The sequence below is a fragment of the Eschrichtius robustus genome, chromosome 8, assembly GCF_028021215.1.
Source record: "Eschrichtius robustus isolate mEscRob2 chromosome 8, mEscRob2.pri, whole genome shotgun sequence".
NCBI lineage: Eukaryota > Metazoa > Chordata > Mammalia > Artiodactyla > Eschrichtiidae > Eschrichtius > Eschrichtius robustus.
The window spans coordinates 30,085-102,173 of record NC_090831.1 but is presented as its reverse complement, the minus strand read 5'-3'; positions in this window follow the sequence as shown (position 1 = coordinate 102,173).

Sequence of the window (72,089 nt, the reverse complement as noted above, 5' to 3'; positions counted from 1 at the left end):
ATGACAAGGGCATGGAGCATTGTGATGACATGGGTAATAAAGAATTTTGATGGCAGGTGGCGTGGAGCATTGTGTTGACACGTGCATGGGGCATTGTGATGAGAAGTGATCTAGAGCATTGTGATGACAAGGGCACGAAGCATTTTGATGACAGGGGCCAAGGAGCATTGTGCTGACAAGGGCATGGTGCATTGTGATGACAAGGACATGGAGCACTATGATGACAAGAATTCTGGAGCATTGTGATGACAATGGCAGGGAGCATTGTGATGACAAGGGTCATCGAGCATTGTGATGACAGGGGTCATGAAGCATTGTGATGAATGTGGTCATGGATCATTGTGATGACAAGTGTCCTGGAATATTGTGATGACACCATTCTTTTAGCATTGTGATGACAAGGGCCATGGCGAGTTGTGCTGACAGTTTTCATGGTGCATTGTGATGACAGTGGTCATCTAGAGTTGTGAAGAAAGATATCATCGAGCACTCTGATGACAGGGGCAATGGAGCATTGTGATGACAGGGGTCATGGGACATTGGGATGACAAGTGTTATGGAGCATTGTGAGGAAAAGCGTCATGGAACATTGTGATGACAAAGTTCTTGAAGCTGTGTGATGACAAGTGGCACGGAGCATTGTGATAAAAGGGGCACAGGAGCATTGTGAGGAAAGGGGTCATGGATCATTGTGATTGGAAGAGCCATGGAAAATTGTGATGACAAGGGTCATGGAGAATTCTGATGTCATGGATCATGGACACTTGTGTTGACACGGTCATAGAACATTGTGATGACAAGAGTTCTAGAGCATTGTGATGAAAAGGGCATGGAGCATTGTGATGAAGGGGGTCTTGGAGCACTGTGATTATAGGGGCCATGGAGCATTGTGATGACAAAACCATGGCGCATTGTGCTGAAAGGCTTCATGGTCATTGCGATTACAGGCGTCAGGGAGTATTGTGATGATAGGGGCATGGTGAATTGTGATGAAAAAGGTCATGGAGCATTTATATGAAAGGGGACATGTGGCATTGTAACGACAAGACCCTTGGAGCATTGCGATGAAAAAGGTCATGGAGCATGGTGATGAATGTTGTCATGGAGCACTGTGATGAAAAGCACCAGGGGTCACTGTGATGACAAGTGTCATGGAGCATTGTGATGACACGGCCATGGAACATTATGATGAGAAGAATTCTGGAGCATTGTGATTAAAAGGGCATGGACCATTGTGATTAGAGGGGCCATGGAGCATTCTGATGACAATGGCATGGAGCATTGTGATGACAAGGGTCATCGAGCATTGTGATGACAGGGGTCATGAAGCATTTTGATGAATGTGGTCATGGATCATTGTGATGACATGTGTCCTGGAATAGTGTGATGACCACATTCATGTAGCATTGTGATGACAAGGGCCATGGCGAGTTGTGCTCACAGGTTTCATGGCGCATTGTGATGACAGTGGTCATCTAGAATTGTGAAGAAAGATATCATGGAGCACTGTGATGACAGGGGCCATGGAGCATTGTGATGACAGGGGTCATGGGACATTGTGATGACAAGTGTCATGGAGCATTTTGATGACAAGGACATGGAGCATTATGATGACAAGTGTTCTGGAGCATTGTGATGACAATGACAGGGAGCATTGTGATGCCAAGGGTCATGGAGTATTGTGATGACAGGGGTCATGGAGCATTGTGAAGACAAACAAATGCCATGGAACATTGTGATGACAGGAGTCATGGGGGATTGTGATGTCAAGGGGCATGGAGCATTTTGATGAATAGGGTCCTGGAGACATGGGATGAGAGTGGTTATGGAAAATTTTGATGACAGTGATGATGCAACATTGTGATGACAAGGGTCATGTATCATTGTGATTACAGGGATCATTGAACATTGTGATGCCAAGTGTCATGCAGCATTGTGATGACAGGCGTCATGGAGCCTTGTGATAACAAGGGCATGGAGCATTGTGATGATATGGGTCATATAGCATTGTGATAACAGGTGTCATGGAACATTGTGATAACAAGGTTCTTGAAGCACTGTGTTGACACGGTTCAGGGAGCATTGAGATAAGAAAGGCCATGGAGCATTGTGATGACAGGGGTCATGGGGCATTGTGATGACAAGTGTCATGGAGCATTGTGATGACACGGCCATGGAACATTATGATGACAAGAATTCTGGAGCATTGTGATAAAAAGGGCATGGACCAATGTGATTAGAGGGGCCATGGAGCATTCTGATGACAACGGCATGGAGCATTGTGATGACAAGGGTCATCAAGCATTGTGATGACAGTGGTCATGAAGCATTGTGATGAATGTGGTCATGGATCATTGCGATGACAAGTGTCCTGGAATAGTGTGATGACCACATTCATGTAGCATTGTGATGACAAGGGCCATGGCGAGTTGTGCTGACATGTTTCATGGTGCATTGTGATGACAGTGGTCATGTAGAATTGTGAAGAAAGATATCATGGAGCACTGTGATGACAGGGGCCATAGGACATTGTGATGACAAGTGTCATGGAGCATTGTGATGACAAGTACATGGAGCATTATGATGACAAGTGTTCTGGAGCATTGTGATGACAATGGCCGGGAGCATTGTGATGACAAGGGTCATCGAGCATTGTGATGACAGGGGTCACGGAGCATTGTGATGACAAACAAATGGCATGGCGCATTGTGATGACAGGAGTCATGGGGCATTGTGATGTCATGGGGCATGGAGCATTTTGATGAATAGGGTCCTGGAGCCATGGGATGAGAGTGGTTATGGAAAATTTTGATGACAGGGATCATGCAACATTGTGATGACAAGGGTCATGGATCATTGTGATTACAGGGATCATTGAACATTGTGATGCCAAGTGTCATGCAGCATTGTGATGACAGGCGTCATGGAGCATTGTGAGAACAAGGGCATGGAGCATTGTGATGATATGGGTCATATAGCATTGTGATAACAGGTGTCATGGAACATTGTGATAACAAGGTTCTTGAAGCACTGTGTTGACACGGTTCAGGGAGCATTGTGATGAGAAAGGCCATAGAGCATTGTGATGACAGGGGTCATGGGGCAATGTGATGACAAGTGTCATGGAACATTGTGATGAAAGGGGTCATGGAACATTGTGATGACAAAGTTCTTGAAGCAGTGTGATGACAAGGGCATGGAGCATTGTGATGACATGGGTAATATAGAATTTTGATGGCAGGGGGCGTGGAGCATTGTGTTGACATGGGCACGTTGCATTGTGATGAGAAGTGATCTAGAGAATTCTGATGACAACGGAATGAAGTATTTTGATGAGAGGGGCCAAGGAGCATTGTGCTGACAAGGGCATGGTGCATTGTGATGACATGCAGCATGGAGCAGTGTGATGAAAGTGGCACAGGATCATTGTGAGGAAAGGGGTCATGGATCATTGTGATTGGAAGAGCCATGGAACATTGTGATGACAAGTGTCATGGAGAATTGTGATGTCATGGATCATGGACCCTTGTTTTGACACGGTCATGGAACATTGTCATGACAAGAGTTCTAGAGCACTGTGATGAAAAAGGCATGGAGCATTGTGATGAAGGGGGTCTTGGAGCACTGTGATTATAGGGGCCATGGAACATTGGGATGACAAAGCCATGGCACATTGTGATGAAAGGCTTCATGGTCATTGCGATTATAGGCGTCAGGGAGTATTGTGATGATAGGGGGATGGTGCATTGTGATGACAATGTTCATGGAGCCTTTTGATGAAAGGGGACATGTGGCATTGTAACGAGAAGACCCTTGGAGCATTGTGATGAAAAAGGTCATGGAGCATGGTGATGAATGTTGTCATGGAGCACTGTGATGAAAAGCACCAGGGGTCACTGTGATAACAAGGGCCATGGAGCATTGTGATGACAAGTGTCGTGGAGCATTGTGATGACAGGGGTCGTGGAGCATTGTGATTACACAGTTATGGAATATTGTGATGACAAGAATTCTGTAGCACTGTGATGAAAACGGAATGGAGCCTTGTGATGAAAGGGGCCATGGAGCATTGTGATGACAGGCATCATGGGACACTGTGTTGACAGTGTTCATGGAGCATTGTGAAGAAAGGGAACATGGAGCAATTGGATTTCAGGGGCCATGAAAAATTGTGAATATATAGGCCATGGAGTATTCAGACGAATGTGGTCAAGGATCATTGTGCTGACAAGGTTTCTGGAGTATTGTGATGACACGGTTCTTGGAGCATTGCGATGACAAGGGCCATGGGGAAATGTTAAGACAGGTGTCATGGGGCATTGTGATGACAGTGGTCATCTAGAATTGTGAAGCAAGATATCATGGAGCACTGTGATGATAGGGGCCATGGAGAATTGTGATGACAGTGGTCATGGGGCATTGTGATGACAAGTGTCATGGAGCATTCTGTTGACACGGTCCTGGAACATTATGATGACAAGAATTCTGGAGCATTGTGATAAAAAGGGCATGGTGCATTGTGATTAGAGGGGCCATGGAGCATTCTGATGACAACGGCATGGAGCATTGTGATGACAAGGGTCATCGAACATTGTGATGACATTGGTCAAGAAGCATTGTGATGAATGTCGTCATGGATCATTGTGATAACAAGTGTCCTGGAATAGTGTGATGACACCATTCTTGTAGCATTGTGATGACAAGGGCCATGGCAGGGTGTGCTGACAGGTTTCATGGCGCCTTGTGATGACAGTTGTCATCTAGAATTGTGAAGAAAGATATCATGGATCACTGTGATGACAGGGGCCATGGAGCATTGTGATGACAAGGGTAATGGGACATTGTGATGACAAGTGTCATGGAGCATTGTGATGACAAGGACATGGAGCATTATGATGACTAGTGTTCTGGAGCATTGTGATGAAAATGGCAGGGAGCATTGTGATGCCAAGGGTCATCGAGCATTGTGATGACAGGGGTCATGTAGCATTTTGATGACAAATGCCATGGAGCATTGTGATGACATGAGTCATGGGGCATTGTGATGTCAAGGGGCATGGAGCATTTTGAAGAATAGGGTCCTGGAGCCATGGGATGAGAGTGGTTATGGAAAATTTTGATGACAGGGATCATGCAACATTGTGATGACAAGGGTCAGGGATCATTGTGATTACAGGGAGCATTGAACATTGTGATGCCAAGTGTCATGCAGCATTGTGATGACAGGCATCATGGAGCATTGTGATAACAAGGGCATGGAGCATTGTGATGATATGGGTCATATAGCATTGTGATAACAGGTGTCATAGAACATTGTGATAACAAGGTTCTTGAAGCACTGTGCTGAAACGTTTCAGGGAGCATTGTGATGAGAAAGGCCATGGAGCATTGTGATGACAGGGGTCATGGGGCATTGTGATGACATGTGTCATGGAACATTGTGATGAAAGGGGTCATGGAACATTGTAATGACAAAGTTCTTGAAGCAGTGTTATGACAAGGGCATGGAGCATTGTGATGACATGGGTAATATAGAATAGTGATGGCAGGGGGCGTGGAGCATTGTGTTGACACGGGCATGGGGCATTCTGATGAGAAGTGATCTACAGCATTGTGATGACAAGGGCATGAAGCATTTTGATGACAGGGGCCAAGGAGCATTGTGCTGACAAGGGCATGGTGCATTGTGATGACAAGTGTCGTCGAGCATTGTGATGACAGGTGACATGGAGCATTGTGATGACACGGTTATGGAATATTGTGATGACAAGAATTCTGTATCACTGTGATGAAAAGGGAATGGAGCATTTTGATGACAGGTGTCATGGATCACTGTGATAGCAATTGTTCTAGAACATTGTGATGACAGGGATCATGGAGCATAGTTCTGAATGGTGCCATGGAGCATTGTGAAGGCAAAGCCATGGCGCATTGTGATGAAAGGCTTCATGCTCATTGCGATTACAGGCTTCAGGGAGTATTGTGATGATAAGGGCATGGTGCATTGTGATGAAAATGGTCATGGAGCATTTTGATGAAAGGTGACATTTGGCATTGTAACGAAAAGACCCTTGGAGAATTGTGATGAAAAAGGTCATGGAGCATGGTGATGAATGTTGTCATGGAACACTGTGATGAAAGGCACCAGGGGTCACTGTGATGACAAGCGCCATGGAGCATTGTGATGACAGGGGTCATGGTGCATTTTGATGACAAGTGTCATGGAGCATTGTGATGACACAGCCATGGAACATTATGATGAGAAAAATTCTGAAGCATTGTGATGACAAGGGTCATCAAGCATTGTGATGACAGTGGTCATGAAGCATTGTGATGAACGTGCTCAAGGATCATTGTGTCGACAAGTGTCCTGGAATATTGTGATGACACGGTTCGTGGAGCATTGCGATGACAAGGGCCATGGCGATATGTGAAGACAGGTGTCATGGGCATTGTGATGACAGTGGTCATCTAGAATTTGAAGAAAGATATCATCAAGCACTGTGATGACAGGGGCCATGGAGCATTGTTATGACAGGGGTCATGTGGCATTGTGATGACAGGTGTCATGGAGCATTATGATGACACAGCTATGGAACATTATGATGACAAGAATTCTGGAGCATTGTGATAAAAAGGGCATGAACCATTGTGATTAGAGGGGCCATGGGGCATTTTGATGACAACGGCATGGAGCATTGTGATGACATGTGTCATTGACCATTGTGATGACAGTGGTCATGAAGCAGTGTGATGAATGTGGTCATGGATCATTGTGATGACAAGTGTCCTGGAATAGTGTGATGACACCATTCTTGTAGCATTGTGATGATAATGGCCATGGCGAGTTGAGCTGACAGGTTTCATGGCGCATTGTGATGATAGTGGTGATCTAGAATTGTGAAGAAAGATATCATGGAGCACTGTGATGACAGGGGCCATGGAGCATTGTGATGACAGGGATCATGGGACACTGTTATGACAAGTGTCATTGAGCATTGTGATTACAGGGGTCATGGAGCATTGTGATGAAAAATGCCATGGAGCATTGTTATAACAGGGGTCATGGGGCATTGTGATGACATGTGTCATGGAACATTGTGATGACAGGCGTCATGGAGCATTGTGATAACAAGGGCATGGAGCATTGTGATGATATGGGTCATATAGCATTGTGATAACAGGTGTCATGGAACATTGTGATAAGAAGGTTCTTGAAGCACTGTGCTGAAACGGTTCAGGGAGCATTGTGATGAGAAAGGCCATGGAGCATTGTGATGACAGGGGTCATGGGGCATTGTGACGACAAGTGTCCTGGAATATTGTGATGACACGGTTCATGGAGCATTGCGATGACAAGGGCCATGGCGAAATGTGAAGACAGTTGTCATGGGGCATTGTGATGACAGTGGTCATCTAGAATTGTGAAGAAAAGTATCATGGAGCACTGTGATGACAGGGGTCATGGGATATTGTGATGACAAGTGTCATGGAGCATTGTGATGACAAGGACATGGAGCATTATGATGACAAGTGTTCTGGAGCATTGTGATGACAAAGTTCTTGAAGCAGTGAGATGACAAGGGCATGGAGCATTGTGATGACAAGGGTAATATAGAATTGTGATGGCAGGGGGCGTGGAGCATTGTGTTGACACAGGCATGGGGCATTGGGATGAGAAGTGATCTAGAACATTGTGATGACAAGGGCATGAAGCATTTTGATGACAGGGGCCAAGGAGCATGTGCTGACAAGGGCCTGGTGCATTGTGATGAAAAGTGGCATGGAGCAGTGTGATGAAAGTGGCACAGGAGCATTGTGAGGAAAGGGGTCATGGATCATTGTGATTGGAAGAGCCATGGAACATTGTGATGACAAGTGTCATGGAGAATTGTGATGTCATGGATCATGGACCCTTGTTTTGACACGGTCATGGAACATTGTCATGACAAGAGTTCTAGAGCATTGTGATGAAAAGGGCATGGAGCATTGTGATGAAGGGGGTTTTGGAGCACTGTGATTATAGGGGCCATGGAGCATTGTGATGACCAAGCCATGGCGCATTGTGATGAAAGGCTTCATGGTCATTGCGATTACAGGCGTCAGGGAGTATTGTGATGATAGGGGCATTGTGCATTGTGATGACAATGGTCATGGAGCATTTTGATGAAAGGGGACATGTGGCATTGTAACGAAAAGACCCTTGGAGCATTGTGATGAAAAAGGTCATGGAGCATGGTGATGAATGTTGTCATGGAGCACTGTGATGAAAAGCACCAGGGGTCACTGTGATAACAAGGGCCATGGAGCATTGTGATGACAAGTGTCGTGGAGCATTGTGATGACAGGGGTCGTGGAGCATTGTGATTACACGGTTATGGAATATTGTGATGACAAGAATTCTGTAGCACTGTGATGAAAAGGGAATGGAGCCTTGTGATGACAGGGGTCATGGAGCATTGTGATGACAATTGTTCTAGAACATTGTGATGACAGGGATCATGGAGCATAGTGATGAAAGGGGCCATGGAGCATTGTGATGACAGGCGTCATGGGACACTGTGTTGACAGTGTTCATGGAGCATTGTGAAGAAAGGGCACATGGAGCAATTGGATTTCAGGGGCCATGAAAAATTGTGAATATATAGGCCATGGAGTATTAGGATGAATGTGGTCAAGGATCATTGTGCCGACAAGGTTTCTGGAATATTGTGATGACACGGTTCTTGGAGCATTGCGATGACAAGGGCCATGGCGAAATGTGAAGACAGGTGTCATGGGGCATTGTGATGACAGTGGTCATCTAGAATTGTGAAGAAAGATATCATGGAGCACTGTGATGACAGGGGCCATGGAGCATTTTGATGACAGTGGTCATGGGGCATTGTGATGACAAGTGTCATGTAGCATTGTGATGACAAATGCCATGGAGCTTTGTGATGACAGGAGTCATGGGGCATTGTGATGTCAAGGGGCATGGAGCATTTTGAAGAATAGGGTCCTGGAACCATGGGATGAGAGTGGTTATGGAAAATTTTGATGACAGGGATTATGCAACATTGTGATGACAAGGGTCAGGGATCATTGTGATTACAGGGAGCATTGAACATTGTGATGCCAAGTGTCATGCAGCATTGTGATGACAGGCATCATGGAGCATTGTGATAACAAGGGCATGGAGCATTGTGATGATATGGGTCATATAGCTTTGTGATAACAGGTGTCATGGAACATTGTGATAACAAGGTTCTTGAAGCACTGTGTTGACCCGGTTCAGGGAGCATTGTGATGAGAAAGGCCATGGAGCATTGTGATGACAGGGTTCATGGGGCATTGTGATGACATGTGTCATGGAACATTGTGATGACAGGGGTCATGGAACATTGTAATGACAAAGTTCTTGAAGCAGTGTTATGACAAGGGCATGGAGCATTGTGATGACATGGGTAATATAGAATTGTGATGGCAGGGGGCGTGGAGCATTGTGTTGACCCGGGCATGGGGCATTGGTATGAGAAGTGATCTAGAACATTGTGATGACAAGGGCATGAAGCATTTTGATGACAGGGGCCAAGGAGCATTGTGCTGACAAGGGCATGGTGCATTGTGATGACAAGTGTCGTGGAGCATTGTGAAGACAGGTGTCATGGAGCATTGTGATGACACGGTTATGGAATATTGTGATGACAAGAATTCTGTAGCACTGTGATGAAAAGGGAATGGAGCATTTTGATGACAGGTGTCATGGATCACTGTGATAGCAATTGTTCTAGAACATTGTGATGACAGGGATCATGGAGCATAGTTCTGAATGGTGCCATGGAGCATTGTGAAGGCAAAGCCATGGCGCATTGTGATGAAAGGCTTCATGCTCATTGCGATTACAGGCTTCAGGGAGTATTGTGATGATAAGGGCATGGTGCATTGTGATGAAAATGGTCATGGAGCATTTTGATGAAAGGTGACATGTGGCATTGTAACGAAAAGACCCTTGGAGCATTGTGATGAAAAAGGTCATGGAGCATGGTGATGAATGTTGTCATGGAACACTGTGATGAAAGGCACCAGGGGTCACTGTGATGACAAGCGCCATGGAGCATTGTGATGACAGGGGTCATGGTGCATTTTGATGACAAGTGTCATGGAGCACTGTGATGACACGGCCATGGAACATTATGATGACAAGAATTCTGGAGCATTGTGATAAAAAGGGCATGGACCATTGTGATTAGAGGGACCATGGAGCATTGTGATGTCAATTGTTCTAGAACATTGTGATGACAAGGAACATGGAGCATAGTGATGAAAGCGGCAATGGAGCATTGTGATGACAAAGCCATGGCGCATTGTGATGAGAGGCTTCATGGTCATTGCGATTAAAGGCGTCAGGGAGTATTGTGATGATAGGGGCATGGTGCATTGTGATGACAATGGTCATGGAGCATTTTGATGAAAAGGGACATGAGGATTTGTAATGACAAGACCCTTGGAGCATTGTGATGAAAAAGGTCATGAAGCATGGTGATGAATGTTGTTATGGACACTGTGATGAAAAGCACCAGGGGTCACTGTGATGACAAGGGCCATGGAGCATTGTGATGAGAGGGGTCATGGGGCATTGTGATGACAAGTGTCATGGAGCATTGTGATGACAAGGACATGGAGCATTTTAATGACAAGAGTTCTGTAGCATTGTGATGACAACGGCAGGGAGTATTGTGATGCCAAGGGTCATCGAGCATTGTGATGACAGGGGTCATGGAACGTTGTGATGACAAATGCCATGTAGCTTTGTGATGACAGGAGTCATGGGGCATTGTGATGTCAAGGGGCATGGAGCATTTTGATGAATAAGGTCCTGGAGCCATGGGATGAGAGTGGTTATGGAAAATTTTGATGACAGGGATCATGCAGCACTGTGATGACAAGGGTCATTATTCACTGTGATTACAGGGATCATTGAACATTGTGATGCCAAGTGTCATGCAGGATTGTGATGACAGGCGTCATGGAGCATTGTGATAACTAGGGCATGGAGCAATGTGATGATATGGGTCATATAGCATTGTGATAACAGGTGTCATGGAACATTGTGATAACAAGGTTCTTGAAGCACTGTGTTGACACGGTTCAGGGAGCATTGTGATGAGAAAGGCCATGGAGCATTGTGATGACAGGGGTCATGGGGCATTGTGATGACAAGTGTCATGGAGCATTGTGATGACAGTGGTCTTCTAGAATTGTGAAGAAAGATATCATGGAGCACTGTGATGACAGGGGCCATGGAGCATTGTGATGACAGGCGTCATGGGACATTGTGTTGACAGTGGTCATGGAGCAATTTGAAGAAAGGGAACATGGAGCAATTGGATTTCAGGGGCCATGAAAAATTGTGAATACATAGGCCAAGGAGTATTCAGATGAATGTGGTCAAGGATCATTGTGACGACAAGTGTCCTGGAATATTGTGATGACACGGTTCATGGAGCATTGCGATGACAAGGGCCATGGCGAAATGTGAAGACAGGTGCCATGGGGCATTGTGATGACAAGGACATGGAGCATTATGATGACAAGTGTTCTGGAGCATTGTGATGAAATCAGCAGGGAGCATTGCGATGCCAAGGGTCATCGAGCATTGTGATGACAGGGGTCATGGAGCATTGTGATGACAAATGCCATGGAGCATTGTGATGACAGGAGTCATGGGGCATTGTGATAACAAGGGCATGGAGCATTGTGATGATATGGGTCATATAGCCTTGTGATAACAGGTGTCATGGAACATTGTGATAACAAGGTTCTTGAAGCACTGTGTTGACCCGGTTCAGGGAGCCTTGTGATGAGAAAGGCCATGGAGCATTGTGATTCCAAGGGTCATGGGGCATTGTGATGACATGTGTCATGGAACATTGTGATGAAAGGGGTCATGGAACATTGTGATGACAAAGTTCTTGAAGCAGTTTTATGACAAGGGCATGGAGCATTGTGATGACATGGGTAATATAGAATTGTGATGGCAGGGGGCGTGGAGCATTGTGTTGACACAGGCATGGGGCATTGGGATGAGAAGTGATCTAGAACATTGTGATGACAAGGGCATGAAGCATTTAGATGACAGGGGCCAAGGAGCATTGTGTTGACAAGGGCATGGTGCAGTGTGATGACAAGTGGCATGGAGCAGTGTGAGGAAAGGGGCACAGGAGCATTGGGAGGAAAGGTGTCATGGATCATTGTGATTGGAGGACCCATGGAACATTGTGATGACAAGAGTCATGGAGAATTGTGATGTCATGGATCATGGACCCTTGTGTTGACACGGTCATGGAACATTGTGATGACAAGAGTTCTAGAGCACTGTGATGAAAAGGACATGGAGCATTGTGATGAAGGGGGTCTTGGAGCACTGTGATTATAGGGGACATGGAGCATTGGGATGACACAGCCTTGGCGCATTGTGATGAAAGGCTTCATGGTCATTGCGATTACAGGCGTCAGGGAGTTTTGTGATGATAGGGGCATGGTGCATTGTGATGACAACGGTCATGGAGCCTTTTGATGAAAGGGGACATGTGGCATTGTAACGACAAGACGCTTGGAGCATTGTGATGAAAAAGGTCATGGAGCATGGTGATGAATGTTGTCATGGAGCATTGTGATGAAAAGCACCAGGGGTCACTGTGATGACAAGGGCCATGGAGCATTGTGATGACAAGGGCATGGAGCATTGTGATGATAAGGGTCATATAGCATTGTGATAACAGGTATCATGGAACATTGTGATAACAAGGTTCTTGAAGCACTGTGTTGACACGGTTCAGGGAGCATTGTGAAGAGAAAGACCATGGAGCATTGTGCTGATAGGATTCATGGGGCAATGTGATGACAAGTGTCATGGAACATTGTGATGAAAGGGGTCATGGAACATTGTGATGACAAAGTTCTTGAAGCAGTGTGATGACAAGGGCATGGAGCATTGTGATGACATGGGTAATATAGAATTTTGATGGCAGGGGGCGTGGAGCATTGTGTTGACACAGGCATGGGGCATTGGGATGAGAAGTGATCTAGAACATTGTGATGACAAGGGCATGAAGCATTTTGATGAAAGGGGCCTAGGAACATTGTGCCGAAAAGGGCATGGTGCATTGTGATGAAAATTGGCATGGAGCAGTGTGATGAAAGGGGCACAGGAGCATTGTGAGGAAAGGGGTCATGGATCATTGTGATTGGAAGAGCCATGGAACATTGTGATGACAAGGGTCATGGAGAATTGTGATGTCATGGATCATGGACCCTTGTTTTGACACGGTCATGGAACATTGTCATGACAAGAGTTCTAGAGCATTGTGATGAAAAGGGCATGGAGCATTGTGATGAAGGTGGTTTTGGAGCACTGTGATTATAGGGGCCATGGAGCATTGTGATGACCAAGCCATGGCGCATTGTGATGAAAGGCTTCATGGTCATTGCGATTACAGGCGTCAGGGAGTATTGTGATGATAGGGGCATGGTGCATTGTGATGACAATGGTCATGGAGCATTTTGATGAAAGGGGACATGTGGCATTGTAACGAAAAGACCCTTGGAGCATTGTGATGAAAAAGGTCATGGAGCATGGTGATGAATGTTGTCATGGAGCACTGTGATGAAAAGCACCAGGGGTCACTGTGATAACAAGGGCCATGGAGCATTGTGATGACAAGTGTCGTGGAGCATTGTGATGACAGGGGTCGTGGAGCATTGTGATTACACGGTTATGGAATATTGTGATGACAAGAATTCTGTAGCACTGTGATGAAAAGGGAATGGAGCCTTGTGATGACAGGGGTCATGGAGCATTGTGATGACAATTGTTCTAGAACATTGTGATGACAGGGATCATGGAGCATAGTGATGAAAGGGGCCATGGAGCATTGTGATGACAGGCGTCATGGGACACTGTGTTGACAGTGTTCATGGAGCATTGTGAAGAAAGGGCACATGGAGCAATTGGATTTCAGGGGCCATGAAAAATTGTGAATATATAGGCCATGGAGTATTAGGATGAATGTGGTCAAGGATCATTGTGCCGACAAGGTTTCTGGAATATTGTGATGACACGGTTCTTGGAGCATTGCGATGACAAGGGCCATGGCGAAATGTGAAGACAGGTGTCATGGGGCATTGTGATGACAGTGGTCATCTAGAATTGTGAAGAAAGATATCATGGAGCACTGTGATGACAGGGGCCATGGAGCATTTTGATGACAGTGGTCATGGGGCATTGTGATGACAAGTGTCATGTAGCATTGTGATGACAAATGCCATGGAGCTTTGTGATGACAGGAGTCATGGGGCATTGTGATGTCAAGGGGCATGGAGCATTTTGAAGAATAGGGTCCTGGAACCATGGAATGAGAGTGGTTATGGAAAATTTTGATGACAGGGATTATGCAACATTGTGATGACAAGGGTCAGGGATCATTGTGATTACAGGGAGCATTGAACATTGTGATGCCAAGTGTCATGCAGCATTGTGATGACAGGCATCATGGAGCATTGTGATAACAAGGGCATGGAGCATTGTGATGATATGGGTCATATAGCATTGTGATAACAGGTGTCATGGAACATTGTGATAACAAGGTTCTTGAAGCACTGTGTTGACCCGGTTCAGGGAGCATTGTGATGAGAAAGGCCATGGAGCATTGTGATGACAGGGTTCATGGGGCATTGTGATGACATGTGTCATGGAACATTGTGATGACAGGGGTCATGGAACATTGTAATGAGAAAGTTCTTGAAGCAGTGTTATGACAAGGGCATGGAGCATTGTGATGACATGGGTAATATAGAATTGTGATGGCAGGGGGCGTGGAGCATTGTGTTGACCCGGGCATGGGGCATTGGTATGAGAAGTGATCTAGAACATTGTGATGACAAGGGCATGAAGCATTTTGATGACAGGGGCCAAGGAGCATTGTGCTGACAAGGGCATGGTGCATTGTGATGACAAGTGTCGTGGAGCATTGTGAAGACAGGTGTCATGGAGCATTGTGATGACACGGTTATGGAATATTGTGATGACAAGAATTCTGTAGCACTGTGATGAAAAGGGAATGGAGCATTTTGATGACAGGTGTCATGGATCACTGTGATAGCAATTGTTCTAGAACATTGTGATGACAGGGATCATGGAGCATAGTTCTGAATGGTGCCATGGAGCATTGTGAAGGCAAAGCCATGGCGCATTGTGATGAAAGGCTTCATGCTCATTGCGATTACAGGCTTCAGGGAGTATTGTGATGATAAGGGCATGGTGCATTGTGATGAAAATGGTCATGGAGCATTTTGATGAAAGGTGACATGTGGCATTGTAACGAAAAGACCCTTGGAGCATTGTGATGAAAAAGGTCATGGAGCATGGTGATGAATGTTGTCATGGAACACTGTGATGAAAGGCACCAGGGGTCACTGTGATGACAAGCGCCATGGAGCATTGTGATGACAGGGGTCATGGTGCATTTTGATGACAAGTGTCATGGAGCACTGTGATGACACGGCCATGGAACATTATGATGACAAGAATTCTGGAGCATTGTGATAAAAAGGGCATGGACCATTGTGATTAGAGGGACCATGGAGCATTGTGATGTCAATTGTTCTAGAACATTGTGATGACAAGGAACATGGAGCATAGTGATGAAAGCGGCAATGGAGCATTGTGATGACAAAGCCATGGCGCATTGTGATGAAAGGCTTCATGGTCATTGCGATTAAAGGCGTCAGGGAGTATTGTGATGATAGGGGCATGGTGCATTGTGATGACAATGGTCATGGAGCATTTTGATGAAAAGGGACATGAGGATTTGTAATGACAAGACCCTTGGAGCATTGTGATGAAAAAGGTCATGAAGCATGGTGATGAATGTTGTTATGGACACTGTGATGAAAAGCACCAGGGGTCACTGTGATGACAAGGGCCATGGAGCATTGTGATGAGAGGGGTCATGGGGCATTGTGATGACAAGTGTCATGGAGCATTGTGATGACAAGGACATGGAGCATTTTAATGACAAGAGTTCTGTAGCATTGTGATGACAACGGCAGGGAGTATTGTGATGCCAAGGGTCATCGAGCATTGTGATGACAGGGGTCATGGAACGTTGTGATGACAAATGCCATGTAGCTTTGTGATGACAGGAGTCATGGGGCATTGTGATGTCAAGGGGCATGGAGCATTTTGATGAATAAGGTCCTGGAGCCATGGGATGAGAGTGGTTATGGAAAATTTTGATGACAGGGATCATGCAGCACTGTGATGACAAGGGTCATTATTCACTGTGATTACAGGGATCATTGAACATTGTGATGCCAAGTGTCATGCAGGATTGTGATGACAGGCGTCATGGAGCATTGTGATAACTAGGGCATGGAGCAATGTGATGATATGGGTCATATAGCATTGTGATAACAGGTGTCATGGAACATTGTGATAACAAGGTTCTTGAAGCACTGTGTTGACACGGTTCAGGGAGCATTGTGATGAGAAAGGCCATGGAGCATTGTGATGACAGGGGTCATGGGGCATTGTGATGACAAGTGTCATGGAGCATTGTGATGACAGTGGTCTTCTAGAATTGTGAAGAAAGATATCATGGAGCACTGTGATGACAGGGGCCATGGAGCATTGTGATGACAGGCGTCATGGGACATTGTGTTGACAGTGGTCATGGAGCAATTTGAAGAAAGGGAACATGGAGCAATTGGATTTCAGGGGCCATGAAAAATTGTGAATACATAGGCCAAGGAGTATTCAGATGAATGTGGTCAAGGATCATTGTGACGACAAGTGTCCTGGAATATTGTGATGACACGGTTCATGGAGCATTGCGATGACAAGGGCCATGGCGAAATGTGAAGACAGGTGCCATGGGGCATTGTGATGACAAGGACATGGAGCATTATGATGACAAGTGTTCTGGAGCATTGTGATGAAATCAGCAGGGAGCATTGCGATGCCAAGGGTCATCGAGCATTGTGATGACAGGGGTCATGGAGCATTGTGATGACAAATGCCATGGAGCATTGTGATGACAGGAGTCATGGGGCATTGTGATAACAAGGGCATGGAGCATTGTGATGATATGGGTCATATAGCCTTGTGATAACAGGTGTCATGGAACATTGTGATAACAAGGTTCTTGAAGCACTGTGTTGACCCGGTTCAGGGAGCCTTGTGATGAGAAAGGCCATGGAGCATTGTGATTCCAAGGGTCATGGGGCATTGTGATGACATGTGTCATGGAACATTGTGATGAAAGGGGTCATGGAACATTGTGATGACAAAGTTCTTGAAGCAGTTTTATGACAAGGGCATGGAGCATTGTGATGACATGGGTAATATAGAATTGTGATGGCAGGGGGCGTGGAGCATTGTGTTGACACAGGCATGGGGCATTGGGATGAGAAGTGATCTAGAACATTGTGATGACAAGGGCATGAAGCATTTAGATGACAGGGGCCAAGGAGCATTGTGTTGACAAGGGCATGGTGCAGTGTGATGACAAGTGGCATGGAGCAGTGTGAGGAAAGGGGCACAGGAGCATTGGGAGGAAAGGTGTCATGGATCATTGTGATTGGAGGACCCATGGAACATTGTGATGACAAGAGTCATGGAGAATTGTGATGTCATGGATCATGGACCCTTGTGTTGACACGGTCATGGAACATTGTGATGACAAGAGTTCTAGAGCACTGTGATGAAAAGGACATGGAGCATTGTGATGAAGGGGGTCTTGGAGCACTGTGATTATAGGGGACATGGAGCATTGGGATGACACAGCCTTGGCGCATTGTGATGAAAGGCTTCATGGTCATTGCGATTACAGGCGTCAGGGAGTTTTGTGATGATAGGGGCATGGTGCATTGTGATGACAACGGTCATGGAGCCTTTTGATGAAAGGGGACATGTGGCATTGTAACGACAAGACGCTTGGAGCATTGTGATGAAAAAGGTCATGGAGCATGGTGATGAATGTTGTCATGGAGCATTGTGATGAAAAGCACCAGGGGTCACTGTGATGACAAGGGCCATGGAGCATTGTGATGACAAGGGCATGGAGCATTGTGATGATAAGGGTCATATAGCATTGTGATAACAGGTATCATGGAACATTGTGATAACAAGGTTCTTGAAGCACTGTGTTGACACGGTTCAGGGAGCATTGTGAAGAGAAAGACCATGGAGCATTGTGATGATAGGATTCATGGGGCAATGTGATGACAAGTGTCATGGAACATTGTGATGAAAGGGGTCATGGAACATTGTGATGACAAAGTTCTTGAAGCAGTGTGATGACAAGGGCATGGAGCATTGTGATGACATGGGTAATATAGAATTTTGATGGCAGGGGGCGTGGAGCATTGTGTTGACACAGGCATGGGGCATTGGGATGAGAAGTGATCTAGAACATTGTGATGACAAGGGCATGAAGCATTTTGATGAAAGGGGCCTAGGAACATTGTGCCGAAAAGGGCATGGTGCATTGTGATGAAAATTGGCATGGAGCAGTGTGATGAAAGGGGCACAGGAGCATTGTGAGGAAAGGGGTCATGGATCATTGTGATTGGAAGAGCCATGGAACATTGTGATGACAAGGGTCATGGAGAATTGTGATGTCATGGATCATGGACCCTTGTGTTGACACGGTCATGGAACATTGTGATGACAAGAGTTCAAGAGCACTGTGATGAAAAGGACATGGAGCATTGTGATGAAGGGGGTCTTGGAGCACTGTGATTATAGGGGACATGGAGCATTGGGATGACAAAGCCATGGCACATTGTGATGAAAGGCTTCATGGTCATTGCGATTACAGGCGTCAGGGAGTTTTGTGATGATAGGGGCATGGTGCATTGTGATGACAACGGTCATGGAGCCTTTTGATGAAAGGGGACATGTGGCATTGTAACGACAAGACGCTTGGAGCATTGTGATGAAAAAGGTCATGGAGCATGGTGATGAATGTTGTCATGGAGCACTGTAAAGAAAAGCCCCAGGGGTCACTGTGATGACAAGGGCCATGGAGCATTGTGCTGAAAAGTGTCGTGGAGCATTGTGATGACAGGGGTCATGGAGCAATGTGATGACACGTTTATGGAATATTGTGATGACAAGAATTCTGTAGCACTGTGATGAAAAGGGAATGGAGCATTGCGATGACATGGGTCACGGAGCATTCTGACGACAATTGTTCTAGGACATTGTGATGACAGGGATCATGGAGCATAGTGATGAAAGGGGCCATGGAGCATTGTGATGACTGGCGTCATGGGACATTGTGTTGACAGCGGTCATGGAGCATTGTGAAGAAAGGGAACATGGAACAATTGGGTTTCAGGGGCCATGAAATATTGTGATTACCTAGGCCATGGAGTATTCAGATGAATGTGGTCAAGGATCATTGTGACGACAAGTGTCCTGGAATATTGTGATGACACGGTTCATGGAGCATTGCGATGACAAGGGCCATGGCGAAATGTGAAGACAGGTGTCATGGGGCATTGTGATGAAAGTGGTCATCTAGAATTGTGAAGAAAGATATCATGGAGCACTGTGATGACAGGTGCCATGGAGCATTGTGATGACAGGGGTCATGGGGCATTGTGATGACAAGTGTCATGGAGCATTGTGATGACACGGCCATGGAACATTATGATGACAAGAATTCAGGAGCATTGTGATAAAAAGGGCATGGACCATTGTGATTAGAGGGGCCATAGAGCATTCTGATGACAACGGCATGGAGCACTGTGATGACAAGGGTCATCGAGCATTGTGATGACATTGGACATGAAGCAGTGTGATGAATGTGGTCATGGATCTTTGTGATGGCAAGTGTCCTGGAATATTGTGATGACACCTTTCATGTAGCATTGTGATGACAAGGGCCATGGCGAGTTGTGCTGACAGGTTTCATGGCGCATTGTGATGACAGTGGTCATCTAGAATTGTGAAGAAAGATATCATGGAGCACTGTGATGACAGGGGCCATGGAGCTTTGTGATGACAGGGGTCATGGGACATTGTGATGACAAGTGTCATGGGGCATTGTGATGACAAGTGTCATGGAACATTGTGATTAAGGGGGTCATGGAACATTGTGATGACAAAGTTCTTGAAGCAGTGTGATGACAAGGGCATGGAGAATTATGATGACAAGTGTTCTGGAGCATTGTAATGACAATGGCAGGGAGCATTGTGATGCCAAGGGTCATCGAGCATTGTGATGAGAGGGGTCATGGAGCAATGTGATGACAAACAAATGCCATGGAGCATTGTGATGACAGGAGTCATGGGGCATTGTGATGTCAAGGGGCATGGAGCATTTTGATGAATAGGGTCCTGGAGACATGGGATGAGAGTGGTTATGGAAAATTTTGATGACAGGGATCATGCAACATTGTGATGACAAGGGTCATGGATCATTGGAATTACAGGGATCATGGAACATTGTGATGCCAAGTGTCATGCAGCATTGTGATGACAGGCGTCATGGAGCATTGTGATAACAAGGGCATGGAGCATTGTGATGATAAGGGTCATATAGCATTGTGATAACAGGTATCATGGAACATTGTGATAACAAGGTTCTTGAAGCACTGTGTTGACACGGTTCAGGGAGCATTGTGAAGAGAAAGACCATGGAGCATTGTGATGATAGGATTCATGGGGCAATGTGATGACAAGTGTCATGGAACATTGTGATGAAAGGGGTCATGGAACATTGTGATGACAAAGTTCTTGAAGCAGTGTGATGACAAGGGCATGGAGCATTGTGATGACATGGGTAATATAGAATTTTGATGGCAGGGGGCGTGGAGCATTGTGTTGAGACGGGCATGGAGCATTGTGATGAGAAGTGATCTAGAACATTGTGATGACAAGGGCATGAAGAATTTTGATGACAGGGGCCAAGGAGCATTGTGCTGACAAGGGCATGGTGCATTGTGATGACAAGTGGCATGGAGCAGTGTGATGAAAGGGGCACAGGAGCATTGTGAGGAAAGGGGTCATGGATCATTGTGATTGGAAGAGCCATGGAACATTGTGATGACAAGGGTCATGGAGAATTGTGATGTCATAGATCATGGACCCTTGTGTTGACACGGTCAAGGAACATTGTGATGACAAGAGTTCTAGAGCACTGTGATGAAAAGGACATGGAGCATTGTGAAGAAGGGGGTCTTGGAGCACTGTGATTATAGGGGACATGGAGCATTGGGATGACACAGCCATGGCACATTGTGATGAAAGGCTTCATGGTCATTGCGATTACAGGTGTCAGGGAGTATTGTGTTGATAGGGGCATGGTGCATTGTGATGAGAATGGTCATGGAGCATTTTGATGAAAGGGGACATGTGGCATTGTAACGACAAGACCCTTGGAGCATTGTGATGAAAAAGGTCATGGAGCATGGTGATGAATGTTGTCATGGAGCATTGTGATGAACAGCACCAGGGGTCACTGTGATGACAAGGACCATGGAGCATTGTGATGACAAGTGTCGTGGAGCATTGTGATGACAGGGCTCATGGAGCATTTTGATGACACGGTTATGGAATATTGTGATGACCAGAATTCTGAAGCACTGTGATGAAAAGGGAATGGAACATTGTGATGACAGGGGTCATGGAGCATTGTGATGACAATTGTTCTAGAAACTTCTGATGACATGGATCATGGAGCATAGTGATTAAAGGGGCCATGGAGCATTGGGATGACAGGCTTCATGGGACATTGTGTTGACAGTGGTCATGGACCTTTGTGAAGAAAGGGAACATGGAGCAATTTGAATTCAGGGACCATGAAAAATTGTGAAAAAATAGGCCATGGAGTATTCAGATGAATATGGCCAAGGTTCCTTGTGACGACAATTGTCCTGGAATATTGTGATGACACGGTTCATGGAGCAACGTGATGACAAGGGCCACGGCGAAAAGTGAAGACAGGTGTCATGGGACATTGTGATGACAATGGTCATCTAGAATTGTGAAGAAAGATATCATGGAGCAGTGTGATAACAAGGGCATGGAGCATTGTGATGATATGGGTCATATAGCATTGTGATAACAGATGCCTTTGAACATTGTGATAACAAGGTTCTTGAAGCACTGTGCTGAAACGCTTCAGGGAGCATTGTGATGAGAAAGGCCATGGAGCATTGTGATGACAGGGGTAATATAGAATTTTGATGGCAAGGGGCGTTGAGCATTGTGTTGACTCGGGCATGGGGCATTGTGATGAGGAGTGATCTAGTGCATTGTGATGATAAGGGCATGAAGCATTTTGATGACAGGGGACAAGGAGCATTGTGCTGACAAGGGCATGGTGCATTGTGATGACAAGTGGCATGGAGCAGTGTGAGGAAAGGGGCACAGGAGCATTGTGAGGAAAGGGGTCATGGATCATTGTGATTGGAAGAGCCATGGAACATTGTGATGACAAGGGTCATGGAGAATTGTGATGTCATGGATCATGGACCCTTGTGTTGACACGGTCATGGAACATTGTGATGACAAGTGTTCTAGAGCATTGTGATGAAAAGGGCATGGAGCATTGTGATGAAGGGGGTCTTGGAGCACTGTGATTATAGGGGCCATGGAGCATTGTGATGACAAAGCCATGGCACATTGTGATGAAAGGCTTCATGGTCATTGCGATTGCAGGCGTCAGGGAGTATTGCGATGATAGGGGCATGGTGCATTGTGATGAAAATGTTCATGGAGCATTTTGATGAAAGGGGACATGTGGCATTGTAACGACAAGACCCTTGGAGCATTGTGATGAAAAAGGTCCTGGAGCATGGTGATGAATGTTTTCATGGAGCACTGTGATGAAAAGCACCAGGGGTCACTGTGATGACAAGGGCCATGGAGCATTGTGTTGACAAGCGTCGTGAAGCATTGTGATGGCAGGGGTCATGGAGCATTGTGATGACAATTGTTCTAGAATATTGTGATGACAGCGATCATGGAGCATAGTGATGAAAGGGGCCATGGAGCATTGTGATGACAGGCGTCATGGGACATTGTGTTGACAGTGGTCATGGAGCATTGTGAATAAGGGGAACATGGAGCAATTGGATTTCAGGGGCCATGAAAAATTGTGAATACCTAGGCCATGGAGTATTCAGATGAATGTGGTCAAGGATCATTGTGACGACAAGTGTCCTGGAATATTGTGATGACATGATTCATGGAGCATTGAGATGAGAAGGGCCATGGCGAGTTGTGAAGACAGGTGTCATGGGGCATTGTGATGACAGTGGTCATCTAGAATTATGAAGATATGTATCATGGAGCACTGCGATGACAGGGGCCATGGAACATTGTGAGGACAATTGTCTTGGTGCATTGTGATGACAAGAGGCATGGATCATTGGGATGGAATGGGTTCTGGATTATTGTGAGGAAAGGGGTCATGGATCATTGTGATTACAGGGATCATGGAACATTGTGATGCCAAGTGTCATGCAGCATTGTGATGACAGGGGTCATGGAGCATTGTGATAACAAGGGCATGGAGCATTGTGATGACATGGGTCATATAGCATGGTGATAACAGGTGTCATAGAACATTGTGATGACAAGGTTCTTGAAGCACTGTGTTGACACGGTTCAGGGAGCACTGTGATGACTAAGGACATGGAAAATTGTGATGTCATGGGCAATTGGGGATTGTGATGAGAAGTGGTCATGGATCATTTTGATGGCAATTGTCCTGGAACATTGTGATGCCATGGTTCATGGAGCATTGTGGTGCAAAAGGCCATTCAGCATTGTGATGACAGGGGTCATGGGGCATTGTGATGACAAGTGTCATAGAACATTGTGATGAAAGGGGTCATGGAACATTGTGATGACAAAGTTCTTGAAGCAGTGTGATGACAAGGGCATGGAGAATTATGATGACAAGAGTTCTGGAGCATTGTGATGACAACGACAGGGAGCATTGTGATGCCAAGGGTCATCGAGTATTGTGATGACAAGGGTCATGGAGCATTGTGATGACAAATGCCATGGAGCTTTGTGATGACAGGAGTCATGGGGCATTGTGATGTCAAGGGGCATGGAACATTTTGATGAATAGGGTCCTGGAGCCATGGGATGAGAGTGGTTATGGAAAATTTTGATGACAGGGATCATGCAACATTGTGATGACAAGGGTCATGGATCATTGTGATTACAGGGATCATGGAACATTGTGATGCCAAGTGTCATGCAGCATTGTGATGACAGGGGGCATGGAGCATTGTGATGACATGGGTCATATAGCATTGTGATAACAGGTGTCATAGAACATTGTGATGACAAGGTTCTTGAAGCACTGTGTTGACAAGGTTCAGGGAGCACTGTGATGACTAAGGACATGGAAAATTGTGATGTCATGGGCAATTGGGGATTGTGATGAGAAGTGGTCATGGATCATTTTGATGGCAATTGTCCTGGAACATTGTGATGCCATGGTTCATGGAGCATTGTGGTGCAAAAGGCCATTCAGCATTGTGATGACAGGGGTCATGGGGCATTGTGATGACAAGTGTCATAGATCATTGTGATGAAAGGGGTCATGGAACATTGTGATGACAAAGTTCTTGAAGCAGTGTGATGACAAGGGCATGGAGAATTATGATGACAAGAGTTCTGGAGCATTGTGATGACAACGGCATGGAGCATTGTGATGCCAAGGGTCATCGAGTATTGTGATGACAAGGGTCATGGAGCATTGTGATGACAAATGCCATGGAGCTTTGTGATGACAGGAGTCATGGGGCATTGTGATGTCAAGGGGCATGGAACATTTTGATGAATAGGGTCCTGGAGCCATGGGATGAGAGTGGTTATGGAAAATTTTGATGACAGGGATCATGCAACATTGTGATGACAAGGGTCATGGATCATTGTGATTACAGGGATCATGGAACATTGTGATGCCAAGTGTCATGCAGCATTGTGATGACAGGCGTCATGGAGCATTGTGATAACAAGGGCATGGAGCATTGTGATGATAAGGGTCATATAGCATTGTGATAACAGGTGTCATGGAACATTGTGATAACAAAGTTCTTGAAGCACTATGTTGACACGGTTCAGGGAGCATTGTGATGACTAAGGACATGGTGCATTGTGATGTCATGGGTAATTGGGGATTGTGATGACAAGTGGTCATGGATCATTTTGATGACAATTGTCCTGGAACATTGTGATGCCATGGTTCATGGAGCATTGTGATGCGAAAGGCCATTCAGCATTGTGATGACAGGGGTCATGGGGCATTGTGATGACAAGTGTCATGGAACATTGTGATGAAAGGGGTCATGGAACATTGTGATGACAAAGCTCTTGAAGCAGTGTGATGACAAGGGCATGGAGAATTATGATGACAAGAGTTCTGGAGCATTGTGATGACAACGGCAGGGAGCATTGTGATGCCAAGGGTCATCGAGTATTGTGATGACAAGGGTCATGGAGCATTGTGATGACAAATGCCATGGAGCTTTGTGATGACAGGAGTCATGGGGCATTGTGATGTCAAGGGCATGGAACATTTTGATGAATAGGGTCCTGGAGCCATGGGATGAGAGTGGTTATGGAAAATTTTGATGACAGGGATCATGCAACATTGTGATGACAAGGGTCATGGATCATTGTGATTACAGGGATCATGGAACACTGTGATGCCAAGTGTCATGCAGCATTGTGATGACAGGCGTCATGGAGCATTGTGATAACAAGGGCATGGAGCATTGTGATGATAAGGGTCATATAGCATTGTGATAACAGGTATCATGGAACATTGTGATAACAAGGTTCTTGAAGCACTGTGTTGACACGGTTCAGGGAGCATTGTGAAGAGAAAGACCATGGAGCATTGTGATGATAGGATTCATGGGGCAATGTGATGACAAGTGTCATGGAACATTGTGATGAAAGGGGTCATGGAACATTGTGATGACAAAGTTCTTGAAGCAGTGTGATGACAAGGGCATGGAGCATTGTGATGACATGGGTAATATAGAATTTTGATGGAAGGGGGCGTGGAGCATTGTGTTGACACAGGCATGGGGCATTGGGATGAGAAGTGATCTAGAACATTGTGATGACAAGGGCATGAAGAATTTTGATGAAAGGGGCCTAGGAACATTGTGCCGAAAAGGGCATGGTGCATTGTGATGAAAATTGGCATGGAGCAGTGTGATGAAAGGGGCACAGGAGCATTGTGAGGAAAGGGGTCATGGATCATTGTGATTGGAAGAGCCATGGAACATTGTGATGACAAGGGTCATGGAGAATTGTGATGTCATGGATCATGGACCCTTGTGTTGACACGGTCATGGAACATTGTGATGACAAGAGTTCAAGAGCACTGTGATGAAAAGGACATGGAGCATTGTGATGAAGGGGGTCTTGGAGCACTGTGATTATAGGGGACATGGAGCATTGGGATGACAAAGCCATGGCACATTGTGATGAAAGGCTTCATGGTCATTGCGATTACAGGCGTCAGGGAGTTTTGTGATGATAGGGGCATGGTGCATTGTGATGACAACGGTCATGGAGCCTTTTGATGAAAGGGGACATGTGGCATTGTAACGACAAGACGCTTGGAGCATTGTGATGAAAAAGGTCATGGAGCATGGTGATGAATGTTGTCATGGAGCACTGTAAAGAAAAGCCCCAGGGGTCACTGTGATGACAAGGGCCATGGAGCATTGTGCTGAAAAGTGTCGTGGAGCATTGTGATGACAGGGGTCATGGAGCAATGTGATGACACGTTTATGGAATATTGTGATGACAAGAATTCTGTAGCACTGTGATGAAAAGGGAATGGAGCATTGCGATGACATGGGTCACGGAGCATTCTGACGACAATTGTTCTAGGACATTGTGATGACAGGGATCATGGAGCATAGTGATGAAAGGGGCCATGGAGCATTGTGATGACTGGCGTCATGGGACATTGTGTTGACAGCGGTCATGGAGCATTGTGAAGAAAGGGAACATGGAACAATTGGGTTTCAGGGGCCATGAAATATTGTGATTACCTAGGCCATGGAGTATTCAGATGAATGTGGTCAAGGATCATTGTGACGACAAGTGTCCTGGAATATTGTGATGACACGGTTCATGGAGCATTGCGATGACAAGGGCCATGGCGAAATGTGAAGACAGGTGTCATGGGGCATTGTGATGAAAGTGGTCATCTAGAATTGTGAAGAAAGATATCATGGAGCACTGTGATGACAGGTGCCATGGAGCATTGTGATGACAGGGGTCATGGGGCATTGTGATGACAAGTGTCATGGAGCATTGTGATGACACGGCCATGGAACATTATGATGACAAGAATTCAGGAGCATTGTGATAAAAAGGGCATGGACCATTGTGATTAGAGGGGCCATAGAGCATTCTGATGACAACGGCATGGAGCACTGTGATGACAAGGGTCATCGAGCATTGTGATGACATTGGACATGAAGCAGTGTGATGAATGTGGTCATGGATCTTTGTGATGGCAAGTGTCCTGGAATATTGTGATGACACCTTTCATGTAGCATTGTGATGACAAGGGCCATGGCGAGTTGTGCTGACAGGTTTCATGGCGCATTGTGATGACAGTGGTCATCTAGAATTGTGAAGAAAGATATCATGGAGCACTGTGATGACAGGGGCCATGGAGCTTTGTGATGACAGGGGTCATGGGACATTGTGATGACAAGTGTCATGGGGCATTGTGATGACAAGTGTCATGGAACATTGTGATTAAGGGGGTCATGGAACATTGTGATGACAAAGTTCTTGAAGCAGTGTGATGACAAGGGCATGGAGAATTATGATGACAAGTGTTCTGGAGCATTGTAATGACAATGGCAGGGAGCATTGTGATGCCAAGGGTCATCGAGCATTGTGATGAGAGGGGTCATGGAGCAATGTGATGACAAACAAATGCCATGGAGCATTGTGATGACAGGAGTCATGGGGCATTGTGATGTCAAGGGGCATGGAGCATTTTGATGAATAGGGTCCTGGAGACATGGGATGAGAGTGGTTATGGAAAATTTTGATGACAGGGATCATGCAACATTGTGATGACAAGGGTCATGGATCATTGGAATTACAGGGATCATGGAACATTGTGATGCCAAGTGTCATGCAGCATTGTGATGACAGGCGTCATGGAGCATTGTGATAACAAGGGCATGGAGCATTGTGATGATAAGGGTCATATAGCATTGTGATAACAGGTATCATGGAACATTGTGATAACAAGGTTCTTGAAGCACTGTGTTGACACGGTTCAGGGAGCATTGTGAAGAGAAAGACCATGGAGCATTGTGATGATAGGATTCATGGGGCAATGTGATGACAAGTGTCATGGAACATTGTGATGAAAGGGGTCATGGAACATTGTGATGACAAAGTTCTTGAAGCAGTGTGATGACAAGGGCATGGAGCATTGTGATGACATGGGTAATATAGAATTTTGATGGCAGGGGGCGTGGAGCATTGTGTTGAGACGGGCATGGAGCATTGTGATGAGAAGTGATCTAGAACATTGTGATGACAAGGGCATGAAGAATTTTGATGACAGGGGCCAAGGAGCATTGTGCTGACAAGGGCATGGTGCATTGTGATGACAAGTGGCATGGAGCAGTGTGATGAAAGGGGCACAGGAGCATTGTGAGGAAAGGGGTCATGGATCATTGTGATTGGAAGAGCCATGGAACATTGTGATGACAAGGGTCATGGAGAATTGTGATGTCATAGATCATTGACCCTTGTGTTGACACGGTCAAGGAACATTGTGATGACAAGAGTTCTAGAGCACTGTGATGAAAAGGACATGGAGCATTGTGAAGAAGGGGGTCTTGGAGCACTGTGATTATAGGGGACATGGAGCATTGGGATGACACAGCCATGGCACATTGTGATGAAAGGCTTCATGGTCATTGCGATTAAAGGTGTCAGGGAGTATTGTGTTGATAGGGGCATGGTGCATTGTGATGAGAATGGTCATGGAGCATTTTGATGAATGGGGACATGTGGCATTGTAACGACAAGACCCTTGGAGCATTGTGATGAAAAAGGTCATGGAGCATGGTGATGAATGTTGTCATGGAGCATTGTGATGAACAGCACCAGGGGTCACTGTGATGACAAGGACCATGGAGCATTGTGATGACAAGTGTCGTGGAGCATTGTGATGACAGGGCTCATGGAGCATTTTGATGACACGGTTATGGAATATTGTGATGACCAGAATTCTGAAGCACTGTGATGAAAAGGGAATGGAACATTGTGATGACAGGGGTCATGGAGCATTGTGATGACAATTGTTCTAGAAACTTCTGATGACATGGATCATGGAGCATAGTGATTAAAGGGGCCATGGAGCATTGGGATGACAGGCTTCATGGGACATTGTGTTGACAGTGGTCATGGACCTTTGTGAAGAAAGGGAACATGGAGCAATTTGAATTCAGGGACCATGAAAAATTGTGAAAAAATAGGCCATGGAGTATTCAGATGAATATGGCCAAGGTTCCTTGTGACGACAATTGTCCTGGAATATTGTGATGACACGGTTCATGGAGCAACGTGATGACAAGGGCCACGGCGAAAAGTGAAGACAGGTGTCATGGGACATTGTGATGACAATGGTCATCTAGAATTGTGAAGAAAGATATCATGGAGCAGTGTGATAACAAGGGCATGGAGCATTGTGATGATATGGGTCATATAGCATTGTGATAACAGATGCCATTGAACATTGTGATAACAAGGTTCTTGAAGCACTGTGCTGAAACGCTTCAGGGAGCATTGTGATGAGAAAGGCCATGGAGCATTGTGATGACAGGGGTAATATAGAATTTTGATGGCAAGGGGCGTTGAGCATTGTGTTGACTCGGGCATGGGGCATTGTGATGAGGAGTGATCTAGTGCATTGTGATGATAAGGGCATGAAGCATTTTGATGACAGGGGACAAGGAGCATTGTGCTGACAAGGGCATGGTGCATTGTGATGACAAGTGGCATGGAGCAGTGTGAGGAAAGGGGCACAGGAGTATTGTGAGGAAAGGGGTCATGGATCATTGTGATTGGAAGAGCCATGGAACATTGTGATGACAAGGGTCATGGAGAATTGTGATGTCATGGATCATGGACCCTTGTGTTGACACGGTCATGGAACATTGTGATGACAAGTGTTCTAGAGCATTGTGATGAAAAGGGCATGGAGCATTGTGATGAAGGGGGTCTTGGAGCACTGTGATTATAGGGGCCATGGAGCATTGTGATGACAAAGCCATGGCACATTGTGATGAAAGGCTTCATGGTCATTGCGATTGCAGGCGTCAGGGAGTATTGCGATGATAGGGGCATGGTGCATTGTGATGAAAATGTTCATGGAGCATTTTGATGAAAGGGGACATGTGGCATTGTAACGACAAGACCCTTGGAGCATTGTGATGAAAAAGGTCCTGGAGCATGGTGATGAATGTTGTCATGGAGCACTGTGATGAAAAGCACCAGGGGTCACTGTGATGACAAGGGCCATGGAGCATTGTGTTGACAAGCGTCGTGAAGCATTGTGATGGCAGGGGTCATGGAGCATTGTGATGACAATTGTTCTAGAATATTGTGATGACAGCGATCATGGAGCATAGTGATGAAAGGGGCCATGGAGCATTGTGATGACAGGCGTCATGGGACATTGTGTTGACAGTGGTCATGGAGCATTGTGAATAAGGGGAACATGGAGCAATTGGATTTCAGGGGCCATGAAAAATTGTGAATACCTAGGCCATGGAGTATTCAGATGAATGTGGTCAAGGATCATTGTGACGACAAGTGTCCTGGAATATTGTGATGACATGATTCATGGAGCATTGAGATGAGAAGGGCCATGGCGAGTTGTGAAGACAGGTGTCATGGGGCATTGTGATGACAGTGGTCATCTAGAATTATGAAGATATGTATCATGGAGCACTGCGATGACAGGGGCCATGGAACATTGTGAGGACAATTGTCTTGGTGCATTGTGATGACAAGAGGCATGGATCATTGGGATGGAATGGGTTCTGGATTATTGTGAGGAAAGGGGTCATGGATCATTGTGATTACAGGGATCATGGAACATTGTGATGCCAAGTGTCATGCAGCATTGTGATGACAGGGGTCATGGAGCATTGTGATAACAAGGGCATGGAGCATTGTGATGACATGGGTCATATAGCATTGTGATAACAGGTGTCATAGAACATTGTGATGACAAGGTTCTTGAAGCACTGTGTTGACAAGGTTCAGGGAGCACTGTGATGACTAAGGACATGGAAAATTGTGATGTCATGGGCAATTGGGGATTGTGATGAGAAGTGGTCATGGATCATTTTGATGGCAATTGTCCTGGAACATTGTGATGCCATGGTTCATGGAGCATTGTGGTGCGAAAGGCCATTCAGCATTGTGATGACAGGGGTCATGGGGCATTGTGATGACAAGTGTCATAGAACATTGTGATGAAAGGGGTCATGGAACATTGTGATGACAAAGTTCTTGAAGCAGTGTGATGACAAGGGCATGGAGAATTATGATGACAAGAGTTCTGGAGCATTGTGATGACAACGGCAGGGAGCATTGTGATGCCAAGGGTCATCGAGTATTGTGATGACAAGGGTCATGGAGCATTGTGATGACAAATGCCATGGAGCTTTGTGATGACAGGAGTCATGGGGCATTGTGATGTCAAGGGGCATGGAACATTTTGATGAATAGGGTCCTGGAGCCATGGGATGAGAGTGGTTATGGAAAATTTTGATGACAGGGATCATGCAACATTGTGATGACAAGGGTCATGGATCATTGTGATTACAGGGATCATGGAACATTGTGATGCCAAGTGTCATGCAGCATTGTGATGACAGGGGGCATGGAGCATTGTGATGACATGGGTCATATAGCATTGTGATAACAGGTGTCATAGAACATTGTGATGACAAGGTTCTTGAAGCACTGTGTTGACAAGGTTCAGGGAGCACTGTGATGACTAAGGACATGGAAAATTGTGATGTCATGGGCAATTGGGGATTGTGATGAGAAGTGGTCATGGATCATTTTGATGGCAATTGTCCTGGAACATTGTGATGCCATGGTTCATGGAGCATTGTGGTGCAAAAGGCCATTCAGCATTGTGATGACAGGGGTCATGGGGCATTGTGATGACAAGTGTCATAGAACATTGTGATGAAAGGGGTCATGGAACATTGTGATGACAAAGTTCTTGAAGCAGTGTGATGACAAGGGCATGGAGAATTATGATGACAAGAGTTCTGGAGCATTGTGATGACAACGGCAGGGAGCATTGTGATGCCAAGGGTCATCGAGTATTGTGATGACAAGGGTCATGGAGCATTGTGATGACAAATGCCATGGAGCTTTGTGATGACAGGAGTCATGGGGCATTGTGATGTCAAGGGGCATGGAACATTTTGATGAATAGGGTCCTGGAGACATGGGATGAGAGTGGTTATGGAAAATTTTGATGACAGGGATCATGCAACATTGTGATGACAAGGGTCATGGATCATTGTGATTACAGGGATCATGGAACATTGTGATGCCAAGTGTCATGCAGCATTGTGATGACAGGCGTCATGGAGCATTGTGATAACAAGGGCATGGAGCATTGTGATGATAAGGGTCATATAGCATTGTGATAACAGGTGTCATGGAACATTGTGATAACAAAGTTCTTGAAGCACTGTGTTGACACGGTTCAGGGAGCATTGTGATGACTAAGGACATGGTGCATTGTGATGTCATGGGTAATTGGGGATTGTGATGACAAGTGGTCATGGATCATTTTGATGACAATTGTCCTGGAACATTGTGATGCCATGGTTCATGGAGCATTGTGATGCGAAAGGCCATTCAGCATTGTGATGACAGGGGTCATGGGGCATTGTGATGACAAGTGTCATGGAACATTGTGATGAAAGGGGTCATGGAACATTGTGATGACAAAGCTCTTGAAGCAGTGTGATGACAAGGGCATGGAGAATTATGATGACAAGAGTTCTGGAGCATTGTGATGACAACGGCAGGGAGCATTGTGATGCCAAGGGTCATCGAGTATTGTGATGACAAGGGTCATGGAGCATTGTGATGACAAATGCCATGGAGCTTTGTGATGACAGGAGTCATGGGGCATTGTGATGCCAAGGGCATGGAACATTTTGATGAATAGGGTCTTGGAGCCATGGGATGAGAGTGGTTATGGAAAATTTTGATGACAGGGATCATGCAACATTGTGATGACAAGGGTCATGGATCATTGTGATTACAGGGATCATGGAACACTGTGATGCCAAGTGTCATGCAGCATTGTGATGACAGGCGTCATGGAGCATTGTGATAACAAGGGCATGGAGCATTGTGATGATAAGGGTCATATAGCATTGTGATAACAGGTATCATGGAACATTGTGATAACAAGGTTCTTGAAGCACTGTGTTGACACGGTTCAGGGAGCATTGTGAAGAGAAAGACCATGGAGCATTGTGATGATAGGATTCATGGGGCAATGTGATGACAAGTGTCATGGAACATTGTGATGAAAGGGGTCATGGAACATTGTGATGACAAAGTTCTTGAAGCAGTGTGATGACAAGGGCATGGAGCATTGTGATGACATGGGTAATATAGAATTTTGATGGAAGGGGGCGTGGAGCATTGTGTTGACACAGGCATGGGGCATTGGGATGAGAAGTGATCTAGAACATTGTGATGACAAGGGCATGAAGAATTTTGATGAAAGGGGCCTAGGAACATTGTGCCGAAAAGGGCATGGTGCATTGTGATGAAAATTGGCATGGAGCAGTGTGATGAAAGGGGCACAGGAGCATTGTGAGGAAAGGGGTCATGGATCATTGTGATTGGAAGAGCCATGGAACATTGTGATGACAAGGGTCATGGAGAATTGTGATGTCATGGATCATGGACCCTTGTGTTGACACGGTCATGGAACATTGTGATGACAAGAGTTCAAGAGCACTGTGATGAAAAGGACATGGAGCATTGTGATGAAGGGGGTCTTGGAGCACTGTGATTATAGGGGACATGGAGCATTGGGATGACAAAGCCATGGCACATTGTGATGAAAGGCTTCATGGTCATTGCGATTACAGGCGTCAGGGAGTTTTGTGATGATAGGGGCATGGTGCATTGTGATGACAACGGTCATGGAGCCTTTTGATGAAAGGGGACATGTGGCATTGTAACGACAAGACGCTTGGAGCATTGTGATGAAAAAGGTCATGGAGCATGGTGATGAATGTTGTCATGGAGCACTGTAAAGAAAAGCCCCAGGGGTCACTGTGATGACAAGGGCCATGGAGCATTGTGCTGAAAAGTGTCGTGGAGCATTGTGATGACAGGGGTCATGGAGCAATGTGATGACACGTTTATGGAATATTGTGATGACAAGAATTCTGTAGCACTGTGATGAAAAGGGAATGGAGCATTGCGATGACATGGGTCACGGAGCATTCTGACGACAATTGTTCTAGGACATTGTGATGACAGGGATCATGGAGCATAGTGATGAAAGGGGCCATGGAGCATTGTGATGACTGGCGTCATGGGACATTGTGTTGACAGCGGTCATGGAGCATTGTGAAGAAAGGGAACATGGAACAATTGGGTTTCAGGGGCCATGAAATATTGTGATTACCTAGGCCATGGAGTATTCAGATGAATGTGGTCAAGGATCATTGTGACGACAAGTGTCCTGGAATATTGTGATGACACGGTTCATGGAGCATTGCGATGACAAGGGCCATGGCGAAATGTGAAGACAGGTGTCATGGGGCATTGTGATGAAAGTGGTCATCTAGAATTGTGAAGAAAGATATCATGGAGCACTGTGATGACAGGTGCCATGGAGCATTGTGATGACAGGGGTCATGGGGCATTGTGATGACAAGTGTCATGGAGCATTGTGATGACACGGCCATGGAACATTATGATGACAAGAATTCAGGAGCATTGTGATAAAAAGGGCATGGACCATTGTGATTAGAGGGGCCATGGAGCATTCTGATGACAACGGCATGGAGCACTGTGATGACAAGGGTCATCGAGCATTGTGATGACATTGGACATGAAGCAGTGTGATGAATGTGGTCATGGATCTTTGTGATGGCAAGTGTCCTGGAATATTGTGATGACACCTTTCATTTAGCATTGTGATGACAAGGGCCATGGCGAGTTGTGCTGACAGGTTTCATGGCGCATTGTGATGACAGTGGTCATCTAGAATTGTGAAGAAAGATATCATGGAGCACTGTGATGACAGGGGCCATGGAGCTTTGTGATGACAGGGGTCATGGGACATTGTGATGACAAGTGTCATGGGGCATTGTGATGACAAGTGTCATGGAACATTGTGATTAAAGGGGTCATGGAACATTGTGATGACAAAGTTCTTGAAGCAGTGTGATGACAAGGGCATGGAGAATTATGATGACAAGTGTTCTGGAGCATTGTAATGACAATGGCAGGGAGCATTGTGATGCCAAGGGTCATCGAGCATTGTGATGAGAGGGGTCATGGAGCAATGTGATGACAAACAAATGCCATGGAGCATTGTGATGACAGGAGTCATGGGGCATCGTGATGTCAAGGGGCATGGAGCATTTTGATGAATAGGGTCCTGGAGACATGGGATGAGAGTGGTTATGGAAAATTTTGATGACAGGGATCATGCAACATTGTGATGACAAGGGTCATGGATCATTGTGATTACAGGGATCATGGAACATTGTGATGCCAAGTGTCATGCAGCATTGTGATGACAGGCGTCATGGAGCATTGTGATAACAAGGACATGGAGCATTGTGATGATAAGGGTCATATAGCATTGTGATAACAGGTATCATGGAACATTGTGATAACAAGGTTCTTGAAGCACTGTGTTGACACGGTTCAGGGAGCATTGTGAAGAGAAAGACCATGGAGCATTGTGATGATAGGATTCATGGGGCAATGTGATGACAAGTGTCATGGAACATTGTGATGAAAGGGGTCATGGAACATTGTGATGACAAAGTTCTTGAAGCAGTGTGATGACAAGGGCATGGAGCATTGTGATGACATGGGTAATATAGAATTTTGATGGAAGGGGGCGTGGAGCATTGTGTTGACACAGGCATGGGGCATTGGGATGAGAAGTGATCTAGAACATTGTGATGACAAGGGCATGAAGAATTTTGATGACAGGGGCCTAGGAACATTGTGCCGAAAAGGGCATGGTGCATTGTGATGAAAATTGGCATGGAGCAGTGTGATGAAAGGGGCACAGGAGCATTGTGAGGAAAGGGGTCATGGATCATTGTGATTGGAAGAGCCATGGAACATTGTGATGACAAGGGTCATGGAGAATTGTGATGTCATGGATCATGGACCCTTGTGTTGACACGGTCATGGAACATTGTGATGACAAGTGTTCTAGAGCATTGTGATGAAAAGGGCATGGAGCACTGTGATGAAGGGGGTCTTGGAGCACTGTGATTATAGGGGCCATGGAGCATTGTGATGACAAAGCCATGGCACATTGTGATGAAAGGCTTCATGGTCATTGCGATTGCAGGCGTCAGGGAGTATTGCGATGATAGGGGCATGGTGCATTGTGATGAAAATGTTCATGGAGCATTTTGATGAAAGGGGACATGTGGCATTGTAACGACAAGACCCTTGGAGCATTGTGATGAAAAAGGTCCTGGAGCATGGTGATGAATGTTGTCATGGAGCACTGTGATGAAAAGCACCAGGGGTCACTGTGATGACAAGGGCCATGGAGCATTGTGTTGACAAGCGTCGTGAAGCATTGTGATGGCAGGGGTCATGGAGCATTGTGATGACAATTGTTCTAGAATATTGTGATGACAGCGATCATGGAGCATAGTGATGAAAGGGGCCATGGAGCATTGTGATGACAGGCGTCATGGGACATTGTGTTGACAGTGGTCATGGAGCATTGTGAATAAGGGGAACATGGAGCAATTGGATTTCAGGGGCCATGAAAAATTGTGAATACCTAGGCCATGGAGTATTCAGATGAATGTGGTCAAGGATCATTGTGACGACAAGTGTCCTGGAATATTGTGATGACATGATTCATGGAGCATTGAGATGAGAAGGGCCATGGCGAGTTGTGAAGACAGGTGTCATGGGGCATTGTGATGACAGTGGTCATCTAGAATTATGAAGATATGTATCATGGAGCACTGCGATGACAGGGGCCATGGAACATTGTGAGGACAATTGTCTTGGTGCATTGTGATGACAAGAGGCATGGATCATTGGGATGGAATGGGTTCTGGATTATTGTGAGGAAAGGGGTCATGGATCATTGTGATTACAGGGATCATGGAACATTGTGATGCCAAGTGTCATGCAGCATTGTGATGACAGGGTTCATGGAGCATTGTGATAACAAGGGCATGGAGAATTGTGATGACATGGGTCATATAGCATTGTGATAACAGGTGTCATGGAACATTGTGATGACAAGGTTCTTGAAGCACTGTGTTGACACGGTTCAGGGAGCACTGTGATGACTAAGGACATGGTGCATTGTGATGACAAGTGGTCATGGATAATTTTGATGACAATTGTCCTGGAACATTGTGATGCCACGGTTCAGGGAGCATTGTGATGAGAAAGGCCATTCAGCATTGTGATGACAGGGGTCATGGGGCATTTTGATGACAAGTGTCATGGAACATTGTGATGAAAGGGGTCATGGAACATTGTGATGACAAAGTTCTTGAAGCAGTGTGATGACAAGGGCATGGAGAATTATGATGACAAGAGTTCTGGAGCATTGTGATGACAACGGCAGGGAGCATTGTGATGCCAAGGGTCATCGAGTATTGTGATGACAAGGGTCATGGAGCATTGTGATGACAAATGCCATGGAGCTTTGTGATGACAGGAGTCATGGGGCATTGTGATGTCAAGGGGCATGGAACATTTTGATGAATAGGGTCCTGGAGCCATGGGATGAGAGTGGTTATGGAAAATTTTGATGACAGGGATCATGCAACATTGTGATGACAAGGGTCATGGATCATTGTGATTACAGGGATCATGGAACATTGTGATGCCAAGTGTCATGCAGCATTGTGATGACAGGGGGCATGGAGCATTGTGATGACATGGGTCATATAGCATTGTGATAACAGGTGTCATAGAACATTGTGATGACAAGTTTCTTGAAGCACTGTGTTGACAAGGTTCAGGGAGCACTGTGATGACTAAGGACATGGAAAATTGTGATGTCATGGGCAATTGGGGATTGTGATGAGAAGTGGTCATGGATCATTTTGATGGCAATTGTCCTGGAACATTGTGATGCCATGGTTCATGGAGCATTGTGGTGCAAAAGGCCATTCAGCATTGTGATGACAGGGGTCATGGGGCATTGTGATGACAAGTGTCATAGAACATTGTGATGAAAGGGGTCATGGAACATTGTGATGACAAAGTTCTTGAAGCAGTGTGATGACAAGGGCATGGAGAATTATGATGACAAGAGTTCTGGAGCATTGTGATGACAACGGCAGGGAGCATTGTGATGCCAAGGGTCATCGAGTATTGTGATGACAAGGGTCATGGAGCATTGTGATGACAAATGCCATGGAGCTTTGTGATGACAGGAGTCATGGGGCATTGTGATGTCAAGGGGCATGGAACATTTTGATGAATAGGGTCCTGGAGCCATGGGATGAGAGTGGTTATGGAAAATTTTGATGACAGGGATCATGCAACATTGTGATGACAAGGGTCATGGATCATTGTGATTACAGGGATCATGGAACATTGTGATGCCAAGTGTCATGCAGCATTGTGATGACAGGCGTCATGGAGCATTGTGATAACAAGGGCATGGAGCATTGTGATGATAAGGGTCATATAGCATTGTGATAACAGGTGTCATGGAACATTGTGATAACAAAGTTCTTGAAGCACTGTGTTGACAAGGTTCAGGGAGCACTGTGATGACTAAGGACATGGTGCATTGTGATGTCATGGGTAATTGGGGATTGTGATGAGAAGTGGTCATGGATCATTTTGATGGCAATTGTCCTGGAACATTGTGATGCCATGGTTCATGGAGCATTGTGGTGCGAAAGGCCATTCAGCATTGTGATGACAGGGGTCATGGGGCATTGTGATGACAAGTGTCATGGAACATTGTGATGAAAGGGGTCATGGAACATTGTGATGACAAAGTTCTTGAAGCAGTGTGATGACAAGGGCATGGAGAATTATGATGACAAGAGTTCTGGAGCATTGTGATGACAACGGCAGGGAGCATTGTGATGCCAAGGGTCATCGAGTATTGTGATGACAAGGGTCATGGAGCATTGTGATGACAAATGCCATGGAGCTTTGTGATGACAGGAGTCATGGGGCATTGTGATGTCAAGGGGCATGGAACATTTTAATGAATAGGGTCCTGGAGCCATGGGATGAGAGTGGTTATGGAAAATTTTGATGACAGGGATCATGCAACATTGTGATGACAAGGGTCATGGATCATTGTGATTACAGGGATCATGGAACACTGTGATGCCAAGTGTCATGCAGCATTGTGATGACAGGCGTCATGGAGCATTGTGATAACAAGGGCATGGAGCATTGTGATGATAAGGGTCATATAGCATTGTGATAACAGGTATCATGGAACATTGTGATAACAAGGTTCTTGAAGCACTGTGTTGACACGGTTCAGGGAGCATTGTGAAGAGAAAGACCATGGAGCATTGTGATGATAGGATTCATGGGGCAATGTGATGACAAGTGTCATGGAACATTGTGATGAAAGGGGTCATGGAACATTGTGATGACAAAGTTCTTGAAGCAGTGTGATGACAAGGGCATGGAGCATTGTGATGACATGGGTAATATAGAATTTTGATGGAAGGGGGCGTGGAGCATTGTGTTGACACAGGCATGGGGCATTGGGATGAGAAGTGATCTAGAACATTGTGATGACAAGGGCATGAAGAATTTTGATGACAGGGGCCTAGGAACATTGTGCCGAAAAGGGCATGGTGCATTGTGATGAAAATTGGCATGGAGCAGTGTGATGAAAGGGGCACAGGAGCATTGTGAGGAAAGGGGTCATGGATCATTGTGATTGGAAGAGCCATGGAACATTGTGATGACAAGGGTCATGGAGAATTGTGATGTCATGGATCATGGACCCTTGTGTTGACACGGTCATGGAACATTGTGATGACAATAGTTCAAGAGCACTGTGATGAAAAGGACATGGAGCATTGTGATGAAGGGGGTCTTGGAGCACTGTGATTATAGGGGACATGGAGCATTGGGATGACAAAGCCATGGCACATTGTGATGAAAGGCTTCATGGTCATTGCGATTACAGGCGTCAGGGAGTTTTGTGATGATAGGGGCATGGTGCATTGTGATGACAACGGTCATGGAGCCTTTTGATGAAAGGGGACATGTGGCATTGTAACGACAAGACGCTTGGAGCATTGTGATGAAAAAGGTCATGGAGCATGGTGATGAATGTTGTCATGGAGCACTGTAAAGAAAAGCCCCAGGGGTCACTGTGATGACAAGGGCCATGGAGCATTGTGCTGAAAAGTGTCGTGGAGCATTGTGATGACAGGGGTCATGGAGCAATGTGATGACACGTTTATGGAATATTGTGATGACAAGAATTCTGTAGCACTGTGATGAAAAGGGAATGGAGCATTGCGATGACATGGGTCACGGAGCATTCTGACGACAATTGTTCTAGGACATTGTGATGACAGGGATCATGGAGCATAGTGATGAAAGGGGCCATGGAGCATTGTGATGACTGGCGTCATGGGACATTGTGTTGACAGCGGTCATGGAGCATTGTGAAGAAAGGGAACATGGAACAATTGGGTTTCAGGGGCCATGAAATATTGTGATTACCTAGGCCATGGAGTATTCAGATGAATGTGGTCAAGGATCATTGTGACGACAAGTGTCCTGGAATATTGTGATGACACGGTTCATGGAGCATTGCGATGACAAGGGCCATGGCGAAATGTGAAGACAGGTGTCATGGGGCATTGTGATGAAAGTGGTCATCTAGAATTGTGAAGAAAGATATCATGGAGCACTGTGATGACAGGTGCCATGGAGCATTGTGATGACAGGGGTCATGGGGCATTGTGATGACAAGTGTCATGGAGCATTGTGATGACACGGCCATGGAACATTATGATGACAAGAATTCAGGAGCATTGTGATAAAAAGGGCATGGACCATTGTGATTAGAGGGGCCATGGAGCATTCTGATGACAACGGCATGGAGCACTGTGATGACAAGGGTCATCGAGCATTGTGATGACATTGGACATGAAGCAGTGTGATGAATGTGGTCATGGATCTTTGTGATGGCAAGTGTCCTGGAATATTGTGATGACACCTTTCATGTAGCATTGTGATGACAAGGGCCATGGCGAGTTGTGCTGACAGGTTTCATGGCGCATTGTGATGACAGTGGTCATCTAGAATTGTGAAGAAAGATATCATGGAGCACTGTGATGACAGGGGCCATGGAGCTTTGTGATGACAGGGGTCATGGGACATTGTGATGACAAGTGTCATGGGGCATTGTGATGACAAGTGTCATGGAACATTGTGATTAAAGGGGTCATGGAACATTGTGATGACAAAGTTCTTGAAGCAGTGTGATGACAAGGGCATGGAGAATTATGATGACAAGTGTTCTGGAGCATTGTAATGACAATGGCAGGGAGCATTGTGATGCCAAGGGTCATCGAGCATTGTGATGAGAGGGGTCATGGAGCAATGTGATGACAAACAAATGCCATGGAGCATTGTGATGACAGGAGTCATGGGGCATCGTGATGTCAAGGGGCATGGAGCATTTTGATGAATAGGGTCCTGGAGACATGGGATGAGAGTGGTTATGGAAAATTTTGATGACAGGGATCATGCAACATTGTGATGACAAGGGTCATGGATCATTGTGACTACAGGGATCATGGAACATTGTGATGCCAAGTGTCATGCAGCATTGTGATGACAGGCGTCATGGAGCATTGTGATAACAAGGGCATGGAGCATTGTGATGATAAGGGTCATATAGCATTGTGATAACAGGTATCATGGAACATTGTGATAACATGGTTCTTGAAGCACTGTGTTGACACGGTTCAGGGAGCATTGTGAAGAGAAAGACCATGGAGCATTGTGATGATAGGATTCATGGGGCAATGTGATGACAAGTGTCATGGAACATTGTGATGAAAGGGGTCATGGAACATTGTGATGACAAAGTTCTTGAAGCAGTGTGATGACAAGGGCATGGAGCATTGTGATGACATGGGTAATATAGAATTTTGATGGCAGGGGGCGTGGAGCATTGTGTTGAGACGGGCATGGAGCATTGTGATGAGAAGTGATCTAGAACATTGTGATGACAAGGGCATGAAGAATTTTGATGACAGGGGCCAAGGAGCATTGTGCTGACAAGGGCATGGTGCATTGTGATGAAAATTGGCATGGAGCAGTGTGATGAAAGGGGCACAGGAGCATTGTGAGGAAAGGGGTCATGGATCATTGTGATTGGAAGAGCCATGGAACATTGTGATGACAAGGGTCATGGAGAATTGTGATGTCATAGATCATGGACCCTTGTGTTGACACGGTCAAGGAACATTGTGATGACAAGAGTTCTAGAGCACTGTGATGAAAAGGACATGGAGCATTGTGAAGAAGGGGGTCTTGGAGCACTGTGATTATAGGGGACATGGAGCATTGGGATGACACAGCCATGGCACATTGTGATGAAAGCCTTCATGGTCATTGCGATTACAGGTGTCAGGGAGTATTGTGTTGATAGGGGCATGGTGCATTGTGATGAGAATGGTCATGGAGCATTTTGATGAATGGGGACATGTGGCATTGTAACGACAAGACCCTTGGAGCATTGTGATGAAAAAGGTCATGGAGCATGGTGATGAATGTTGTCATGGAGCATTGTGATGAACAGCACCAGGGGTCACTGTGATGACAAGGACCATGGAGCATTGTGATGACAAGTGTCGTGGAGCATTGTGATGACAGGGATCATGGAGCATTGTGATGACACGGTTATGGAATATTGTGATGACCAGAATTCTGAAGCACTGTGATGAAAAGGGAATGGAGCATTGTGATGACAGGGGTCATGGAGCATTGTGATGACAATTGTTCTAGAAACTTCGGATGACATGGATCATGGAGCATAGTGATTAAAGGGGCCATGGAGCATTGGGATGACAGGCTTCATGGGACATTGTGTTGACAGTGGTCATGGACCTTTGTGAAGAAAGGGAACATGGAGCAATTTGAATTCAGGGACCATGAAAAATTGTGAAAAAATAGGCCATGGAGTATTCAGATGAATATGGCCAAGGTTCCTTGTGACGACAAGTGTCCTGGAATATTGTGATGACACGGTTCATGGAGCAACGTGATGACAAGGGCCACGGCGAAAAGTGAAGACAGGTGTCATGGGACATTGTGATGACAATGGTCATCTAGAATTGTGAAGAAAGATATCATGGAGCAGTGTGATAACAAGGGCATGGAGCATTGTGATGATATGGGTCATATAGCATTGTGATAACAGATGCCATTGAACATTGTGATAACAAGGTTCTTGAAGCACTGTGCTGAAACGCTTCAGGGAGCATTGTGATGAGAAAGGCCATGGAGCATTGTGATGACAGGGGTAATATAGAATTTTGATGGCAAGGGGCGTTGAGCATTGTGTTGACTCGGGCATGGGGCATTGTGATGAGGAGTGATCTAGTGCATTGTGATGATAAGGGCATGAAGCATTTTGATGACAGGGGACAAGGAGCATTGTGCTGACAAGGGCATGGTGCATTGTGATGACAAGTGGCATGGAGCAGTGTGAGGAAAGGGGCACAGGAGCATTGTGAGGAAAGGGGTCATGGATCATTGTGATTGGAAGAGCCATGGAACATTGTGATGACAAGGGTCATGGAGAATTGTGATGTCATGGATCATGGACCCTTGTGTTGACACGGTCATGGAACATTGTGATGACAAGTGTTCTAGAGCATTGTGATGAAAAGGGCATGGAGCATTGTGATGAAGGGGGTCTTGGAGCACTGTGATTATAGGGGCCATGGAGCATTGTGATGACAAAGCCATGGCACATTGTGATGAAAGGCTTCATGGTCATTGCGATTGCAGGCGTCAGGGAGTATTGCGATGATAGGGGCATGGTGCATTGTGATGAAAATGTTCATGGAGCATTTTGATGAAAGGGGACATGTGGCATTGTAACGACAAGACCCTTGGAGCATTGTGATGAAAAAGGTCCTGGAGCATGGTGATGAATGTTGTCATGGAGCACTGTGATGAAAAGCACCAGGGGTCACTGTGATGACAAGGGCCATGGAGCATTGTGTTGACAAGCGTCGTGAAGCATTGTGATGGCAGGGGTCATGGAGCATTGTGATGACAATTGTTCTAGAATATTGTGACGACAGCGATCATGGAGCATAGTGATGAAAGGGGCCATGGAGCATTGTGATGACAGGCGTCATGGGACATTGTGTTGACAGTGGTCATGGAGCATTGTGAATAAGGGGAACATGGAGCAATTGGATTTCAGGGGCCATGAAAAATTGTGAATACCTAGGCCATGGAGTATTCAGATGAATGTGGTCAAGGATCATTGTGACGACAAGTGTCCTGGAATATTGTGATGACATGATTCATGGAGCATTGAGATGAGAAGGGCCATGGCGAGTTGTGAAGACAGGTGTCATGGGGCATTGTGATGACAGTGGTCATCTAGAATTATGAAGATATGTATCATGGAGCACTGCGATGACAGGGGCCATGGAACATTGTGAGGACAATTGTCTTGGTGCATTGTGATGACAAGAGGCATGGATCATTGGGATGGAATGGGTTCTGGATTATTGTGAGGAAAGGGGTCATGGATCATTGTGATTACAGGGATCATGGAACATTGTGATGCCAAGTGTCATGCAGCATTGTGATGACAGGGGTCATGGAGCATTGTGATAACAAGGGCATGGAGCATTGTGATGACATGGGTCATATAGCATTGTGATAACAGGTGTCATAGAACATTGTGATGACAAGGTTCTTGAAGCACTGTGTTGACAAGGTTCAGGGAGCACTGTGATGACTAAGGACATGGAAAATTGTGATGTCATGGGCAATTGGGGATTGTGATGAGAAGTGGTCATGGATCATTTTGATGGCAATTGTCCTGGAACATTGTGATGCCATGGTTCATGGAGCATTGTGGTGCAAAAGGCCATTCAGCATTGTGATGACAGGGGTCATGGGGCATTGTGATGACAAGTGTCATAGAACATTGTGATGAAAGGGGTCATGGAACATTGTGATGACAAAGTTCTTGAAGCAGTGTGATGACAAGGGCATGGAGAATTATGATGACAAGAGTTCTGGAGCATTGTGATGACAACGGCAGGGAGCATTGTGATGCCAAGGGTCATCGAGTATTGTGATGACAAGGGTCATGGAGCATTGTGATGACAAATGCCATGGAGCTTTGTGATGACAGGAGTCATGGGGCATTGTGATGTCAAGGGGCATGGAACATTTTGATGAATAGGGTCCTGGAGCCATGGGATGAGAGTGGTTATGGAAAATTTTGATGACAGGGATCATGCAACATTGTAATGACAAGGGTCATGGATCATTGTGATTACAGGGATCATGGAACATTGTGATGCCAAGTGTCATGCAGCATTGTGATGACAGGCGTCATGGAGCATTGTGATAACAAGGACATGGAGCATTGTGATGATAAGGGTCATATAGCATTGTGATAACAGGTGTCATGGAACATTGTGATAACAAAGTTCTTGAAGCACTGTGTTGACACGGTTCAGGGAGCATTGTGATGACTAAGGACATGGTGCATTGTGATGTCATGGGTAATTGGGGATTGTGATGACAAGTGGTCATGGATCATTTTGATGACAATTGTCCTGGAACATTGTGATGCCATGGTTCATGGAGCATTGTGATGCGAAAGGCCATTCAGCATTGTGATGACAGGGGTCATGGGGCATTGTGATGACAAGTGTCATGGAACATTGTGATGAAAGGGGTCATGGAACATTGTGATGACAAAGCTCTTGAAGCAGTGTGATGACAAGGGCATGGAGAATTATGATGAAAAGAGTTCTGGAGCATTGTGATGACAACGGCAGGGAGCATTGTGATGCCAAGGGTCATCGAGTATTGTGATGACAAGGGTCATGGAGCATTGTGATGACAAATGCCATGGAGCTTTGTGATGACAGGAGTCATGGGGCATTGTGATGTCAAGGGCATGGAACATTTTGATGAATAGGGTCCTGGAGCAATGGGATGAGAGTGGTGATGGAAAATTTTGATGACAGGGATCATGCAACATTGTGATGACAAGGGTCATGGATCATTGTGATTACAGGGATCATGGAACACTGTGATGCCAAGTGTCATGCAGCATTGTGATGACAGGCGTCATGGAGCATTGTGATAACAAGGGCATGGAGCATTGTGATGATAAGGGTCATATAGCATTGTGATAACAGGTATCATGGAACATTGTGATAACAAGGTTCTTGAAGCACTGTGTTGACACGGTTCAGGGAGCATTGTGAAGAGAAAGACCATGGAGCATTGTGATGATAGGATTCATGGGGCAATGTGATGACAAGTGTCATGGAACATTGTGATGAAAGGGGTCATGGAACATTGTGATGACAAAGTTCTTGAAGCAGTGTGATGACAAGGGCATGGAGCATTGTGATGACATGGGTAATATAGAATTTTGATGGCAGGGGGCGTGGAGCATTGTGTTGACACAGGCATGGGGCATTGGGATGAGAAGTGATCTAGAACATTGTGATGACAAGGGCATGAAGCATTTTGATGAAAGGGGCCTAGGAACATTGTGCCGAAAAGGGCATGGTGCATTGTGATGAAAATTGGCATGGAGCAGTGTGATGAAAGGGGCACAGGAGCATTGTGAGGAAAGGGGTCATGGATCATTGTGATTGGAAGAGCCATGGAACATTGTGATGACAAGGGTCATGGAGAATTGTGATGTCATGGATCATGGACCCTTGTGTTGACACGGTCATGGAACATTGTGATGACAAGAGTTCAAGAGCACTGTGATGAAAAGGACATGGAGCATTGTGATGAAGGGGGTCTTGGAGCACTGTGATTATAGGGGACATGGAGCATTGGGATGACAAAGCCATGGCACATTGTGATGAAAGGCTTCATGGTCATTGCGATTACAGGCGTCAGGGAGTTTTGTGATGATAGGGGCATGGTGCATTGTGATGACAACGGTCATGGAGCCTTTTGATGAAAGGGGACATGTGGCATTGTAACGACAAGACGCTTGGAGCATTGTGATGAAAAAGGTCATGGAGCATGGTGATGAATGTTGTCATGGAGCACTGTAAAGAAAAGCCCCAGGGGTCACTGTGATGACAAGGGCCATGGAGCATTGTGCTGAAAAGTGTCGTGGAGCATTGTGATGACAGGGGTCATGGAGCAATGTGATGACACGTTTATGGAATATTGTGATGACAAGAATTCTGTAGCACTGTGATGAAAAGGGAATGGAGCATTGCGATGACATGGGTCACGGAGCATTCTGACGACAATTGTTCTAGGACATTGTGATGACAGGGATCATGGAGCATAGTGATGAAAGGGGCCATGGAGCATTGTGATGACTGGCGTCATGGGACATTGTGTTGACAGCGGTCATGGAGCATTGTGAAGAAAGGGAACATGGAACAATTGGGTTTCAGGGGCCATGAAATATTGTGATTACCTAGGCCATGGAGTATTCAGATGAATGTGGTCAAGGATCATTGTGACGACAAGTGTCCTGGAATATTGTGATGACACGGTTCATGGAGCATTGCGATGACAAGGGCCATGGCGAAATGTGAAGACAGGTGTCATGGGGCATTGTGATGAAAGTGGTCATCTAGAATTGTGAAGAAAGATATCATGGAGCACTGTGATGACAGGTGCCATGGAGCATTGTGATGACAGGGGTCATGGGGCATTGTGATGACAAGTGTCATGGAGCATTGTGATGACACGGCCATGGAACATTATGATGACAAGAATTCAGGAGCATTGTGATAAAAAGGGCATGGACCATTGTGATTAGAGGGGCCATGGAGCATTCTGATGACAACGGCATGGAGCACTGTGATGACAAGGGTCATCGAGCATTGTAATGACATTGGACATGAAGCAGTGTGATGAATGTGGTCATGGATCTTTGTGATGGCAAGTGTCCTGGAATATTGTGATGACACCTTTCATGTAGCATTGTGATGACAAGGGCCATGGCGAGTTGTGCTGACAGGTTTCATGGAGTACTGTGATGACAGGGGCCATGGAGTTTTGTGATGACAGGGGTCATGGGACATTGTGATGACAAGTGTCATGGGGCATTGTGATGACAAGTGTCATGGAACATTGTGATTAAAGGGGTCATGGAACATTGTGATGACAAAGTTCTTGAAGCAGTGTGATGACAAGGGCATGGAGAATTATGATGACAAGTGTTCTGGAGCATTGTAATGACAATGGCAGGGAACATTGTGATGCCAAGGGTCATCGAGCATTGTGATGAGAGGGGTCATGGAGCAATGTGATGACAAACAAATGCCATGGAGCATTGTGATGACAGGAGTCATGGGGCATTGTGATGTCAAGGGGCATGGAGCATTTTGATGAATAGGGTCCTGGAGACATGGGATGAGAGTGGTTATGGAAAATTTTGATGACAGGGATCATGCAACATTGTGATGACAAGGGTCATGGATCATTGTGATTACAGGGATCATGGAACATTGTGATGCCAAGTGTCATGCAGCATTGTGATGACAGGCGTCATGGAGCATTGTGATAACAAGGGCATGGAGCATTGTGATGATAAGGGTCATATAGCATTGTGATAACAGGTATCATGGAACATTGTGATAACAAGGTTCTTGAAGCACTGTGTTGACACGGTTCAGGGAGCATTGTGAAGAGAAAGACCATGGAGCATTGTGATGATAGGATTCATGGGGCAATGTGATGACAAGTGTCATGGAACATTGTGATGAAAGGGGTCATGGAACATTGTGATGACAAAGTTCTTGAAGCAGTGTGATGACAAGGGCATGGAGCATTGTGATGACATGGGTAATATAGAATTTTGATGGCAGGGGGCGTGGAGCATTGTGTTGAGACGGGCATGGAGCATTGTGATGAGAAGTGATCTAGAACATTGTGATGACAAGGGCATGAAGAATTTTGATGACAGGGGCCAAGGAGCATTGTGCTGACAAGGGCATGGTGCATTGTGATGAAACTTGGCATGGAGCAGTGTGATGAAAGGGGCACAGGAGCATTGTGAGGAAAGGGGTCATGGATCATTGTGATTGGAAGAGCCATGGAACGTTGTGATGACAAGGGTCATGGAGAATTGTGATGTCATGGATCATGGACCCTTGTGTTGACACGGTCAAGGAACATTGTGATGACAAGAGTTCTAGAGCACTGTGATGAAAAGGACATGGAGCATTTTGATGAAGGGGGTCTTGGAGCACTGTGATTATAGGGGACATGGAGCATTGGGATGACACAGCCATGGCACATTGTGATGAAAGGGTCATGGTCATTGCGATTACAGGCGTCAGGGAGTATTGTGATGATAGGGGCATGGTGCATTGTGATGACAGTGGTCATTGAGCATGGTGATGAATGTTATCATGAAGCACTGTGATGAAAACCACCAGGGGTCACTGTGATGACAAGGGCCATGGAGCATTGTGCTGACAAGTGTCATGGAGCATTGTGATGACAGGGGTCACGGAGCATTGTGATGACACGGTTATGGAATATTGTGATGACAATAATTCTGTAGCACTATGATGAAAAGGGAATGGAGCATTGCGATTACAGGGGTCACGGAGCACTGTGACGACAATTACTCTAGGACATTGTGATGACAGGGCTCATGGAGCATAGTGATGAAAGGGGCCATGGAGCATTGAGATGACAAGGGCCATGGCGAAATGAGAAGACAGGTGTCATGGGGCATTGTGATGACAGTGGTCATCTAGAATTGTGAAGAAATGTATGGAACACTGTGATGACAGGGGCCATGGAGCATTGTGAGGACAGGGGTCATGGGGCCTTGCGATGGCAAGTCTCATGGAGCATTGTGATGACACGGCCATGGAACATTATGATGACAAGAATTCAGGAGCATTGTGATAAAAAGGGCATGGACCATTGTGATTAGAGTGGCCATGGAGCATTCTGATGAGAACGGCATGAAGCATTGTGATGACAAGGGTCATCGAGCATTGTGATGACAGTGGTCATGAAGCATTGTGATGAATGTGGTCATGGATCTTTCTGATGGCAAGTGTCCTGGAATATTGTGATGACACCATTCATGTAGCATTGTGATGACAAGGGCCATTGCGAGTTGTGCTGACAGGTTTCATGGTGCATTGTGAAGACAGTGGTCATCTAGAATTGTGAAGAAAGATATCAAGGAGCACTCTGATGACAGGGTCATGGGACATTGTGATGACAAGTGTCATGGAGCATTGTGATGATAAGGACATGGAGCATTATGATGACAAAAGTTCTGGAGCATTGTGATGAAAACGGCAGGGAGCATTGTGATGCCAAGGGTCATCGAGCATTGTGAGGACAGGGGTCATGGAGCATTGTGATGACAAACAAATGCCATGGAGCATTGTGATGACAGGAGTCATGGGGCATTGTGATGTCAAGGGGCATGGAGCATTTTGATGAATAGGATCCTGGAGACATGGGATGAGAGTGGTTATGGAAAATTTTGATGACAGGGATCATGCAACATTGTGATGACAAGGGTCAAGGATCATTGTGATTACAGGGATCATTGAACATTGTGATGCCAAGTGTCATGCAGCATTGTGATGACAGTCGTCATGGAGCATTGTGATAACAAGGGCATGGATCATTGTGATGATATGGGTCATATAGCATTGTGATAACAGGTGTCATGGAACATTGTGATAACAAGGTTCTTGAATCACTGTGTTGACACTGTTCAGGGAGCATTGTGATGAGAAAGGCCATGGAGCATTGTGATGACAGGCGTCATGGGGCAATGTGATGACAAGTGTCATGGAACATTGTGATGAAAGGGGTCATGAAACATTGTGATGACAAAGTTCTTGAAGCAGTGTGATGACAAGGGCATATAGCATTGTGATGATATGGGTAATATAGAATTTTGATGGCAGGGGGCGTGGAGCATTGTGTTGACACGGGCATGGGGCATTGGGATGAGAAGTGATCTAGAACATTGTGATGACAAGGGCATGAAGCATTTTGACGACAGGGGCCAAGGAGCATTGTGCTGAAAAGGGCATGGAGCATTGTGATGACAAGTGACATGGAGCAGTGTGATGAAAGGGGCACAGGAGCATTGTGAGGAAAGGGGTCATGGATCATTGTGATTGGAAGAGCCATGGAACATTGTGATGACAAGGGTCATGGAGAATTGTGATGTCATGGTTCATGGACCCTTGTGCTGACACGGTCAAGGAACATTGTGATGACAAGTGTTCTAGAGCATTGTGATGAAAAGGGCATGGAGCATTGTGAGGAAGGGGGTCTTGGAGCACTGTGATTATAGGGGCCATGGAGCATTGTGATGACAAAGCCATGGCACATTGTGATGAAAGGCTTCATGGTCATTGCAATTGCAGGCGTTAGGGAGTATTGTGATGATAGGGGCATGGTGCATTGTGATGACAATGGTCATGGAGCCTTTTGATGAAAGGGGACATATGGCATTGTAACGACAAGACCCTTGGAGCATTGCGATGAAAAAGGTCATGGAGCATGGTGATGAATGTTGTCATGGAGCACTGTGATGAAAAGCACCAGGGGTCACTGTGATGCCAAGGGCCATGGAGCATTGTGATGACAAGTTTCGTGAAGAATTGTGATGACAGGGTTCATGGAGCATATTGATGACACGGTTATGGAATAATGTGATGACAAGAATTCTGTAGCACTGTGATGAAAAGGGAATGGAGCATTGCGATTAGAGTGTTCATGGAGCATTGTGACGACAATTGTTCTAGGACATTGTGATGACAGGGATCATGGAGCATAGTGATGAAAGGGGCCATGGAGCATTGTGATGACAGGGATCATGGAGCATAGTGATGAAAGGGGCCATGGAGCTTTCTGATAACAGCTGTCATGGAACATTGTGATAACAAGGTTCTTGAAGCACTGTGTTGATACGGTTCAGGGAGCATTGTGATGAGAAAGGCCATGGAGCATTGTGATGAAAGGGGTCATGGGGCATTGTGATGACAAGTGTCATGGAGCACTGTGATGACATGTGTCATGGAGCATTGTGATGACAAGGACATGGAGCATTATGATGACAAGAGTTCTGGAGCATTGTGATGACAATGGCAGGGAGCATTGTGATGACAAGTGTCATGGAACATTGTGATGAAAGGGGTCATGGAACATTGTGATGACAAAGTTCTTGAAGCAGTGTGATGACAAGGGCATGGAGCATTGTGATGACATGGTTAATATAGAATAGTGATGGCAGGGGGCGTGGAGCATTGTGTTGACACGGGCATGGGGCATTGGGATGAGAAGTGATCTAGAACATTGTGATGACAAGGGCATGAAGCATTTTGACGACAGGGGCCAAGGAGCATTGTGCTGAAAAGGGCATGGAGCATTGTGATGACAAGTGACATGGAGCAGTGTGATGAAAGGGGCACAGGAGCATTGTGAGGAAAGGGGTCATGGATCATTGTGATTGGAAGAGCCATGGAACATTGTGATGACAAGGGTCATGGAGAATTGTGATGTCATGGTTCATGGACCCTTGTGCTGACACGGTCAAGGAACATTGTGATGACAAGTGTTCTAGAGCATTGTGATGAAAAGGGCATGGAGCATTGTGAGGAAGGGGGTCTTGGAGCACTGTGATTATAGGGGCCATGGAGCATTGTGATGACACAGCCATGGCACATTGTGATGAAAGGCTTCATGGTCATTGCGATTACAGGCGTCAGGGATTATTGTGATGATAGGGGCATGGTGCATTGTGATGACAATGGTCATGGAGTCTTTTGATGAAAGGGGACATGTGGCATAGTAACGACAAGACCCTTGGAGCATTGTGATGAAAACGGTCATGGAGCATGGTGATGAATGTTGTCATGGAGCACTGTGATGAAAAGCACCAGGGGTCACTGTGTTGCCAAGGGCCATGGAGCATTGTGATGACAAGTGTCGTGGAGCATTGTGATGACAGGGGTCATGGAGCATTGTGATGACACGATTATGGAATATTGTGATGACAAGAATTCTGTAGCACTGTGATGAAAAGGGAATGGAGCATTGCGATTAGAGTGTTCATGGAGCATTGTGACGACAATTGTTCTAGGACATTGTGATGACAGGGATCATGGAGCATAGTGATGAAAGGGGCCATAGAGCATTGTGATGACAGGCCTCATGGGACATTGTGTTGACAGTGGTCAAGGAGCATTGTGAAGAACGGGAACATGGAGCAAGAGGATTTCAGGGGCCATGAAAAATTGTGAATACCTAGTCCATGGAGTATTCAGATGAATGTGGTCAAGGATCATTGTGACGACAAGTGTCCTGGAATATTGTGATGACACGGTTCATGGAGCATTGAGATGACAAGGGCCATGGCGAAATGTGAAGACAGGTGTCATGGGGCATTGTGATGACAGTGGTCATCTAGAACTATGAAGATATGTATCATGGAGCAGTGCGATGACAGGGGCCATGGAAAATTGTGAGGACAATTGTCTTGGTGCATTGTGATGACAAGAGGCATGGAGCATTGTGATGAAATGGGTTCTCGATTATTGTGAGGAAATGTTTCATGGATCATTGTGATTACAGGGATCATGGAACATTGTGAGGCCAAGTGTCATGCAGCATTGTGATGACAGGGGTCATGGAGCATTGTGATAACAAGGGCATGGAGCATTGTGATGACATGGGTCATATAGCATTGTGATAACAGGTGTCATGGAACATTGTGATGACAAGGTTCTTGAAGCACTGTGTTGACTGGGTTCAGGGAGCACTATGATGACTAAGGACATGGTGCATTGTGATGTCATGGGTCATTGGGGATTGTGACGAAAAGTGGTCATGAATCATTTGGATGACAATTGTCCTGGAACATTGTGATGCCACGGTTCAGGGATCATGGTGATGAGAAAGGCCATTCAGCATTGTGATGACACGGGTCATGGGGCATTGTGATGACAAGTGTCATGGAACATTGTGATGAAAGGGGTCATGGAACATTGTGATGACAAAGTTCTTGAAGCAGTGTGATGACAAGGGCATGGAGCATTGTGATGACATGGGTAATATAGAATTTTGATGGCAGGGGGCGTGGAGCATTCTGTTGACACGGGCATGGGGCATAGGGATGAGAAGTGATCTAGAACATTGTGATGACAAGGGCATGAAGCATTTTGATGACAGGGGCCAAGGAGCATTGTGCTGAAAAGGGCATGGTGCATTGTGAAGACAATTGGCATGGAGCAGTGTGATGAAAGGGGCACAGGAGCATTGTGAGGAAAGGGGTCATGGATCATTGCGATTGGAAGAGCCATGGAACATTGTGATGACAAAGGTCATGGCGAATTGTGATGTCATGGATCATGGACCCTTGTGTTGACACGGTCATGGAACATTGTGATGAAAGTGTTCTAGAGCATTGTGATGAAAAGGGCATGGAGCATTGTGTTGAAGGGGGTCTTGGAGCATTGTGATTATAGGAGCCATGGAGCATTGTGATGACAAAGCCATGGCGCATTGTGATGAAAGGCTTCATGGTCAGTGCGATTACAGGCGTCAGGGAGTATTGTGATGATAGGGGCATGGTGCATTGTGATGACAATGGTCATGGAGCATTTTGATGAAAGGGGACATGTGGCATTGTAACGACAAGACCCTTGGAGCATTGTGATGAAAAAGGTCATGGAGCATGGTGATGAATGTTGTCATGGAGCACTGTGATGAAAAGCACCAGGGGTCACTGTGATGACAAGGGCCATGGAGCATTGTGCTGACAAGTGTCGTGGAGCATTGTGATGACAGGGGTCACAGAGCTTTGTGATGACACGGTTATGGATTATTGTGATGGCAAGAATTCTGTAGCACTGTGATGAAAAGGGAATGGAGCATTGCGATTACAGTGTTCATGGAGCATTGTGACGACAATTGTTCTAGGACATTGTGATGACAGGGATCATGGAGCATAGTGATGAAAGGGGCCATGGAGCATTGTGATGACAGGCCTCATGGGACATTGTGTTGACAGTGGTCATGGAGCATTGTGAAGAACGGGAACATGGAGCAAGAGGATTTCAGGGGCCATGAAAAATTGTGAATACCTAGGCCATGGAGTATTCAGATGAATGTGGTCAAAGATCATTGTGACGACAAGTGTCCTGGAATATTGTGATGACACGGTTCATGGAGCATTGAGATGACAAGGGCCATGGCGAAATGTGAAGACAGGTGTCATGGGGCATTGTGATGACAGTGGTCATCTAGAATTATGAAGATATGTATCATGGAGCACTGCGATGACAGGGGCCATGGAACATTGTGAGGACAATTGTCTTGGTGCATTGTGATGACAAGAGGCATGGAGCATTGGGATGAAATGGGTTCTGGATTATTGTGAGGAAAGGGGTCATGGATCATTGTGATTACAGGGATCATGGAACACTGTGATGCCAAGTGTCATGCAGCATTGTGATGACAGGGGTCATGGAGCATTGTGATAACAAGGGCATGGAGCATTGTGATGACATGGGTCATATAGCATTGTGATAACAGGTGTCATGGAACATTGTGATGACAAGGTTCTTGAAGCACTGTGTTGACACGGTTCAGGGAGCACTGTGATGACTAAGGACATGGTGCAATGTGATGTCATGGGTCATTGGGGATTTTGATGACAAGTGGTCATGGATCATTTTGATGACAATTGTCCTGAAACATTGTGATGCCACGGTTCAGGGAGCATTGTGATGAGAAAGGCCATTCAGCATTGTGATGACACAGGTCATGGGGCGTTGTGATGACAAGTGTCATGGAACATTTTGATGAAAGGGGTCATGGAACATGGTGATGACAAAGTTCTTGAAGCAGTGTGATGACAAGGGCATGGAGCATTATGATGACAAGAGTTCTGGAGCATTGTGATGACAACGGCAGGGAGCATTGTGATGCCAGGTGTCATGGAGCATTGTGACGACAGGGGTCATGGAGCATTGTGATGACAAACAAATGCCATGGAGCATTGTGATGACCGGTGTCATGGAGCATTGTGATAACAAGGGCGTGGGGCATTGTGATGATAAGGGTCATATAGCATTGTGATAACAGGTGTCATGGAACATTGTGATAACAAGGTTCTTGAAGCACTGTGTTGACACGGTTCAGGGAGCATTGTGATGAGAAAGGCCATGGAACATTGTGATGACAGGGGTCATGGGGCATTGTGATGACAAAGTTCTTGAAGCAGTGTGATGACAAGGGCATGGAGCATTGTGATGACATGGGTAATATAGAATTTTGATGGCAGGGGGCGTGGAGCATTGTGTTGACACGGGCATGGGGCATAGGGATGAGAAGTGATCTAGAACATTGTGATGACAAGGGCATGAAGCATTTTGATGACAGGGGCCAAGGAGCATTGTGCTGAAAAGGGCATGGTGCATTGTGATGACAATTGGCATGGAGCAGAGGGATGAAAGGGGCACAGGAGCATTGAGAGGAAAGGGGTGATGGATCATTGTTATTGGAAGAGCCATGGAACATTGTGATGACAAGGGTCATGGAGAATTGTGATGTCATTGATCATGGACCCTTGTGTTGACACGGTCATGGAACATTGTGATGACAAGTGTTCTAGAGCATTGTGATGAAAAGGGCATGGAGCATTGTGTTGAAGGGGGTCTTGGAGCACTGTGATTATAGGGGCCATGGAGCATTGTGATGACACAGCCATGGCACATTGTGATGAAAGGCTTCATGGTCATTGCGATTACAGGCGTCAGGGATTATTGTGATGATAGGGGCATGGTGCATTGTGATGACAATGGTCATGGAGTCTTTTGATGAAAGGGGACATGTGGCATAGTAATGACAAGACCCTTGGAGCATTGTGATGAAAACGGTCATGGAGCATGGTGATGAATGTTGTCATGGAGCACTGTGATGAAAAGCACCAGGGGTCACTGTGATGCCAAGGGCCATGGAGCATTGTGATGACAAGTGTCGTGGAGCATTGTGATGACAGGGGTCATGGAGCATTGTGATGACACGATTATGGAATATTGTGATGACAAGAATTCTGTAGCACTGTGATGAAAAGGGAATGGAGCATTGCGATTACAGTGTTCATGGAGCATTGTGACGACAATTGTTCTAGGACATTGTGATGACAGGGATCATGGAGCATAGTGATGTAAGGGGCCATAGAGCATTGTGATGACAGGCCTCATGGGACATTGTGTTGACAGTGGTCATGGAGCATTGTGAAGAACGGGAACATGGAGCAAGAGGATTTCAGGGGCCATGAAAAATTGTGAATACCTAGGCCATGGAGTATTCAGATGAATGTGGTCAAGGATCATTGTGACGACAAGTGTCCTGGAATATTGTGATGACACGGTTCATGGAGCATTGAGATGACAAGGGCCATGGAGAAATGTGAAGACAGGTGTCATGGGGCATTGTGATGACAGTGGTCATCTAGAATTATGAAGATATGTATCATGGAGCACTGCGATGACAGGGGCCATGGAACATTGTGAGGACAATTGTCTTGGTGCATTGTGATGACAAGAGGCATGGAGCATTGGGATGAAATGGGTTCTGGATTATTGTGAGGAAAGGGGTCATGGATCATTGTGATTACAGGGATCATGGAACATTGTGATGCCAAGTGTCATGCAGCATTGTGATGACAGGGGTCATGGAGCATTGTGATAACAAGGGCATGGAGCATTGTGATGACATGGGTCATATAGCATTGTGATAACAGGTGTCATGGAACATTGTGATGACAAGGTTCTTGAAGCACTGTGTTGACACGGTTCAGGGAGCACTGTGATGACTAAGGACATGGTGCCTTGTGATGTCATGGGTCATTGGGGATTGTGATGACAAGTGGTCATGGATCATTTTGATGACAATTGTCCTGGAACATTGTGATGCCAGGGTTCAGGGAACATTGTGATGAGAAAGGCCATTCAGCTTTGTGATGACACGGGTCATGGGGCATTGTGATGTCAAGGGTCATGGAACATTGTGATGACAAGGTTCTTGAAGCACTGTGTTCACACGGTTCAGGGAGCATTGTGATGACAAGTGTCATGGAACATTGTGATGAAAGGGGTCATGGCATGGAACATTGTGATGACAAAGTTCTTGAAGCAGTGTGATGACAAGGGCATGGAGCATTGTGATGAAGGGGGTCTTTGAGCATTGTGATTATAGGGGCCATAGAGCATTGTGATGACAAAGCCATGGCACATTGTGATGAAAGGCTTCATGGTCATTGCGATTACAGGCGTCAGGGAGTAATGTGATGATAGGGGCATGGTGCATTGTGATGACAATGGTCATGGAGCCTTTTGATGAAAGGGAACATGTGGCATTGTAACGAAAAGACCCTTGGAGCATTGTGATGAAAAAGGTCATGGAGCATGGTGATGAATGTTGTCATTGAGCACTGTAATTAAAAGCACCAGGGGTCACTGTGATGCCAAGGGCCATGGAGCATTGTGATGACAAGTTTCGTGAAGCATTGTGATGACAGGGGTCATGGAGCATTGTGATGACACGGTTATGGAATATTGTGATGATAAAAATTCTGTAGCACTGTGATGAAAAGGGAATGGAGCATTGTGATGACAGTGGTCATGGAGCATTGTGATGAAAATTGTTCTAGAATATTGTGATGACAGGGATCATGGAGCATAGTGATGAAAGGGGCCTTGGAGCATTGTGATGACAGGCCTCATGGGACATTGTGTTGACAGTGGTCATGGAGCATTGTGAAGAACGGGAACATGGAGCAATTGGATTTCAGGGGCCATGAAAAATTGTGAATACCTAGGCCATGGAGTATTCAGATGAATGTGGTCAAGGATCATTGTGACGACAAGTGTCCTGGAATATTGTGATGACACGGTTCATGGAGCACTGAGATGACAAGTGCCATGGAGAAATGTGAAGACAGGTGTCATGGGGCATTGTGATGACAGTGGTCATCTAGAATTATGAAGATATGTATCATGGAGCACTGCGATGACAGGGGCCATGGAACATTGTGAGGACAATTGTCTTGGTGCATTGTGATGACAAGAGGAATGGATCATTGGGATGAAATGGGTTCTGGATTATTGTGAGGAAAGGGGTCATGGATCATTGTGATTACAGGGATCATGGAACATTGTGATGCTAAGTGTCATGCAGAATTGTGATGACAGGTGTCATGGAGCATTGTGATAACAAGGGTATGGAGCATTGTGATGATATGGGTCATATAGCATTGTGATAACAGGTGTCATGGATCATTGTGATGACAAGGTTCTTGAAGCACTGTGTTGACACGGTTCAGGGAGCATTGTGATGACTAAGGACATGGTTCATTGTGATGTCATGGGTCATTGGGGATTGTGATGACAAGTGGTCATGGATCATTTTGATGACAATTGTCCTGGAACATTGTGATGCCACGGTTCAGGGAGCATTGTGATGAGAAAGGCCATTCAGCATTGTGATGACAGGTGTCATGGGGCATTGTGATGACAAGTGTCATGGAACATTGTGATGAAAGGTGTCATGGAACATTGTGATGACAAAGTTCTTGAAGCAGTGTGATGACATGGGCATGGAGCATTATGATGACAAGAGCTATGGAGCATTGTGATGACAACGGCAGGGAGCATTGCGATGCCAAGGGTCAACGAGAATTGTGATGACAAGGGTCATGGAGCATTGTGATGACAACTGCCATGGAGCTTTGTGATGACAGGAGTCATGGGGCATTGTGATGTCAAGGGGCATGGAACATTTTGAGGAATAGGGTCCTGGAGCCATGGGATGAGAGTGGTTATGGAAAATTTTGATGACAGGGATCATGCAACATTGTGATGACAAGGTTCATGGATCATTGTGATTACAGGGATCATGGAACATTGTGATGCCAAGTGTCATGCATCATTGTGATGACAGGCGTCATGGAGCATTGTGATAACAAGGGCATGGAGCATTGTGATGATATGGGTCATATAGCATTGTGATAACAGGTGTCATGGAACATTGTGATAACAAGGTTCTTGAAGCACTGTTTTGACACGGTTCAGGGAGCATTGTGATGAGAAAGGCCATGGAGCATTGTGATGACAGGGGTCATGGGTCAATGTGATGACAAGTGTCATGGAACATTGTGAAGAAAGGGGTCAGGAACATTGTGATTACAAAGTTCTTGAAGCAGTGAGATGACAAGTGCATGGAGCATTGTGATGACATGGGTAATATAGAATTGTGATGGCAGGGGGCGTGGAGCATTGTGTTGACACGGGCATGGGGCATTGGGATGAGAAGTGATCTAGAACATTGTGATGACAAGGGCATGAAGCATTTTGATGACAGGGGCCAAGGAGCATTGTGCTGACAAGGGCATGGTGCATAGTGATGACAATTGGCATGGAGCAGTGTGATGAAAGGGGCACAGGAGCATTGTGAGGAAAGGGGTCATGGATCATTGTGATTGGAAGAGCCATGGAACATTGTGATGACAAGGGTCATGGAGGATTGTGATGTCATTGATCATGGACCCTTGTTTTGACACGGCCATGCAACATTGTGATAACAAGAGTTCTAGAGCACTGTGATGAAAAGGGCATGGAGCATTGTGATGAAGGGGGTCTTGGAGCACTGTGATTATAGGGGCCATGGAGCATTGTGATGACACAGCCATGGCACATTGTGATGAAAGGCTTCATGGTCATTGCGATTACAGGCGTCAGGGAGTATTGTGATGATAGGGGCATGGTGCATTGTGATGACAGTGGTCATGGAGCATGGTGATGAATGTTGTCATGGAGCACTGTGATGAAAACCACCAGGGGTCACTGTGATGACAAGGGCCATGGAGCATTGTGCTGAAAAATGTCATGAAGCATTGTGATGACAGGCGTCACCGAGCATTGTGATGACACGGTTATGGAATATTGTGATGACAATAATTCTGTAGCACTATGATGAAAAGGGAATGGAGCATTGCGATTACAGGGGTCACGGAGCACTGTGACGACAATTGTTCTAGGTCATTGTGATGACAAGGCTCATGGAGCATAGTGATGAAAGGGGCCATGGAACATTGTGATGACAGGCGTCATGGGACATTGTGTTGTCAGTGGTCATGGATCATTGTGAAGAAAGGGAACATGGAACAATTGGATTTCAGGGGCCATGAAAAATTGTGAATACCTAGTCCATGGAGTATTCAGATGAATGTGGTCAAGGATCATTGTGATGACAATTGTCCTGGAATATTGTGATGACACGGTTCATGAAGCATTGCGATGACAAGGGCCATGGCGAAATGTGAAGACAGGTGTCATGGGGCATTGTGATGACAGTGGTCATCTAGAATTGTGAAGATATGTACCATGGAGCACTGAGATGACAGGGGCCATGGAGCATTGTGATGACAGGGGTCATGGGGCCATGTGATCGCAAGTCTCATGGAGAATTGTGATGACACGGCCATGGAACATTATGATGACAAGAATTCAGGAGCATTGTGACAAAAAGGGCATGGACCATTGTGATTAGAGTGGCCATGGAGCATTCTGATGAAAACGGCATGAAGCATTGTGATGACAAGGGTCATCGATCATTGTGATGACAGTGGTCATGAAGCATTTTGATGAATGTGGTCATGGATCTTTCTGATGGCAAGTGTCCTGGAATATTGTGATGACACCATTCATGTAGCATTGTGATGACAAGGGCCATGGCGAGTTGTGCTGACAGGTTTCATGGTGCATTGTGAAGACAGTGGTCACCTAGAATTGTGAAGAAAGATATCAAGGAGCACTGTGATGACAGGGGCCATGGAGCATTGTGATGACAAGAGTTCTGGAGCATTGTGATGACAACGGCAGGGAGCATTGTGATGCCAAGGGTCAACGAGCATTGTGATGACAGGGGTCATGGAGCATTGTGATGACAAACAAATGCCATGGAGCATTGTGATGACAGGGTTCATGGGGCATTGTGATGTCAAGGGGCATGGAGCATTTTGATGAATAGGATCCTGGAGACATGGGATGAGAGTGGTTATGGAAAATTTTGATGACAGGGATCATGCAACATTGTGATGACAAGGGTCATGGATCATTGTGACTACAGGGATCATGGAACATTGTGATGCCAAGTGTCATGCTGCATTGTGATGCCAGGCATCACGGAGCATTGTGATAACAAGGGCATGGAGCATTGTGATGATATGGGTCATATAGCATTGTGATAACAGGTGTCATGGAACATTGTGATAACAAGGTTTTTAAAGCACTGTGTTGACACGGTTCAGGGAACATTGTGATGAGAAAGGCCATGGAGCATTGAGATGACAGGTGTCATGGGGCATTGTGATGACAAGTGTCATGGAACATTGTGATGAAAGGGGTCATGGAACATTGTGATGACAAAGTTCTTGAAGCAGTGTGATGACAATTGCATGGAGCATCGTGATGACATGTGTAATATAGGATTTTGATGGCAGGGGGCGTGGAGCATTGTGTTGACACGGGCATGAGGCATTGTGATGAGAAGTGATCTAGAACATTGTGATGACAAGGGCATGAAGCATTTTGATGACAGGGGCCAAGGAGCATTGTGCTGACAAGGGCATGGTGCATTGTGATGACAAGTGGCATGGAGCAGTGTGATGAAAGGGGCACAGGAGCATTGTGAGGAAAGGGGTCATGGATCATTGTGATTGGAAGAGCCATGGAACGTTGTGATGACAAGGGTCATGGAGGATTGTGATGTCATGGATCATGGACCCTTGTGTTGACACGGTCAAGGAACATTGTGATGACAAGAGTTCTAGAGCACTGTGATGAAAAGGACATGGGGCATTGTGATGAAGGGGGTCTTGGAGCACTGTGATTATAGGGGACATGGAGCATTGGGATGACACAGCCATGGCACATTGTGATGAAAGGGTCATGGTCATTGCGATTACAGGCGTCAGGGAGTATTGTGATGATAGGAGCATGGTGCATTGTGATGACAATGGTCATGGAGCATTTTGATAAAAGGGGACATGTGGCATTGTAACGACAAGACCCTTGGAGCATTGTGATGAAAAAGGTCAGGGAGCATGGTGATGAATGTTGTCATGGAGCATTGTGATGAAAAGCACCAGGGGTCACTGTGATGACAAGGGCCATGGGGCATTGTAATGACAAGTGTCGTGGAGCTTTGTGATGACAGGGATCATGGAGCATTGTGATGACACGGTTATGGAATATTGTGATGACCAGAATTCTGTAGCACTGTGATGAAAAGGGAATGGAGCATTGTGATGACAGGGGTCATGGAGCATTGTGATGACAATTGTTCTAGAACCTTCTGATGACATGGTTCATGGAGCATAGTGATTAAAGGGGCCATGGAGCATTGGGATGACAGGCTTCATGGGACATTGTGTTGACAGTGGTCATGGACCTTTGTGAAGAAAGGGAACATGGAGAAATTGGATTTCAGGGGCCATGAAAAATTGTGAATACATAGGCCATGGAGTATTCAGATGAATATGGCCAAGGTTCCTTGTGACGACAAGTGTCCTGGAATATTGTGATGACACGGTTCATGGAGCATCGTGATGACAAGGGCCATGGCGAAAAGTGAAGACAGGTGTCATGGGACATTGTGATGACAATGGTCATCTATAATTGTGAAGAAAGATATCATGGAGCAGTGTGATAACAAGGGCATGGAGCATTGTGATGATATGGGTCATATAGCATTGTGATAACAGATGCCATCGAACATTGTGATAACAAGGTTCTTGAAGCACTGTGCTGAAACACTTCAGGGAGCATTGTGATGAGAAAGGCCATGGAGCATTGTGATGACAGGGGTAATATAGAATTTTGATGGCAAGTGGCGTTGAGCATTGTGTTGACTCGGGCATGGGGCATTGTGATGAGGAGTGATCTAGTGCATTGTGATGATGAGGGCCTGAAGCATTTTGATGACAGGGGACAAGGAGCATTGTGCTGACAATGGCATGGTGCATTGTGATGACATGTAGCATGGAGCAGTGTGATGAAAGGGGCACAGGAGCATTGTGAGGAAAGGGGTCATGGATCATTGTGATTGGAAGAGCCATGGAACATTGTGATGACAAGGGTCATGGCGAATTGTGATGTCATGGATCATGGACACTTGTGTTGACACGGTCATGGAACATTTTGATGACAAGTGTTCTAGAGCATTGTGATGAAAAGGGCATGGAGCATTGTGATGAAGGGGGTCTTGGAGCACTGTGATTATAGGGGCCATGGAGCATTGTGATGACAAAGCCATGGCACATTGTGATGAAAGGCTTCATGGTCATTGCGATTGCAGGCGTCAGGGAGTATTGTGATGATAGGGGCATGGTGCATTGTGATGAAAATGTTCATGGAGCATTTTGATGAAAGGGGACATGTGGCATTGTAACGACAAGACCCTTGGAGCATTGTGATGAAAAAGGTCATGGAGCATGGTGATGAATGTTGTCATGGAACACTGTGATGAAAGGCACCAGGGGTCACTGTGATGCCAAGGGCCATGGAGCATTGTGTTGACAAGTGTCGTGAAGCATTGTGATAACAGGGGTCATGGAGCATTGTGATGACACGGTTATGTAATATTGTGATGACAAGAATTCTGTAGCACTGTGATGAAAAGGGAATGGAGCATTGTGATGGTAGGGGTCATGGAGCATTGTGATGACAATTGTTCTAGAATATTGTGATGACAGCGACCATGGATCTTAGTGATGAAAGGGGCCATGGAGCATTGTGATGACAGGCCTCATGGGACATTGTGTTGACAGTGGTCATGGAGCATTGTGAAGAAAGGGAACATGGAACAATTGGATTTCAGGGGCCATGAAAAATTGTGAATACCTAGGCCATGGAGTATTCAGATGAATGTGGTCAATGATCATTGTGACGATAAGTGTCCTGGAATATTGTGATGACACGGTTCATGGAGCAGTGAGATGACAAGGGCCATGGCGAAATGTGAAGACAGGTGTCATGGGGCATTGTGATGACAGTGGTCATCTAGAATTATGAAGATATGTATCATGGAGCACTGCGATGACAGGGGCCATGGAACATTGTGAGGACAATTGTCTTTGTGCATTGTGATGATAAGAGGCATGGAGCATTGGGATGAAATGGGTTCTGGATTATTGTGAGGAAAGGGGTCATGGATCATTGTGATTACAGGGATCATGGAACATTGTGATGCCAAGTGTCATGCAGCATTGTGATGACAGGGGTCATGGAGCATTGTGATAACAAGGGCATGGAGCTTTGTGACGATATGGGTCATATAGCATTGTGATAACAGGTGTCATGGAACTTTGTGATGACAAGGTTCTTGAAGCACTGTGTTGACAGGGTTCAGGGAGTATTTTGATGAGAAAGGCCATGGAGCATTGTGATGACAGGGGTCATGGGGCAATGTGATGACAAGTGTCATGGAACATTGTGATGAAAGGGGTCATGGAACATTGTGATGACAAAGTTCTTGAAGCAGTGTGATGACAAGGGCATGGAGCATTGTGATGACATGGGTAATATAGAATTTTGATGGCAGGGGGCGTGAGCATTGTGTTAACACGGGCATGGAGCATTGGGATGAGAAGTGATCTAGAACATTGTGATGACAAGGGCATGAAGCATTTTGACGACAGGGGCCAAGGTGCATTGTGCTGAAAAGTGCATGGAGCATTGTGATGACAAGTGACATGGCACATTGTGATGAAAGGCTTCATGGTCATTGCAATTGCAGGCGTCAGGGAGTATTTTGATGATAGGGGCATGGTGCATTGTGATGACAATGGTCATGGAGCCTTTTGATGAAAGGGGACATATGGCATTGTAACGACAAGACCCTTGGAGCATTGTGATGAAAAAGGTCATGGAGCATGGTGATGAATGTTGTCATGGAGCACTGTGATGAAAAGCACCAGGGATCACTGTGATGCCAAGTGCCATGGAGCATTGTGATGACAAGTGTCGTGGAGCATTGTGATGACAGGGTTCATGGAGCATATTGATGACACGGTTATGGAATAATGTGATGACAAGAATTCTGTAGCACTGTGATGAAAAGGGAATGGAGCATTGTGATGACAGTGTTCATGGAGCATTGTGACGACAATTGTTCTAGGACATTGTGATGACAGGGATCATGGAGCATAGTGATGAAAGGGGCCATGGAGCACTGTGATGACAGGCATCACGGGACATTGTGTTGACAGTGGTCATGGAGCATTGTGAAGAACGGGAACATGGAGCAATAGGATTTCAGGGGCCATGAAAAATTGTGAATACCTAGGCCATGGAGTATTCAGATGAATGTGGTCAAGGATCATTGTGATGACAAGTGTCCTGGAATATTGTGATGACACGGTTCATGGAGCATTGAGATGACAAGGGCCATGGCGAAATGTGAAGACAGGTGTCATGGGGCATTGTGATGACAGTGGTCATCTAGAATTATGAAGATATGTACCATGGAGCACTGCGATGACAGGGGCCATGGAACATTGTGAGGACAATTGTCTTGGTGCATTGTGATGACAAGAGGCATGGAGCATTGGGATGAAATGGGTTCTGGATTATTGTGAGGAAAGGAGTCATGGATCATTGTGATTACAGGGATCATGGAACATTGTGATGCCAAGAGTCATGCAGCATTGTGATGACAGGTGTCATGGAGCATTGTGATAACAAGGGCATGGAGCATTGTGATGACATGGGTCATATACATTGTGATAACAGGTGTCATGGAACATTGTGATGACAAGGTTCTTGAAGCACTGTGTTGACGCGGTTCAGGGATCACTGTGATGACTAAGGACATGGTGCATTGTGATGTCATGGGTTATTGGGGATTGTGATGACAAGTGGTCATGGATCATTTTGATGACAATTGTCCTGGAACATTGTGATGCCACGGTTCAGGGAGCATTGTGATGAGAAAGGCCATTCAGCATTGTGATGACACGGGTCATGGGGCATTGTGATGACAAGTGTCATGGAACATTTTGATGAAAGGGGTCATGGAACATGGTGATGACAAAGTTCTTGAAGCAGTGTGATGACAAGGGCATGGAGCATTATGATGACAAGAGTTCTGGAGCATTGTGATGACAACGGCAGGGAGCATTGTGATGCCAAATGTCATGGAGCATTGTGACGACAGGGGTCATGGAGCATTGTGATGACAAACAAATGCCATGGAGCATTGTGATGACAGGTGTCATGGAGCATTGTGATAAAAAGGGCATGGAGCATTGTGATGATATGGGTCATATAGCATTGTGATAACAGGTGTCATGGAACATTGTGATAACAAGGTTCTTGAAGCACTGTGTTGACACGGTTCAGGGAGCATTGTGATGAGAAAGGCCATGGAACATTGTGATGACAGGGTTCATGGGGCATTGTGATGACAAGTGTCATGGAGCATTGTGATGACAAGGACATGGAGCATTATGATGACAAGTGTTCTGGAGCATTGTGATGACAATGGCAGGGAGCATTGTGATGCCAAGGGTCATCGAGCATTGTGATGACAAGTGTCATGGAACATTGTGATGAAAGGGGTCATGGAACATTGTGATGACAAAGTTCTTGAAGCAGTGTGATGACAAGGGCATGGAGCATTGCGCTGACATGCGTAATATAGTATTGTGATGGCAGGGGGCGTGGAGCATTGTGTTGACACGGGCATGGGGCATTGGGATGAGAAATGATCTAGAATATTGTGATGACAAGGGCATGAAGCATTTTGATGACAGGGGCCAAGGAGCATTGTGCTGACAAGGGCATGGTGCATTGTGATGACAATTGGCATGGAGCAGTGGGATGAAAGGTGCACAGGAGCATTGTGAGGAAACGGGTCATGGATCATTGTGATTGGAAGAGCCATGGAACATTGTGATGACAAGGGTCATGGAGAATTGTGATGTCATGGTTCATGGACCCTTGTGATGACACGGTCATGGAACATTGTGATGACAAGTGTTCTAGAGCATTGTGATGAAAAGGGCATGGAGCATTGTGATGAAGGGGGTCTTGGAGCACTGTGATTATAGGGGCCATGGAGCATTGTGATGACAAAGCCATGGCACATTGTGATGAAAGGCTTCATGGTCATTGCGATTACAGGCGTCAGGGAGTATTGTGATGATAGGGGCATGGTGCATTGTGATGACAATGGTCATGGAGCCTTTTGATGAAAGGGGACATGTGGCATTGTAACGACAAGAGCCTTGGAGCATTGTGATGAAAAAGTTCATGGAGTATGGTGATGAATGTTGTCATGGAGCACTGTGATGAAAACCACCAGGGGTCAATGTGATGACAAGGGCCATGGAGCATTGTGTTGACAAGTGTCGTGGAGCATTGTGATGACAGGTGTCACGGAGCTTTGTGATGACACGGTTATGTATTATTGTGATGGCAAGAATTCTGTAGCACTGTGATGAAAAGGGAATGGAGCATTGTGATGACAGGGGTCATGGAGCATTGTGATGACAATTGTTCTAGGACATTGTGATGACAGGGATCATGGAGCATAGTGATGAAAGGGGCCATGGAACATTGTGATGACAGGCGTCATGGGACATTGTGTTGACAGTGGTCATGGAGAATTGTGAAGAACGGGAACATGGAGCAATTGGATTTCAGGGGCCATGAAAAATTGTGAATACCTAGGCCATGGAGTATTCAGATGAATGTGGTCAAGGATCATTGTGACGACAAGTGTCCTGGAATATTGTGATGACACGGTTCATGGAGCATTGAGATGACAAGGGCCATGGCGAAATGTGAAGACATGTGTCATGGGGCATTGTGATGACAGTGGTCATCTAGAATTGTGAAGAAAGATATCATGGAGCACTGTGATGACAGGGGCCATGGAGCATTGTGATGACAGGGGTCATGGGGCATTGTGATGGCAAGTGTCAAGGAGCATTGTGATGACACGGCCATGGGACATTATGATGACAAGAATTCTGGAGCATTGTGATAAAAAGAGCATGGACCATTGTGATTAGAGGGGCCATGGAGCATTCTGATGACAACGGCATGGAGCATTGTGATGACAAGGGTCATCGAGCATTGTGATGACAGTGGTCATGAAGCATTGTGATGAATGTGGTCATGGATCATTGCGATGACAAGTGTCCTGGAATAGTGTGATGACACCATTCATGTAGCATTGTGATGACAAGGGCCATGGCGAGTTGTGCTGACAGGTTTCATGGCACATTGTGATGACAGTGGTCATCTAGAATTGTGAAGAAAGATATCATGGAGCACTGTGATGACAGGGGCCATGGAGCATTGTGATGACAGGGGTCATGGGACATTGTGATGAAAAGTGTCATGGAGCATTGTGATGACAAGGACATGGAGCATTATGATGACAAGAGTTCTTGAGCATTGTGATGACAATGGCAGGGAGCATTGTGATGCCAAGGGTCATCGAGCATTGTGATGACAAGTGTCATGGAACATTGTGATGAAAGGGGTCATGGAACATTGTGATGACAAAGTTCTTGAAGCTGTGTGATGACAAGGGCATGGAGCATTGTGATGACAAGAGTTCTGGAGCATTGTGATGACAACAGCAGGGAGCATTGTGATGCCAAGTGTCATCGAGCATTGTGATGACAGGGGTCATAGAGCACTGTGATGACAAACAAATGCCATGGAGCATTGTGATGACAGGAGTCATGGGGCACTGTGATGTCAAGGGGAATGGAGCATTTTGATAAATAGGGTCCTGGAGACATGGGATGAGAGTGGTTATGGAAAATTTTGATGACAGGGATCATGCAACATTGTGATGACAAGGGTCATGGATCATTGTGATTACAGGGGTCATTGAACATTGTGATGCCAAGTGTCATGCAGCATTGTGATGACAGGCGTCATGGAGCATTGTGATAACAAGGGCATGGAGCATTGTGATGATATGGGTCATATAGCATTGTGATAACAGCTGTCATGGAACATTGTGATAACAAGGTTCTTGAAGCACTGTGTTGACACTGTTCAGGGAGCATTGTGATGAGAAAGGCCATGGAGCATTGTGATGACAGGGGTCATGGGGCAATGTGATGACAAGTGTCATGGAACATTGTGATGAAAGGGGTTATGGAACATTGTGATGACAAAGTTCTTGAATCAGTGTGATGACAAGGGCATGGAGCATTGTGCTGACATGGGTAATATAGAATTGTGATGGCAGGGGGCGTGGAGCATTGTGTTGACACGGGCATGGGGCATTGGGATGAGAAGTGATCTAGAACATTGTGATGACAAGGGCATGAAGCATTTTGATGACAGGGGCCAAGGAGCATTGTGCTGACAAGGGCATGGTGCATTGTGATGAAACTTGGCATGGAGCAGTGTGATGAAAGGGGCACAGGAGCATTGTGAGGAAAGGGGTCATGGATTCTTGTGATTGGAAGAGCCATGGAACATTGTGATGACAAAGGTCATGGCGAATTGTGACGTCATGGATCATGGACCCTTGTGTTGACACGGTCATGGAACATTGTGATGAAAGTGTTCTAGAGCATTGTGATGAAAAGGGCATGGAGCATTGTGATGAAGGGTGTCTTGGAGCACTATGATTATAGGGGCCATGGAGCATTGTGATGACAAAGCCATGGCACATTGTGATGAAAGGCTTCATGGTCATTGCGATTACAGGCGTCAGGGAGTATTGTGATGATAGGGGCATGGTGCATTGTGATGACAATGGTCATGGAGCATTTTAATGAAAGGGGACATGTGGCATTGTAACGACAAGACCCTTGGAGCATTGTGATGAAAAAGGTAATGGAGCATGGTGATGAATGTTGTCATGGAGCACTGTGATGAAAAGCACCAGGGGTCACTGTGATGACAAGGGCCATGGAGCATTGTGTTGACAAGTGTCGTGGAGCATTGTGATGGCAGGGTTCACAGAGCTTTGTGATGACACGGTTATGGATTATTGTGATGGCAAGAATTCTGTAGCACTCTGATGAAAAGGGAATGGAGCATTGCGATTACAGTGTTCATGGAGCATTGTGACGACAATTGTTCTAGGACATTGTGATGAAAGGGATCATGGAGCATAGTGATGAAAGGGGCCATGGAGCATTTTGATGACAGGCGTCATGGGACATTGTGTTGACAGTGGTCATGGAGCATTGTGAAGAAAGGGAACATTGAACAATTGGATTTCAGGGGCCATGAAAAATTGTGAATACCTAGGCCATGGAGTATTCAGATGAATGTGGTCAAGGATCATTGTGACGACAAGTGTCCTGGAATATTGTGATGACACGGTTCATGGAGCATTGAGATGACAAGGGCCATGGAGAAATGTGAAGACATGTGTCATGGGGCATTGTGATGACAGTGGTCATCTAGAATTGTGAAGAAAGATATCATGGAGCACTGTGATG